This window comes from Thermobia domestica, chromosome 5 (genome assembly GCF_964235325.1).
Source record: "Thermobia domestica chromosome 5, izTheDome1.hap1.1, whole genome shotgun sequence".
Lineage (NCBI taxonomy): Eukaryota > Metazoa > Arthropoda > Insecta > Zygentoma > Lepismatidae > Thermobia > Thermobia domestica.
The window spans coordinates 93,310,469-93,382,557 of record NC_137458.1 but is presented as its reverse complement, the minus strand read 5'-3'; the positions used below and the strand labels follow the sequence as shown (position 1 = coordinate 93,382,557).

Below are 72,089 nucleotides of genomic sequence, written 5' to 3'. Positions count from 1 at the left end.
TAATCTGTTTTGTATAACTATAAAATTAAAGAATATTAGGGCTAAGTACTACAGGCGACTTCCCAAAATTGGCGTAGATTGAGAATATTCCGTGACTTTTTTTTTTTAAAAAAGCAAACTTTTTCACTTTTCTTGATTTAAAAGATTTCTTAAGACGTTCTGGCATGTTATTACTTTGGCGCATGCTCAGATTATTGCGTACAGATTGACAATATACCTGTATATGATGTGTATGGAACGATCATGTGCTATCTTGTTATATGTAGTTATTCATTCACAATATTAATTTGTAATGCCTTAAAAATTGTTTCTCATTGTAGGAGTTGCATTCATGAGTGGAGATTCACTTTACGAGGACTTTCTTTAAGGGTCTTCACTTCAGCGACATTAAACGACCGCTAATTTTAGTTTTTCTATAATATCTTCAAAACTAATAAAAATATTCGAAAAAGCAGAAACGTAGTGAAATAGACAATACAATTGTGCATGTGATACTTTTACTACAATTCCCTATCTGTTTTTGGTATGCCGCTATTTACATAACCCACAAAAACTGTTAAATCTATCTACAGTTGCAAATCGAAAGCAGGTAGATGAGTTCTGATAACGGTATCACACACAAAATCGTATTGTTTAGTTTACTACGTTTCTACTTTTCGGGTATTTTTATTTATTTTGAGGATATTAAAGAAAAACTCTAAAATTAGCGGTAGTTTAATTACGCAGTAGTGAAGACCTCTAAGACGCATCGAACGAATATCATTTAAAAATAGACTGCAGGAAAAGCATCTTACGATAGGTGGCCATTAAAAGCGAGGATGATATTTAACCGATTCAGAGCAGGAGCACAGAATGGGACCCACAAATTAGCACAGGGTTTTGTTCGCAAGAGGCAGAGGCATCAATAGCTGAAGGTCAGAACCAAAATGAGGGTAGCGAAAAACACTTGATGTTGCATAAAATCAAAATAGGTTAGAGTGCGTAATATTTTCGCATTTCTAAATATAAATTAGAAGTTTCCTACACTGAAAAATTCCTCGGGAATTTAATATCCTACAGAACCCTCGTTAATATGTACTCTCTCATTTTAACTGTAAAACCTAACATTTGGTAACTGTCTAGTAATGGGGGGCCAACACTAACGAAGACTGAAAACAATGTGCCCTGCGAGACTCTAACCCGCCTTTACTTGCTAACGCTCGCTCGGCAATACTGTGTGAATTAAATGTTATTAAGCTAATCTAACCGAATGTTAATAGAAAATCGCAAAAAACTCAATTAAAAACCTGCCCCCCAAGCTAACAATAGCCAAACATTTTTATGACGGACTATTTATTCTTAATCAGTGCCCTAAAGTTACAAAAGTTACTCGAAAATTAACTGAATTAGAAGAAATTTAAGCATCGGACTAAGAAATAAAATGTAGATTCATATTTATTTACTGAACAAGAAAGGAACCATGAAAATAAGATTTATTTGGGAATAGCAATAAAGGAGGGAAATGAGACAGAAGTAACTGTGAATAGTCATTCCATTCATTTCTACAACCTTATTCATTATAGTTACACCAGCAGGTGCCACCATAAAACTCACATATATGTTCATGTGACCTAACAACTGAATCAAGAAATATAAACAACTGAGCAATGATATTCACCTTTATATTTGATCGTTTATAATGGGTGGGAAAGTTTTACCCATCTTATTTGACCAAATTATCGTCAAAGAAAATTTGATAAAATATTTGATGGAAAAGTTTGACGATGTATAATAAGCTTTAGGTGTAAGACCCTTATCACTGAGCTCTTTTGTGATACAAATGAAACTCAAAAATACAAAAATACTTCAAAAATCAAGTTAATGTAAAGCAATTCCAAAATACCCTGCTTTGCGCTGCTTTTTTGGTGACGGAACAAGTAATGTGCTGCAACACAAAAACCGGTAGGCCAAAACAACTGAATTAATTCTGGCTTTGCTGAACATAGAATTCCGTTCCAAACCATAAAGAACGACATAGTGTTCGTTACAAAAAAGTGTACACAGTATTTTTTTAAAAAAATGTTTTTTACCTTATCATGCATAACTATAAATAATACCTTTTTATACTACGACAATGAATTCCATTGTACATCATAGTCCGTCTAAAGCGGTATTTTTTAAAATTGTTTACTACTAGATGTAAACTATATCTATTTAGGTTAGCGGAAAATTTTGCATCACATCGGGAAATTTTGTGGCTTTGGACGCGAATTTTGCTGTTACAAAACTGGCATCACTGAGCCAAGAAAATACTCGCGTCTGCTTACCCGGTGACGTCACACATCCAACGATTGGGCTGACGCAACCTGTAGTGTATATACAAACTTTGATTTTCTTCCATTCAGATGATGGTCTCTTGACATATTTTCAATTCGTTTGATAAAAGTTTTCTGCAGCGGTTTTCTTCCTTATGAAATTAAATAAATTCTACGAGGTGCTTCGACATACACAAAGACCACAACCAGTTCTCATAAAAACGTATATTCTGGTCTCGAAATTTCTTCTAAAAGCATGTAGATCACTGATCACTATACTATATCAATCATCTTTGGTATAGATGGATACATTCTAAAACAAGATAATAGCGGTTTGAGAAAAATAAACAACATTAACGACAATCCCTCCCGCTGTCAAAATTATGAACTAAAACAGTATACATTCCGGTTATATTTAACGTTTACTCGCCTGCTCCCTACATTCACCTTTCACAACTGTCCTTTTTTCTTTCTTTTTCTTTTCTTTACGTATAAGAGAAGCAGCCCTTGTTGTTATGCTACGCTAACATTTTATCAGTCTTGTTGGACAAACTACTGCAAACAACCAAAATCGATCATCATGTATTTTTTCATAAATAAGAGCTGTTCTCAAGAGGCTTATTTTGGACTTCCTGTTATACTTACCGAAACTACCTTTCGTTATATACAGGTCCAGTTTGAGAAATGAAAATGAAATGAAATTTGTGAGTTTTACGTCCCACAGTTATGCCGGTTAGGCTAAAGGAGACGGTGAAGATGAGAAATGAGTGAAATGAAGAAAGTGGGAGGAAACGGGAGAACCCTGAGGAAACCCACGCACACGGTGTTTGTCCACCACAAATTCACTTGGCGGGAGCAGGGTTTGAACCCTAAACCCCATGCACCAGAGGTGAACGCTCTACCACTGAGCCACCGCGGCCTTCACTTTGAAAACAGTTATGAAAATTAGCAACTATTAGAATTCTTCATACTATCGATAAGAAATGAAATTTCAATTCATTGGAAACTATGTTTTTTTTTTTTTTTTTTTTTTGTAAATGTTTGAAATAGGTGACAGCGTTACTTTCCCGTAATAATTGTAAACTTTTGTAAAAATTTTAGTCTTATGTGACCACACATACACTTTTTAAATTTTTTTTTTTTTTTTTTACAGTAAGAAATACCGTGTGAAATGTAACGGAAATTTAGAAGGAGCCTTCTTTGCGAGTTTCTCATTATTGATCAATAGAGGTGGAGAATATTTTTCAAGTTTGTATTTAAAATCCAAAATATAGTTTGGCTACTGCATATGTTTGAAGCTATAGTAATTGCTTAATTCCATAACAGATAAAGTTCTTACGAAAGTTTTGAATTTAAGAAATCTTATTATTAATTAACATATTAAAAATATGCACCTACAAACAGGGTGGTTAGAATTAAAGTGCCTCTATTCAAGGCGGTCTAGTGCGGGCTGTAATCAACGTATTGCATTGAAATTTGGAAATGTGCTAATGAGACCACGCGAAAGCAAGTTATGCTGGAAAAATATTAGTTCCACTTTCAGCACCAAATGAAAATTTTGCGTTGTACAGGTAATACGCAAGTAGAAGTGGTCCTGAATGTACGGATAAGAAAATTATCCAATTCGAAGATATTAAAGGTAAAACTTTATTTCCGTTTAATGGTTAAAAAAGTTGCAATGGGAAAAAAACGTTATTAAAATTTGCGGTTACAGTGACCAATTTACATAGCATCCTCGGTATGCTCCAATTTACAAAGCATACCAGAAACATCGACTACCGTACATGTGCATCTGCAAAATGGCGCGCTCAACAGTTTCGGCGGAATTGTTGCTACCTGTCGCCGTATGTTGTCGTTGACATCCACCAGCGACTGGATCTTCCCTGGTAGACTCGAAGCAGATGTCACACGCTTAGATTGGGAGATATTGCTGATCATACATCTGGAAAACCTTGGTAGATGACGCGAACAGCAGTGAAGGTTTCACGAAGCATATTTTTCATGTTGCGACCGATGTACGGTGTTGTCCTGTCTTGGATGAAATTACTTGTCTTCAAACAGTTTCGTATCTGTAACACAGGAATCACACGAAGCACTAAGATGTCCTTATAACGTACCGATACCACGATGTAGGTCACAACTCTTTGGGGAGTCATCTCCTCAAAGAATATTATATAGTAGATTATTTATAACACTCACTGAAAAGTGTATTAGACTATAAGCTACGTATTATGTTAAATTGCTACTTACCTGAAGTGTACAACTCAATTCTTCCTTCGAGGACTGTCATTCTAAACTGTGAATGTTTTACCTGAGGACAACTTCTGACCTTTTGTTTACGAAAGAATCGACATCAAAAGAACCTACGTTTATTATTATTTTCTTTTTGCGAAAATTATCGCAAAAGGCTACACTCTGCCTTACTTTGGTTTAATTTGCGATAGGCAGTTTAGCGTGCCAATGAAAGGAACTGAACTCCTAATTCTTGAACAAAATAAATATCTGTGGAAGACTTATCACACAGAAGGTAGTGACAACTTAAATTGATTTTATTGTAAAATCTTACACAAAATGTCTACAGGGTTTATCTATAAAGTAATAAGACTGGGACTGGTAAAAATAAATTGAAGAGCTCCTTTCCAAATACCACTTAAGTCATACTTTTAAAATTTACAGGAAATACAAAAAACTTATACTGCCTTTGTTTTAATGATAATGTAATATATTAAAATGGCATTTGATTGGTATATTGGTACAGAACAACATACTATAGGCATTACAAAATTTGGTTTTGGATTTGAATGCAAATGCAGCACAAAAAATAAAGTATTTTCAAAATCCACCTAAGTCACAGAAATAAAGCCCATAATACTTTAAAGTAATCGCTGAATAACTGCTTTTTACCACCTATCATGAATAAATGACATTTTAGAGATTGTGAAGTAGTCTGAACATAATATGAAGAGTAATAATAAGTTCAAAATATGAAAACGGTCTCGAAAATATTAGGTCTATTACAGAAAAGACTCTTCGTCACGTAAATACAGCACAGGCTGTGTTTCACCACTAGATGCACTATTTATTTTAAAAGTTGTGAAGTAGTCTTAACATAATAAGAACAATAATAATAAGTTCAAGTTATGAAAACATTTCTCAAAACGTTTTTCATTTGAGACCCAATAATACTGTACTACCCAATAATAGGCCTATTACAAAAATGCACCTCATCACTTAAACAACAGTACAGGTTGTGTTTCACCAAACGATGCACTATTTAGTGCTTCTTCGTAGAATTCTTGCTCTTCGCTGTTCAACTCCACAAATTTCAGCAACTTTTTGACATCTTGTGCTTTCTCACGGCTGATGTTGTTAACATTCTGAACATTAACAGCATTTCTGAAGCTTGGAACTTGCTTCAAGTTTCTCTTTCACACTGCAGAATAGGAATACGGACCACTGAAGGTATTCCTGTGACCAATTGACTTATAGTCCTTGCAGAAACGCAGAATCCTTACTTCTGTTAATTTTATTGGTATAAGAGATTTGAATATGTCCTTTGAAAATCTCTTAAAATCCTTACAAATCCAATCAAATCCATATTTTTCCACTTGACCATATTTACTTAGAATGTTTTGGTAATCTGTAGAACTTTTCAATTGACAATATTTACTTAGAATATTTCGGTAATCTGTAGGACTTTTCAACACTTCATGGCTGTACTCCTTCTTTACATGCCCAAAGATCCTATCCGCATGCAAATATGAATGTCCCCGAATGGGAAATACAACTTCAATCACATCAAACAAAGGACTGTTCTGTATATAAGACAGTAGGAATGCCATCATTGTCTTATTCTTATTCTGGCCGCTACACGAGTCTGCAAACAATCTCAAAGTGGAGTACGAGGGTCACTACGAAAGTTTTGAGATGTGAAATAAGTTACATACTAAAATCAATTTAACATTTACATTTTCTCAAAGTATTCACCATTACGCTGTACACACTTTTGCATACTCGAAAACCAATTTTGGAAGCAGTGTTGCCAGTCTTTTTCTTCAAGTGTTGAAAGTTCATTCCCGTAAGCCACAACAGCTTCTTCAGGGCTGCAAAATCTCTTCCCACGCATGCGATATTTGATCCTGAGGAACAGAAAAAATCACACGGGGCCAGGTCAGGTCTATACGGCGGACGGGTCATAAGTTTGGCTTCCGTAGATTCAGAAAACTGAATTTTGATGTTGGCCGTGTGTGAGGAGGCGTTCTCATGATGAAGCAGGATCCCACGCAATACAGTTCTTGGACGCCGTTCCTGAAGCTTCTGGAACTCTTTTGTTAGTCAAACAGTGGTGTACCACTGAGCAGTAACAGTTCTTTGTTCTTCAAGTGGAACAGTTGCAACATGGCCAGAGTTGGAGAAGAAAGTTGCGACCATCTTCCTCCTCACACTTCATGGTCGCTTCACTTTTGTGGAAGGATTTTCGTCTGTAAAGATCCAAACTGTATACTGGCGTTTATTTTCAGGGTCAAATTGATAGATCCAAGTCTCATTACCAGTAACAATGTCAGAGACGCGTCGAGAATTGCCTCCAGCAAATCTTGCAAGCATTTCTTCACACAATTCCACACGCATGCGCATTCTGCTGTTCAGACAAAATCTAAGGCACCCAACGAGATGAAACCTTGCTGAGCCGAAGATGATCATGAAGATTTTTTTTTACTGCTGGCGATCCAATGTTCACTGTAGATTCAATGTCCTTGAAAGTTGTTCGAGGATTTTCTCGAATCATTTGTTCCACAGCGGCAATGTTTTCATCTGACAGCTATTGACGGACGTCCAGCTCTCTCTTCATCTTTAAGCGATGTCCGGCCTTTTCTGAATTCACCAAACCACCGAACAATTGTAGTACGGGAAGGAGCAAGGTCCCCAAATGCCCCCTGCAAACAGTCAAGGCTTTGTGTCTCGTTCAAACCACTTTTGAAATCGTAAAGGATCATTGCCCGATAATGTTCCCTTTCGAGCTCCATTGTAGAGAGCCGAATACTGCTCACATCAACAAACAAGTGAAGGCGATACGGCCACGCCGATAAGCGAATGAGTTGAAAATTGCTTCTCTTCTTGGCTCTGAATACCACTACCGAACGCAATTGTTAGAATTCAAATACTGTGCCACAACAATGCGTACCTCAAAACTTTCGTAGTGACCCTCGTACTGCCCAGATTGAATTTTGCTTTCCAGCTGCAGTGAAAAATTGGCCAGACAAGAAACAACTTCATTTGATCCTCTTGGTAGGTCTTTCTCCGTCCAAGTGTAAAACCACACGTTGTTCTTATTAAGTGTCCCGTCATGGATCAAAATAGCTAGTTTGTAGAACCAGATTTGACGGGAATAGTACACTTCACTCACGTTAAGTTTTGGTATGGGTTTATTTTGTTGCATGTCAAAGACAACTTTAAGAACCGTGAGTTCATCTAACTTCATAATTTCTTAGAACTTTTTTGCTCTCAAGTTATGGAGCCTATACTCTGTTTTGAGTTTTTGTTTCTCATTCACGTTACTGGCCTTGTTAATTTCAGCTTTCTTCGCTGCACAAAATGAGCAGATGTCAGTTTTAGGGGGAACCAAATCCAAGAATAAACTTATGTAAATATATTGTAGTATTTCTGGTATGAACAAGGTTTCCCTCCGCGGGCAGCAAATTATTTTTTCCACATAAGATAACATTTTCCTCACATTTAATGTAGAAGGTAAGTATGAACTTTCAGATTTTCCTCTTCCATAATGAGATTCCACGGTTTTGAACTTACCGATATAGCTTATTATGCTTCTTGTGACACTAATCTGATCCTGTTTGACTCTTGAGCCTCCTCTGTTTTCCTTGCGAATGACATCCCTACTGGTTTTCATGAACTTTAGTTAACCCTTTAGTCTGTCAATGGTTATGCTTGCTGCTGATAAAAATGATTTTACACACACGGGAACTTGCTTCCCATTTTCTTTCAGTATGCTATATTCAATGACAGCTCGATCTCTTGGATTCTCCACTCTTGGTCGTAGCTGTTTCTTCTTTCTTTAAGGTAATGGAACGCAACAAAAGGTTGTCCTGCTCAATCTTCGTTCTATTTGCATGTAACTGTTCAAAGAAGTATTTCACATCATTACTGGTTACATCATGATTATGTTGACAGTTTAATTTTGAAGGATGTCGAACTTCTTTGCTGTTTCTAGCTATTTGTTTTTTTTTCTTCTTACCCAATGTTCCGGTTGGTTTGATCGTTTCTTTATTTTGCTGCTTTCTGGCTGCATCCCTTTCTTCTCCATCTTGACAACAGTCTTTCTTACTTACTGTTTCAAACGAACTGACCATATAATAGAGCTCCCTAAATTAACCGAACCTAAATTTAGATCCATTGTTGTCGTTAAAATAACTGCGCAACAATGGACAACATATTACGTTTCAAAATAAAAGCATAAACTAAGACTTAGTTGGGTTCTGGAAATTATATATTCAACGACTAAGGTGCACTTTGTAAAAGCAGGTAGTTTTTGAGCCATTACGACAGTGAGACTTGAGTGAGTTTTGCAGTTTATTCAAGATTCATATCTGCATCTCACCCACAATATCATAATAACATAAAAAGTTTAAATTTGAGAATAACTGACTTAAGTGGTATTTGGAAAGGAGCTCTTCAATTACTGATTCGATGATCGGTACATGTAAAATTCTCCCAAATAGTATCCTTGAGCGTCGATACACCGTTGCCGATACGATTGTCACGCTGCAAGGGCTCCCTTGGAGTTAGCTGTTGTAACTTCTTTTAGAGACTGTGTGACAGACTGTTAGATGGCGGGAACATTGTCGTGATATTTCAGGTTTCTCTTGAGCTTTGGAAAGAGAAAAAGTTTGGTAGGCTACTACTAGCTTATAACTCTTATCTAGTCCAGGTAGGCAGTCACAACAAAGGCGGTGTGAACTGAAGCGTTGTCGTGGTGGATCTTCCAGCTATTGGCCATCTTCCGTCCTTTCCGTTTGACGGTTCTGTGCAAGAGCACAAAGTCTTCTTTGTAGAAAATAGCGTCGAGGATTCGTCTGCTGCATAGATGTGAATTTTACTCCGACCTCACTCTCACCCTCGAAGTGGCAGTTGGCTCTTGCTCCCGTTCACTCTCGCCCTTGCAAAGATAACTGTCCATCGTCCTCGCACACCCTTGTCCTAGTGAAGGGAGTTGTCCATCACCCTCACGCACCCTCGTCCTCTTTCACCCTCGCTAGCGTGAGTGTAGTTTTCCATCGCCCTCTCTCACCCTCGCTCTCGTACTCAAAACTTCTCCTCGCTCTCTAGCACCCTCTCCCTGGCAGTGGCTGTTGGCCCTCGCTCTCGTTTACCCTCGCCTCGCGAAGAGAGGTTGTCTACCGACGTCGTTCGCCTTCGCCCTCATATCATTGAGGGCGAGGAAGCCCTCGGGAGGGCCTCATTCGAGAGGATCACATCCTCAATTTTCCAACCTATTTGCTGACTTATTTCCTTACCATACGTCCTGAAAAAAATAAACATACCACCGTATAACTTAGTCCGGATCACCTAAAATGGAACAAATCGTTGTTTACTCCACGCTTAACATTACCATGAATATGTTCAGATAAATTTTGAATAGAGTTTTTTTTTAATTCTTTCGGTTCAAACTAGTGTTGATCATGAGACGAGATGAGACGAGAAATAAGGTTTATCATCTCGTCTCGTAAATTTTATAGAAGTCTCGTCTCGTCTCAACTCTTGGAACCACGTTTATTGCTTCGATTCTTGAAGACTCACTTCTCGTCTCGTTCTATAAATTTACGTACAAAGTGCACTCTTATCTAGAAGTTCTGAGAATCCTTCTGCGTACGAGATGTATAAAAAGGATGAAATCTAACAACATTTAAACCATATTTATTACTGAAATATAATGTGAAATGATTTGAGTATCTTTAAACGTTCATAAATGTTCTTCATTGTGATTGTACAATCACTTTTATCAATGTATAGGTTTTAGGTACAGATCATTTAGCACTATAACAGTGTTTAAGACCTAAGACTAGGTGAATTAGTGTTGCTTACGAGACTCGAAAAAATTCTCATCTTGTGTCGTAGTGCAAACTATAAGAGTGATAATAGTGATGCGGTTTAAAATGTGTTGTTTTCAGCATATTGTTTTTTATAATTAATAAGATATAACGAGATATATAAGATTTACGTAAAAGATTGATTTATTTATTTGCACGAAATTATTTTGCTGAATTTTATTTACAATTCCAACAATAACACTCTTTGTAATATGTTGTATATATTTCTTATGTGCAAAAATCATTGACTATTTTCTAATGTTACTTTTGTGTGTAAAAGTTAGTTCCTATTTTTACTAAGCTGATGAGGAGGGCACCTCTACTAAATTCAAAGAAATCTCTGCGTCAGCACAGAACGAAGTGTCCTCTTTCCCTCCCCCTTGCGACACCACAGCTTCAGATCATCGGGGAAAACTGCCTCTCAGGAGCCCGTCGTGAATTCAGCCCTGGATTCCAGTCCTAGATTATCTGTAGTTGTTATAGCTGCAGATACAAATTTTTCTTCGGATACCGTAAATTGAAGGTTCGTTCTGACGACTTTCTCAAGATATGCGTATTGATTGGTGAGTAGTTAATATTGTCTATTGTCTAATATCAACAACAATAATAATAATAATAATAATAATAATAATAATAATAATAATAATAATAATAATAATAATAATAAAGATAATAATAAAGATAAAAATAAGAAAATGTGTCCTACCGAACTTTATTACAACTTCATAAGAAGTAATTAAGAAATTATCATGTTTAATGTATTTCAGCAGGACAATATGTCTTCTAACACATAATTAAAAGTAGACGTTATTCCTGAGGGAAGTAATATAGTTAAAAAAAAGTTTTCTTGCTTCAAATTAAGGGCAAACAAGGTTATCTAGTGGACTTATCTAGAAGGTGCAGGGCCCGATTGGGAACTCTATTGCGAGATCCCAGGTTCCCAACTAACTTCCATATACTATATTGCCCCAAGACACCCCCCCCCCCACACACATACACAGTCTCTCTCTCTCTCTCTCTCACACACATACACACACACACACACACATTTATATATATATATATATATATATATATATATATATATATATATATATATATATATATATATATATGTGTGTGTGTGTGTGTGTGTGTGTCTTTGAGCATATAACTACTGCCCAATCAACTTCAGAACATATTTTTTGTTTCCAGAAACTTAATAAAAACTATTCATTTAATAAGTAGCGCGAGCCTCAATATAGTAAATGAACGCGAGCCGAACTGAGGATACTGAGCCCGAGCGCGCGAGCCAAATTGAAGGAAATGAGCCCAAGCCCGAGTGAATGCGAGCCCAGTTGAGAGAAGTGAGCGCAAGCCCAGTGCAAAATGACCATGTATGAATACAAGTCATTACAACAATTCTTTTTCCATCTGATCTACTGCAATCTGTTGGTTCTCCGACTGATTGTGTTTGTTAGATATAAGCACAAGATTGTCATTTACTGCTGAATGACGTGAGTGGCTCTCTGTTTACCAGCAATGTTTAAACATGATAGTGTAGACATTTGTTTTTATCACAAATAGGGATGCGAACGAGACAAGATTTGTGGCTGTCTCGTCTCGAAAATGTGCTGTAAAAGTGATGTCGCGACTCGAAAAATTTATATTTCTCTATTGGAAGAGCCGTCTCGACTCGAATTTTGTCAGGAAAGTCCTGCCTCGACTCTTCTCGAGTCTCCAGCACAGGCAGGGCAACAATAAGGCCCACTCGCTTCTAAACGTAGCGCCATTTCTATCCGGAAACTTTTATGAGAAACATACAAATATTATATTCATTTGCATTATTATTTTATTTATTATGTAGAAGTACACAATATAAATTGTCTACTGCAATTAAGTGAAATTAAGAATATGACCAATCCATAATCTTCCTATGACATCAACTTTTCATCTAGGGGATATGGCAGATCTCATTTTGAATATTATATACCTCCAAAAATAATCAAACAGCAAATTCAAAATAGTTGTTGTTAAGGAAGCTTGTCCCTCTCACTAGCGTGCTCTCGTTCTCACGAAGGAAATTGTTCCTTGCCCTCGCGCTGCCCTCGGCATCGCAGTAGAAGTTGACCCTTGTCCTTGTTCACTCTTGCCCTCGCGCACTCTCACCCTCGCAATGATATTTGGCTCTCGCCCTCGCGAAGGAAGTTGTCCATTGCAATCGCTCGCCCTCGCCCTCGTGTTGGTAATTTCTCCTCGCTTTCGCGCACCCTCGCCCTCGCTATCGAAGTTTGTTCTCACCCTTGCATCACTATGGGCGAGGGAATTCGAGTGTGGGGATGCCCACGAGATGGCAACTATTGCATGAGTGAACATCTCTGGCTCTGCCGTAACAAAACTCAAAAACACCTTTAGCGCCATGCGTTACCCTTAGTGCGTCAGAGAACGGACACAACTGCCTCCCAATGCGTTGCTAAGCTTATGCCCCTCACTGCAAATTCCCCACCGCCAAGAGCGCTGCTGGCGACTCGGCTCCGCGCGGTGACCAGTCTCACAAGAGTAAACTCGGCTTCCATTTTTGAGACAATAAATTCATATCAGAAATAGTTTCTCGCGATCTTTTGCCATTTTTACTCTATGAGAACCGAGATTAAAATATCAAATGATAGATCTCTACCAGTTCGTGTTAGAATAGAGAGATAAAAATGAAGATATAACTTATTCGTGACAGTCTAAATGTAACTCAGAAAAAATGTTTTCACGCTATATTTTACCGTTTGTGCTATGGCGCCTGTTGACAAATAGGCGGTCGAGCGTAGCCGTTTTCTAGGACATTCTATACTGAATGATAGCATATTATTAAAGTCTGAAAGCCCATTTACAGGTATCATTTTGGGTGATATTATTCCCAAAGGCTCTGGAAAACGTTTCCTTCCTAATTTCATGTCCAGAATATTGATTTTGTTTATTTAGTTAACCCCATTCCGAGCAGAAGTTCCAAACATTAGCGTCAGCGTGATATTTATTTACTGGGTATCAAGAGGTCTTTTTGCGTCTTTTGCGAGATCTGCTGCATTATTTTTCCATGGACAAATATTTTCATGGGTTTTCCACCATCCTCGTTTATGCAATACCCACCATCGCTGAAGCGTTCACTCGCTATGGAAGCAATCCGCGCTATTTAATGAGCCCCCTTTTGCGCTTCTAACTTGAGTCTTTTAGATATCGATCATGCATTTCAGTAACAACCTAGTACAAGTTTTTAGCACGTTTCTACGTTAATATTTAAGTTAGATGTTGCTCGCCTATATATATGCATTCCTTAGGTCTACATACTTTTTGTCTCTATAATCTAACCTAACCTAACTTACCCAAATCTACTATAAAGTATCTTAACATTCATTATTGCTTTTTTTTTTAAAATTTCATCAGTTTGCAGGCTCATTATCAGTCAATACTTTTCCATTTGAGAAGAAATTATTACTTTGGAATGTATTAAAGGCTGATTTAAAGTAAAATAGTAAATGTAAAACAATTTTATAAAGTGCTATATATATATTCCACATTCCCTACCTGCACTCAATATAATATGATAAAACATTCGGTTTGCTTTCTTAAACACTTTTAAGGGAATTAGTTGTTTTCATTCGAACCTAAACTATACCTGCACAAACTTATTTTTACCTAAAACATTTCGATATGTACACTAACAATTGTAGCTGCTAACACAACTGGGGAACAATAGCGTCAATGAAGATTTTGCCAAGATTGCGGGGAGACGGAATTGGACAAGATCTTTTACTTGCATAAAAGTGTTACGTTCTCTATTAGTATACAATTTATTAAAAGCAATTATTCTCAAACTCATTGGGGATTTGCCCAATGTCCTACAGAATTGACCACCTGTTGGGGAACAAAAAGGAACAAACAAAACATAGATACACAAATACTCTTTTAGTTTATATACTTTTTATTTCTGAGGAAATCCTGGCTGCCATGCTTTTAGGTTAACAGCGATCAGAAACTCGACAATCGACGTTCTAGATAACCTTGTAAACTTACAAGAAGCATTGAGTAAGTTTTGCAGAGATGGTAATAATATTGTTATTGTTTACAATATGATTATAAACATTTCAGTGAACCCACTCTGATCCTTTAGTTACAAGCAGTGATGGGTAAATTCCCGGGAAGATATTTTTCGGGAATATTCCCTGGGAATATTCCCGGGAAGATTCCCAAAATGGGAATTTATCCGGGAATTTATGTTCAATCAGAAAGAAAATTGCATTCTATTACTATATTATGATTTCAAAGTTGAATTAATTTTTATATCACAGCATATTATTACTGTTGTCAACAGAGTATTCTTTAAAATATATATATTCTGAACGGTACTATGTTACTTTATTAACACCTTATTATATTTAGAGAGTACGCATAAATGTATATTTATTTACACTGTGTTCTATGAATTAAATATGTGTGAAAAAATTACATAGTAAATTATATAGTAACAGTTAAATTCATATGTAAGTGGAATTGTTCAACTTGATACTGATACTCTATTACTGATATTATAAACACATTAAATTTATAAATGTTATAAACCAATTAGATTGGGTAAATGCTACAAGATACATGTCTCACCAATTTATCAACATTTGCCCATACATATTTATGTTCACAAAATTTGCAAGATACTTACTTATCTTTATATTTTAGCACGTAACATTGCCATACACGACCTTTCATTCTACCTATTTCTCGAAATTCCATATGTTAATTCACATGTAAATGAAGTTCGTGTACCTCTTCAGAAATTCGAGTCAGAGAGAGGAGACAGATCGACGTCTATTGCTAATGGTGGTTCAAGATTTATTAATAGTAATTAATCTCTATTTCTACATAATTCTAAATTACTTTACAAAATGGTTCCTTTTCATCATTTGTAAATTAGTACTTTGCTAATTTTAGATGTTCTTTAGCATTGGGGGCAAGCTTTTGCACCTACTTTTTTGCGATATTATATTCCGATGCGGTTGTTTTATTGTTTCACACGTTAATTACGTTACCAACATTAAATTCAGACAGCATTGCAGAGCGAGCGTTAGCAAATGAAGGCGGGCACGACACGTTGTTTTCTATCTTCGTTACCAACAATTCACTTTCTTTTCTCACATAAATCACTTCCACTTACCTTTCCGTTCTTTATAAATCCCCGAATGCCTTAAAAAAATATATTCGATACTTTCTTGACTACTTGAACATCACTATCAACGCATTTCTTCCGTAAATCATCCTACTTTTTGCTAGTTTTGGTCTCCAATACTAAACAATTACCCTACATTTTAGTGCAAATGGAAATGAAACTTTAAAAATCACATTTTTAGTTATATAAAGTATCGTCAAATAATTTTTAATTTTTTAACCTCGAAATTCTTTAAAAGCTAGAAGTAAATCATAATATATTAAAATAAAGTAATTAGTCATATGGTTCTTATAATTTGGAAGATAAAGTAATGAAATGGAAATAAATTCCTTCCCGGGAATTTATAGGCCAGGGAAAAAATCCAGGAATATTCCCATTTTTAAATTCCTTCCCACCGGGAATATTCCCCCTGCCCATCACTAGTTACAAGACCATGTCATTCAATGTAGCCTCCATCTCTTGTAACGCATTTCATCCAATGTATGTCTTTAATGCATTTTGGTAAACAATGTTTACACCACTGTTTCAAACAAGAAACGAGGATCTTGTCACTCGTAGGTGGGTCTTCAGACGACTGAAAAGAAAAATAGCTGAAGGAGCTAAGTCAGGACTATAAAGAATTTGAGGTACGACTTCCCGTTCCATTTTCAGGCTTTTCTGCTTTATCGTCATGGTTGCGTAAGGTTTGGCATTTTATGCTGGAGTTCTATGACTTTACCTTGCAGCTCTAGTCTCTTGATCTATAAATCACGTCGTACCTTATCCAGACAAACAATAATGCTCCATGTTAATTGTGCTGCCATGTTGCAAGAAGTGAATGAAAATGACACCGGAATCATTACTAAGTCGTACGCAATTCAGCAGTAACCAAGAAGTGTCGATGCTGCATTCAGGTTACAGTTCACCTGCACGAGTGAAGACAACAAATGTGCCACGCGTGTGTGATAGCTTGAAATTATTAATTATGTCTCACGACCATATTATACATTATTTCTTAAATTGCTTCTGTGGTATAAATATCTGGATAATTTACTATATTACTATCTTTGAGTAATTAATAATAATAACATGCTATGGCCGATCTTTGCTACGGGCGTTTGGCTCAGATGAGATGAACCTTCATGTTTATTGAACCATAATACTGTTTATAATTAGTAGGCTAATTTTTGTAAGTTTATCTCTTTTCAGGGTGACGGCCAAAATTACATATCCAGTAGATAGTTTATTGTCTCATTCTAAAAGAAATGTTTGGATTTACCAGACGATTTTTTAAAGAAACATCTGTGCATGGAATTCCCGAAATAGTAAAGAAGAAGCAATTTCTTCCTGAAAGGTGAGTAGTTGGTTACAGAAGCTAACTATTAAACCATCGTTATTTTGCTTTACTCCTAAAATGTTTTAAGTATGTAAATAGTATAAGCTTCCTAACTTCAAAAGCTTAAAGTGTCTGAAGACCAAACGAGAAATATCCTAATGGCTCTGTCTGAATGTTTGGCTCTGGGTCTATAAAATTGAATTATGAAAGCTATTGCGAAAACAATTAAATATATTTTTAACTTTATTTTTTTATTGGTATTCCACGCTGTGTGCCTTGGGAATTACATGACTAAAGGAGACGATATTTATTTTTTAAATTGTGAATAATACGTATTCACACACACACACACACACACACACACACACACACATACTTATATATATATATATATATATATATATATATATATATATATATATATATATATATATATATATATATATACAGATACAGGGGTTGTACAAAATATCTAAACGCACTTCATACAGGACACGTGAGTTCTGAACTCCACTGTACAACACGTGTTAGTTGCCGATCGTTTTTTTTCCCTATGTGTCATGTGGTCCTTCCTCTTCAGTCAGCATTAACGATTCCACCTGTGAGTGTTGTGGTGTGAAAGTGGTGAGGTAAAATGGGCGACCTGACAGACTTCCAAAGAGGCATGATCGTTGGTGCCCGTTTGATTGGAGTTTTAGTGGCAACAGCGGCGAACATTGTGGGGGTATCGAAAGGCACTCTGTCTAATGTCAAAGGGCATACACATGGGCAAACGACGTCTTCAAAGCACAAAAGTAGTCGAAAGACAATCCTGTCAGATAGAGATCGGAGGGCATTAAAACGGATTGTAGCACCTACAAAGAAGACCACTGCAATGAAAATTCCGTCTGAACTCAATTCCGGCCTACAGAACCCGGTTTCATCGAAAACTGTGCGACGGAATCTTCATAAAATGTAAACGCCAAACCCCTGGTCACAGCAGTAAATGCGAAGAGGTGTATCCAGTGGTGCAAGGACCACGAAATGAGCAGCGGAAACACGTCATATGGTCCGATGAATCGACCTCCACCTTGTGTCCTACAAGCGGTCGTGTTTACGTATGGAGAAAACCGTCGCAGGACTATGATATAGACTGTCCGCTCCCAACTGTAAAGAATGGGGTAGTTCTGTACAAGTATGGGCAGTGATATCGTAGTTTTCTGCAGGTCCCATCATAGCCCTAAATGGAATAATGAATGCTAAGGCGTATGAGGTCATTGTGGAAGACCAGAGTAGGTGGGCGATACCTGACCCCTGACCCTGAAAAATCGCCTTTTTAGGGTCTCCTGAGAGCAAGGACTCAATTTTCCAGTGTCTCACGATACGTTATGACCCACGCACCGTCCACCCATGGTCTTTTACGACCTCAATTTTAGGGATGTATTCATTCTCTTTTATGAGCACATTTTAGGGGGTGTATTCGTTCTCTTTTATGAGCACTTTTTAGGGGTGAACTCGTTCTCTTTTATGGCCACTTTTTTCAACCCTATTATAACATAGCAGAGAATACTTAAGATTACGAACACATAGCAGAGCAGATAATCTTTTTAGGGGTGGACTCGTTCCTTTTTATGATCACTTTTTCCATCCCTATTTAAACATAGCAGTGGCTTATTTTCCAACCCCTATTTGAGCATATCAGAGAATACAAAAGACTACGAACACATAGCATAAGACTATGTAACATAGCAGAACTAATACAAGAGTATGGTTTATTTTCCAACCCCTATTTTAACATAGCAGAAATTACACTGAGACTATGAACACATAGAAGATGATACTTAAGACTACGAAACATAGCATAAGACTATCTAACATAGCAGAAATTACATAAGAATACGAACACATAGAAGAGCAGATAAAACATAAGAGTACGTAACATAGCAAGGGTGTATTCGTTCTCTTTTATGATTACTTTTTCAACCCCTATATGAATATTTTACCATAGCAGAGAATACATGGAGACTACGAACACATAGCATAGCAGATAATACATAAGACTGCAGGGATGTATTCATTCCCTTTTATGATCATTTTTAGGGGTGTATTCATTCCCTTTTATGATCACTTTTTCAACCCCTATTTGAACATAACAGATAACACATTATGATTACGAATACATATAAGAGTATAAGACTACGTAACATAGCAAGGGTGTATTCATTCTCTTTTATGATTTCTTTTTCAACCCCTATTCGAATATAAGTCTACGAACACATAGCAGAGACTACGAAACATAGCAGGGGTGTGTTCATTCCCTTTTATGAGCTTTTTCTAGAGGTGAAATAGTTTCCTTTTATGAGCATATTTTCCAACTCCTATTTTAACATAGAAATTACACTGAGACTATGAACACACAGCAAAGCAGATAATACATAGCACAGCTAATAAAAGAGTATGGATCCTTTTTCAACCCTTATTTTACCATAATAGAAATCACACAGAGACTACGAAACATAGCGAATTCCACCTCTATTTAAACATAGTCCATTTTAGGGGTGGACTCATTCTCTTTTATGAGCATATTTTCCAACTCTTATTTTAATATAGTAAAGAATACATAGCAGTTGGCCTATTTTTCCATCCCTATTTAAACATAGTCCACTTTAGTTCTCTTTTATGAGCTTATTTTCCAACCCCTACTCGAACACAGCAAAAACTAGAAAATAATGGGGATTTACTTGTTCCCACAGAGACTACGGACATAGCAGATTACATAGCAAAGAATTCTTTTTACCTGGGTGTTATAGTTTATGTGGGATACGCCCTTTCTATGATAAATCTAACCGATTTAGATGAGACTCGGTATATGGGGGTTTTCGGACATGCTGATCACGAATATTATATTTATTTTTACCTGGGTCTTATAGTCCTACATAAACTATAAGACCCAGGTAAAAATAATTATAATATTCGTGATCAGCATGTCCGAAAACCCCCATATTCCGAGTCTCATATTCAACATTTAACAAGTACTCTTTCTTGGTATCCATAGTTGTTGCACAAGCACTCAAAGACATGTTACTCCAGTCGCTGGCCAAAACAGAATAACGACACAATGCATACAGCTGACTGCGCATGCATGAAGAGGAATGGGGGCGAGGAGGAAAATTCATGTTTTATGTGGGATACGCCTTTGGTATGACACTTAAAACCCAATCACTCTTAAACGAAGCAACATATTGAGGTGCTGTTTCCAAATCTAGTAATACGTCATCAACTGCTACAAGTTCCAAAAAAAAATGAACATCAAGGTCAAAGGTCAAAATACTTAAAACCTAATAACTCGAAAACGGAGCCAAATATTGAGATGGTGTTTCCACATTTAGTAATAGGTCATCAGGTATTACATGCCACAAAAGTGTTGACCATCGAGGTCAAACGTCAAAACTTGAAAACGGAGCCAAATATTGGGGTGGTGTTTCCACATTTAGTAATTGGTCATCAACTGCTAAAGTTACAAAAATAATGACCATCCAGGTCAAAGGTCAACATACTTAAAACCTAATAACTCGAAAACGGAGCCAAATATTGAAATGGTATTTCCACATTTAGTAACTGGTCATCAGATACTACAAGTTCCAAAATAATGACCATCGAGGTCAAAGGTCAAAATACTTAAAACCTAATAATTCGAAAACTGAGTCACATATTGAGATGCTGTTTCCACATTTAGTAATTGGTCATCAACAATTGCAAGTTCCAAAATAATGAACATCGAGATCAAAGGTCAAAACTCGAAAACGGAGCCACATATTGAGATGGTGTTTCCACATTTAGTAATTGGTCATCAACAACTACAAGTTTCACAGATAGTGACCATCGAGGTCAAAGGTCAAAATAATTAAAACCTAATAACTCGAAAACGGAGCCACATATTAAAGTGGTGTTTCCAAATCTAGTAATTGGTCATCAACTACTACATGTTAAAAAGTACTGACTATCGAGGTCAAAGGTCAAATATTTAAGCCTTAATACCTTGTAAACAGCGCGTCGGATAAATTTGTGTGACCTATTCAGTTTTGTAACAAGCAGAAAAAAGTGAAGAATGAATAAATTTGAGTGACTTATTTGCTATTGTACTAACGAGGAAAAATCAAAACAACGCCATTTTTAACAAGCTTAGAATATCTATACATTTTTGGGTTATTAAAAATAAACGACAAAATTAATTTGGATAGACTAACGAAAAAGAAAGCAAAGATATGCCATTTTAACTAGCATAGAATTTTAAATCATCTTGTTCTATTTAAACAGAGGAAAGGATAAATTTCAATGACCTATTCAATATTGTACCAAGGAGAAATACCATTTTATCTAGCTCAGAATTTTATATCATTTTGTACTACTCAAATAAACAAAAAACCGAAGAAGGGTCATTTTAACTAACTCAGACTTTTATACCATTTTGTACTACTCCAAAAAACGAAGGAATAGAATATTTAGTTTTGTGCCAACTAGAAAAAAGAAGTGAAGAATGAATAAAATTTAGGCGGATTATTTTCTTTTGTACCAACTGGAAAAGAGAAGAAGAGCTACTTTAACTAGCTCATTATGTACTGTTTAAAGAAACGAAAATTGGCTATTTTAACTAGCTCAGAATTTATGTAACTTTTGATCTACTGGAATGTTCTATTTTTGTATCAATCAGAGAAAACGAAGAAGAGCCGCTTTAACAAGTTCATAATTTTTGTAACGAAAGAATAATTTCGATGTTCTAGTTTTTATACCAACGAGAAAAAATAAACTAGCTGAATATTTTATATCATCTTTTACTATTTAAATATACGAGATAATAAATTTAAGTGACCTATTCAATTTTGCACCAACGAGAAATGTCATTATAACTAACTGCGTATTTTAATCCATTTTGTACTATTTAAATAAACAAACAATCAGATAAATTTAACCGGCTCAAAAGTTCAATACTATTTTGTACTATTTAAAAGAACGAAGGTCTCTGGAGTGAGCTTTCCAATTTTGTAGCAAGAAGGACTATTTTCTAACTAACTCAGAATTTCATTTCATTTTGCAATACTAAAATTTGGATGGGGTGTTTAGTTTTGTTCGAACCAGAAAAATTTCATTGGATTATTTCCTTATGTACCAACTGGAAAAATGTGAAGGGCCATTAATCAAATAAATGAAGGAATAAATTTGGGTAGAATATTTAGTTTTTTGCCTAGCAAAATAAGAAAAAGAAGTGAAGAACGAATAAAATTTGGATGCTTATTTTCTTATGTACCAACAAAAAATGGAGCAAATTTGCGTGGCATACATACTTTTGTACCAACGACAAAAAAGAAACCGAAGGAGGAATAAATATGGGTGACCTATTCAGTTTTGTACTAAGCAGAAAAAAATGAAGAATGAATAAAATTTGCAGCAGAAAAGCGAAGAAGGATCAGCATTCTATACTTTTGTGCCACTTATTGGGGGTGTCCTATTTCCTTTTGTGCCAACGAGACCATTTTTAACTGACTTAGAATTAGTACCAAACAGAAAAAAGCTACACAAATAAACAAAGCAATCAATTTTTAACTAGCTCAGAAGTTCTAGACCATGTTGTACTATTTAAAGAAACGAAGAGATAAATTTGTGTGACCTATTCAGTTTTGTACCAAGCAAAATAAGAAAAAGAAGTAAAGAACGAATAAAATTTGGATGGACTATTTTCTTATATACCAACAAAAATGGAGCAAATTTGAGTGGCATACATACTTTTGTACCGACAACAAAAAAAGAAACCGAAGGAGGAATAAATTTGGGTGACATATTCAGTTTTGTACTAAGCAGAAAAAAATTGAATAATGAAAAAAATTGCACTAAAAAAGCGAAGAAGGTAAAATTTAAATAGCTCAGTATTTATGTACATTTTTGTACTACTAAAATAAACGAAGGAATAAATTTGGGTATTCCACAGAAGAAAATGGAGAAGGGCCATTTTTTAAATTTTGTAGTGCTCAAAATATACAAAGATATAAATTTGTTAACCCATTTAGTTTTGTACTAAGAAGACAATTTGTTGGCTTTTTTAGAAAGACCATTTTATCTTTTGTATTCAGATTTTCCAGCTACTTTTTGTGCTCTACAAATGAACGGAGGAAAAGCAGAGAGACCATTTTTAACTAGCTTAGAATTTATGTGCCTTTTGTAACGAAGGAACAATCCTGCTATGAGTAGATCAATTAGTACATAGAATAAAAAATAAAACAATATGGCATTATTGCAACTACTTTCTCCTTATGCTTATTTGGAGCAGACTTAAGAGGACCAACAATTAGAAACCCGCTGGTAGGGCGTCGATTCAGTAAACCCGTTGTGCTTTAGAAAACAAAATCCATATTGGAGTATACCTTTTATACAACAAACAAGCTTCTTAGCCTCACTCCAGAAATTAGAAAACAAATTCTTTTTTCTACGGTCTTCGGCATGCATTTTAGACCAAGAGCAGCAAGATTAATATTAAATAACACTTCTGCTGGATAGAAATTCGATTCTCTCGATCTTCTATTTTATCCGGCTACCCCAATAAGCATCTGTAAAATATTCTTTGGTATGTAAAATTAGCTCTAAACAGTCTTTTATTGGATCTACTCATCAGTATAGTAGTTTAAGATAATTGCTTCCAATCTCGTAATACCCTGTAAACGCTTGTCTGAACAATGAACAAAATCAATTAGATAGTTGTAAATTTTAATGGAAGAGTTACCTGTATTCCAACTAAGACAATGTACACCCACGGAATCATCGTTGTTACAAACAGTGTTAATAGGCTTATCCTTCCATCCCAAAATAAAAATAGATGTTCTGAAATTTTTTCTATTGGCACATCCTACTACTTCTTAGTTATATCTCCCAAATACTGTACACCTCTTGCCCATTTAATTTAGCCTTAAATCTGAGAAATTGGATCGTATAAACGTGTTCGCAGCATGGTGGTGTAATTGGTTCGCCACTAGCAAATTGTTAACTTTACCTAATAACTCTCTCAGAGATCATTATTGCTGGTAGACTAGAAAATGTACACTACAATACACCTTTAAACCTACTCTCATTCGAAAAATAAACTGCACTATTACAGACTATTATAAGTACAGTGCAATACCGCTATAAACTGGAAATTCTTACACAATTTATCGTTCTTGTTATGAAAGTCTACTCCAACTAAGCATAAGGAGAAAGTAGTATTTTTGCCATAATATATTATTCTGTATGTATAGCTTTATTGTGAGAAAAAAAAATTTGTTATTCTTTTTCACCAAGTATCCAAATACTGCGAGGTCCAACAAATAGGTATCAGGAGATACCGCAAAAAGGCCAGTTTTACCACATCGTGTAAAGCAACCAAGTAAATCTGCAATCTGGATACTTGGCCTGAACTCGCACCCTTGATTCCAAAACTGTAGTAGCTCATACAAAGTGTCCTGTGTTCCCCCATAGCGAAAGAAAGCTGTCACAGTATAACTATTACCCTTAGTTTTCTTGGCAAAAAAGGTAGCTGATTGGAAAAGAGAACTGTGCGCAGTTAGACGAGTAACCAACGACAAAAATCTATCTTAATATCTACGTGCGATAAATGCTTAACAAATTCTACCATATACCATTTGTTATAGCGACTATTAAACAAATATCTATCCATCAAATAATTGTCTACCACATCGTTATAGTGGGCATTGTGTTCAACAAAACATGGCTCTATACCATTATCCAACCGAAAATATCTAACTGTAGACCTAGAATAAGCGGGGCGACCATTACGTTGTACAACAGGGAAATGAAAAACTTCGGCCATTGTAAAATAATACCAAACAATTTGTACTTATACTCTAAAATTCAAAACAGTAATGCACACAACCAAGTATGTGTTAAAGTTTTTAGTCGTTAATACAAAAGTAAAGAAGCCAACAAATTTCTGCTTGGAACAAAACTAAATATTCTATACCTTCATTTATTTGAATGTTTTTTTTTCGGTGGTACTAAATAGTACAAAATACTCAGTTTGTTACAATGGTACAAAACTAAATTCCTTTTTTTCTGTTTGGTATTAATTCTAAGTCAGTTAAAAATGGTCTCGTTGGCACAAAAGGAAATAGGACTTTCCCAAAAAATGGCACAAAAGTATAGAATGCTGATCCTTCTTTGCTTTTCTGGAGCAAATTTTATGCATTCTTCAATATTTTCTGCTTAGTACAAAACTGAGTAGGTCACCCATATTTATTCCTCCTTCGGTTTCTTTTTTTTCGTTGGTACAAAAGTATGTATGCCACTCAAATTTGCTTCATTTTTGTTGGTACATAAGAAAATAGTCCATCCAAATTTTATTCGTTCTTCACTTCTTTTTCTTATTTTGCTAGGTGAAAAACTAAATATTCTACCTAAATTTATTCCTTCATTTATTTGATTAATGGCCCTTCACTTTTTTCCGGTTGGTACATAAGGAAATGATCCAATGAAATTTTTCTGGTTCGAACAAAACTGAACACCCCATCCAAATTTTAGTATTGCAAAATGAAATGAAATTCTGAGTTAGTTAGAAAATAGTCCTTCTTGCTACAAAATTGGAAAGCTCACTCAAGAGACCTTCGTTTGTTTAAATAGTACAAAATAGTATTGAACTTCTGAGCCGGTTAAATTTATCTGATTGTTTGTTTATTTAAATAGTACAAAATGGATTAAAATATGCAGTTAGTTATAATGACATTTCTCGTTGGTGCAAAATTGAATAGGTCACTTAAATTTATTATCTCGTATATTTAAATAGTAAAAGATGATATAAAATATTCAGCTAGTTCATTTTTCTCGTTGGTATAAAAAGTAGAACATCGAAATTATTCTTTCGTTACAGAAATTATGAACTTGTTAAAGCGGCTCTTCTTCGTTTTTTCTGATACAAAAATAGAACATTCCAGTAGATCAAAAGTTACATAAATTCTGAGCTAGTTAAAATAGTCAATTTTCGTTTCTTTAAACAGTATATAATGAGCTAGTTAAAGTAGCTCTTCTTCTCTTATCCAGTTGGTACAAAAGAAAATAATCCGCCTAAATTTTATTCATTCTTCACTTCTCTTTTCTAGTTGGCACAAAACTAAATATTCTATTCCTTCGTTTATTGGAGTAGTACAAAATGGTATAAAAGTCTGAGTTAGTTAAAATGACCCTTCTTCGTTTTTTTGTTTATTTGAGTAGTACAAAATGATATAAAATTCTGAGCTAGATAAAATGGCATTTCTCCTTGGTATAAAATTGAATAGGTCATTCAAATTTATCCTTTCGTCTGTTTAAATAGTACAAGATGATTTAAAATTCTAAGCTAGTTAAAATGGCATATCTTTGCTTTCTTTTTCGTTAGTCCATCCAAATTAATTTTTTCTTTTATTTTGAATAACCCAAAAATGTATAGAAATTCTGAGCTTGTTAAAAATGGGGTTCTTTTGATTTTCCTCGTTAGTACAATAGCAAATAAGTCACTCAAATTTATTAATTCTTCGCTTTTTTCTGTTTGGTACAAAACGAATAGGTCACACAAATTTATCCGACGCGCTGTTTACAAGGTATTAAGGCTTAAATATTTGACCTTTGACCTGGATAGTCAATACTTATTTAACATGTAGTAGTTGATGACCAATTATTAGATTTGGAAACACCATTTCAATATGTGGCTCCGTTTTCGAGTTATTAGGTTTTAATTATTTTGACCTTTGACCTCCATGGTCAATATTTTTGAAACTTGTAGTAGTTGATGAACAATTACTAAATGTGGAAATACCATCTCAATATGTGGCTCCGTTTTCGAGTTTAGACCTTTGACCTCGATGGTCATTATTTTGGAACTTGCAGTAGTTGATGACCAGTTACTAAATGTGGAAAAGCATCTCAATATATGTCTCAGTTTTCGAATTATTAGGTTTTAACTATTTTGACCTTTGACCTCGATGGTCATTTTTTTTGGAACTTGAAGTGTTTGATGTCCAATTACTAGATTTGGAAACAGCACCTCAATATGTGGATCCGTTTTCGAGTTATTAGGTTTTAAGTATGTTTACCTTTGACCTCGATGGTCATTATTTTGGAACTTGTAGTATCTGATGACCAATTACTAAATGTGGAAATTCCACCTTAATATTTGGCTCCATTTTTGAGTTATTAGGTTTTAAGTATGTTGACCTTTGACCTCGATGGTCATTATTCTGGAACTTGTAGTATCTGATGACCAATTACTAAATGTAGAAAAACCACCTCAATATTTGGCTCCGTTTTCGAGTTATTAGGTTTTAAGTGTTTTGACCTTTGACCTCGATGATCATTATTTTGGAACTTGTAGTAGTTGATGACCAATTATTAAATGTGGAAACACCATCTCAATATTTGGCTTCATTTTCGAGTTATTAGATTTTAAGTATTTTGACCTTTGACCTGGATGGTTATTATTTTTGGAACTTATAATAGTTGATGACCATTACTAAATGTGGAAACACCACCTCAATATTTTTCTCCGTTTTGAAGTTTTGACGTTTGACCTCGATGGCCAACACTTTTGGGACATGTAGTACCTGATGACCTATTACTAAATGTGGATACCATCTCAATATTTGGCTCCGTTTTCGAGTTATTAGGTTTTAAGTATTTTGACCTTTGACCTCGATGGTCGTTATTCTTGGAACTTGTAGTAGTTGACGACGTATTAGTAGATTTGGAAACAGCACCTTAGTATGTTGCTTCGTTTACGAATGATTGGGTTTTAAGTATCATACAAAGTGCGTTTCCCACATAAACTATAAGACCCAGGTGATAATAAATATAATATTCGTGATCAGCATGTCCGAAAACCCGCATATACCGAGTCTCATCCAAATCGGTTAAAATTATCATAGAAAGGGCGTATCCCACATAAACTATAAGACCCAGGTATAGAGAATTCTTTGCTATGTCATCTGCTATGTCCGTAGTCTCAGTGGGAACAAGTAAATCCCCATTATTTTCTAGTTTTTGCTGTGTTCGAGTAGGGGTCGGAAAATAAGCTCATAAAAGAGAACTAAAATGGACTATGTTCAAATAGGGATGGAAAAATAGGCCAACTGCTTTGTATTCTTTACTATATTACAATAAGAGTTGGAAAATATGCTCATAAAAGAGAATGATTCCACCCCTAAAATGGACTATGTTTAAATAGAGGTGGAATTCGCTATGTTTCGTAGTCTCTGTGCGATTTCTATTATGGTAAAATAAGGGTTGAAAAAGGATCCATACTCTTTTATTAGCTGTGCTATGTATTATCTGCTCTGCTGTGTGTTCATAGTCTCAGTGTAATTTCTATGTTAAAATAGGAGTTGGAAAATATGCTCATAAAAGGAAACTATTTCACCTCTAAAAAGTGCTCATAAAAGGGAATGAATACACCCCTGCTATGTTTCGTAGTCTCTGCTATGTGTTCGTAGACTTATATTCGAATAGGGGTTGAAAAAGAAATCATAAAAGAGAATGAATACAGCCTTGCTATGTTACGTAGTTTTATGCTCTTATATATGTTCGTAATCTTATGTGTTATCTGTTATGTTCAAATAGGGGTTGAAAAAGTATAACTATACTGCTGTCACAGTATAACTATTACCCTTAGTTTTCTTGGCAAAAAAGGTAGCTGATTGGAAAAGAGAACTGTGCGCAGTTAGACGAGTAACCAACGACAAAAATCTATCTTAATATCTACGTGCGATAAATGCTTAACAAATTCTACCATATACCATTTGTTATAGCGACTATTAAACAGATATCTATCCATCAAATAATTGTCTACCACATCGTTATAGTGGGCATTGTGTTAAACAAAACATGGCTCTATACCATTATCCAACCGAAAATATCTAACTGTAGACCTAGAATAAGCGGGGCGACCATTACGTTGTACAACAGGGAAATGAAAAACTTCGGCCATTGTAAAATAATACCAAACAATTTGTACTTATACTCTAAAATTCAAAACAGTAATGCACACAACCAAGTATGTGTTAAAGTTTTTCGTCGTTAATACAAAAGTAAAGAAGCCAACAAATTTCTGCTTGGTACAAAACTAAATATTCTATACCTTCATTTATTTGAATGTTTTTTTTTCGGTGGTACTAAATAGTACAAAATACTCAGTTTGTTACAATGGTACAAAACTAAATTCCTTTTTTTCTGTTTGGTATTAATTCTAAGTCAGTTAAAAATGGTCTCGTTGGCACAAAAGGAAATAGGACTTTCCCAAAAAATGGCACAAAAGTATAGAATGCTGATCCTTCTTTGCTTTTCTGGAGCAAATTTTATGCATTCTTCAATATTTTCTGCTTAGTACAAAACTGAGTAGGTCACCCATATTTATTCCTCCTTCGGTTTCTTTTTTTTCGTTGGTACAAAAGTATGTATGCCACTCAAATTTGCTTCATTTTTGTTGGTACATAAGAAAATAGTCCATCCAAATTTTATTCGTTCTTCACTTCTTTTTCTTATTTTGCTAGGTGAAAAACTAAATATTCTACCTAAATTTATTCCTTCATTTATTTGATTAATGGCCCTTCACTTTTTTCCGGTTGGTACATAAGGAAATGATCCAATGAAATTTTTCTGGTTCGAACAAAACTGAACACCCCATCCAAATTTTAGTATTGCAAAATGAAATGAAATTCTGAGTTAGTTAGAAAATAGTCCTTCTTGCTACAAAATTGGAAAGCTCACTCAAGAGACCTTCGTTTGTTTAAATAGTACAAAATAGTATTGAACTTCTGAGCCGGTTAAATTTATCTGATTGTTTGTTTATTTAAATAGTACAAAATGGATTAAAATACGCAGTTAGTTATAATGACATTTCTCGTTGGTGCAAAATTGAATAGGTCACTTAAATTTATTATCTCGTATATTTAAATAGTAAAAGATGATATAAAATATTCAGCTAGTTCATTTTTCTCGTTGGTATAAAAAGTAGAACATCGAAATTATTCTTTCGTTACAGAAATTATGAACTTGTTAAAGCGGCTCTTCTTCGTTTTTTCTGATACAAAAATAGAACATTCCAGTAGATCAAAAGTTACATAAATTCTGAGCTAGTTAAAATAGTCAATTTTCGTTTCTTTAAACAGTATATAATGAGCTAGTTAAAGTAGCTCTTCTTCTCTTATCCAGTTGGTACAAAAGAAAATAATCCGCCTAAATTTTATTCATTCTTCACTTCTCTTTTCTAGTTGGCACAAAACTAAATATTCTATTCCTTCGTTTATTGGAGTAGTACAAAATGGTATAAAAGTCTGAGTTAGTTAAAATGACCCTTCTTCGTTTTTTTGTTTATTTGAGTAGTACAAAATGATATAAAATTCTGAGCTAGATAAAATGGCATTTCTCCTTGGTATAAAATTGAATAGGTCATTCAAATTTATCCTTTCGTCTGTTTAAATAGTACAAGATGATTTAAAATTCTAAGCTAGTTAAAATGGCATATCTTTGCTTTCTTTTTCGTTAGTCCATCCAAATTAATTTTTTCTTTTATTTTGAATAACCCAAAAATGTATAGAAATTCTGAGCTTGTTAAAAATGGGGTTCTTTTGATTTTCCTCGTTAGTACAATAGCAAATAAGTCACTCAAATTTATTAATTCTTCGCTTTTTTCTGTTTGGTACAAAACGAATAGGTCACACAAATTTATCCGACGCGCTGTTTACAAGGTATTAAGGCTTAAATATTTGACCTTTGACCTGGATAGTCAATACTTATTTAACATGTAGTAGTTGATGACCAATTATTAGATTTGGAAACACCATTTCAATATGTGGCTCCGTTTTCGAGTTATTAGGTTTTAATTATTTTGACCTTTGACCTCCATGGTCAATATTTTTGAAACTTGTAGTAGTTGATGAACAATTACTAAATGTGGAAATACCATCTCAATATGTGGCTCCGTTTTCGAGTTTAGACCTTTGACCTCGATGGTCATTATTTTGGAACTTGCAGTAGTTGATGACCAGTTACTAAATGTGGAAAAGCATCTCAATATATGTCTCAGTTTTCGAATTATTAGGTTTTAACTATTTTGACCTTTGACCTCGATGGTCATTTTTTTGGAACTTGAAGTGTTTGATGTCCAATTACTAGATTTGGAAACAGCACCTCAATATGTGGATCCGTTTTCGAGTTATTAGGTTTTAAGTATGTTTACCTTTGACCTCGATGGTCATTATTTTGGAACTTGTAGTATCTGATGACCAATTACTAAATGTGGAAATTCCACCTTAATATTTGGCTCCATTTTTGAGTTATTAGGTTTTAAGTATGTTGACCTTTGACCTCGATGGTCATTATTCTGGAACTTGTAGTATCTGATGACCAATTACTAAATGTAGAAAAACCACCTCAATATTTGGCTCCGTTTTCGAGTTATTAGGTTTTAAGTGTTTTGACCTTTGACCTCGATGATCATTATTTTGGAACTTGTAGTAGTTGATGACCAATTATTAAATGTGGAAACACCATCTCAATATTTGGCTTCATTTTCGAGTTATTAGATTTTAAGTATTTTGACCTTTGACCTGGATGGTTATTATTTTTGGAACTTATAATAGTTGATGACCATTACTAAATGTGGAAACACCACCTCAATATTTTTCTCCGTTTTGAAGTTTTGACGTTTGACCTCGATGGCCAACACTTTTGGGACATGTAGTACCTGATGACCTATTACTAAATGTGGATACCATCTCAATATTTGGCTCCGTTTTCGAGTTATTAGGTTTTAAGTATTTTGACCTTTGACCTCGATGGTCGTTATTCTTGGAACTTGTAGTAGTTGACGACGTATTAGTAGATTTGGAAACAGCACCTTAGTATGTTGCTTCGTTTACGAATGATTGGGTTTTAAGTATCATACAAAGTGCGTTTCCCACATAAACTATAAGACCCAGGTGATAATAAATATAATATTCGTGATCAGCATGTCCGAAAACCCGCATATACCGAGTCTCATCCAAATCGGTTAAAATTATCATAGAAAGGGCGTATCCCACATAAACTATAAGACCCAGGTATAGAGAATTCTTTGCTATGTCATCTGCTATGTCCGTAGTCTCAGTGGGAACAAGTAAATCCCCATTATTTTCTAGTTTTTGCTGTGTTCGAGTAGGGGTCGGAAAATAAGCTCATAAAAGAGAACTAAAATGGACTATGTTCAAATAGGGATGGAAAAATAGGCCAACTGCTTTGTATTCTTTACTATATTACAATAAGAGTTGGAAAATATGCTCATAAAAGAGAATGATTCCACCCCTAAAATGGACTATGTTTAAATAGAGGTGGAATTCGCTATGTTTCGTAGTCTCTGTGCGATTTCTATTATGGTAAAATAAGGGTTGAAAAAGGATCCATACTCTTTTATTAGCTGTGCTATGTATTATCTGCTTTGCTGTGTGTTCATAGTCTCAGTGTAATTTCTATGTTAAAATAGGAGTTGGAAAATATGCTCATAAAAGGAAACTATTTCACCTCTAAAAAGTGCTCATAAAAGGGAATGAATACACCCCTGCTATGTTTCGTAGTCTCTGCTATGTGTTCGTAGACTTATGTTCGAATAGGGGTTGAAAAAGAAATCATAAAAGAGAATGAATACAGCCTTGCTATGTTACGTAGTTTTATGCTCTTATATATGTTCGTAATCTTATGTGTTATCTGTTATGTTCAAATAGGGGTTGAAAAAGTGATCATAAAAGGGAATGAATACACCCTTGCTATGTTACGTAGTCTTATGCTCTTATATGTGTTCGTTATATTATGTGCTATCTGCTCTGTTCAAATAGGGGTTGGAAAAATGGTCATAAGAGAGAACGAATACACCCCTAAAATGATCATAAAAGGGAATGAATAATCCCTACTATGTGTTCGTAATCTTATGTATTATCTGCTATGCTATATGTTCGTAGTCTCCATGTATTCTCTGCTATGGTAAAATGTTCAAATAGGGGTTGAAAAGGTGATCATAAAAGAGAACGAATACACCCTTGCTATGTTACGTACTCATATGTGTTATCTGCTCTTCTATGTGTTCGTATTCTTATGTAATTTCTGCTATGTTACATAGTCTTATGCTATGTTTCGTAGTCTTAAGTATTATTTCCTATGTGATCATAGTCTCAGTGTAATTTCTGCTATGTTAAAATAGGAGTTGGAAATAAACCATACTCTTGTATTAGTTCTGCTATGTTACATAGTCTTATGCTATGTGTTCGTAGTCTTATGTATTCCCTGATATGCTCAAATAGCGGTTGGAAAATAAGCCACGGATATATTAAATAGGGATGAAAAATTGATCATAAAAGGGAACGAGTCCACCTCTAAAAAGATTATCTGCTCTGCTTTGTGTTCGTAATCTTATGTATTCTCTGCTATGTTAAAATAGGGTTGAAGAAAGTGGCCATAAAAGAGAACGAGTTCACTCCTAAAAAGTGCTCATAAAAGAGAACGACTACACCCTCTAAAATATGCTCATAAAAGAGAATGAATACACCCCTAAAATTGAGGTCGTAAAAGACCATGGGTGGACGGTGCGTTGGACATAGCGTATCGTGAGACACTGGAAAATTGATTCCTTGCTCTCAGGAGACCCTGAAAATTAAAAGTTATTTTTCAGCTACCGGGGGTCAGGTGTCGCCCACCTACTGACCAGATTCAACCGATGGCCCAAATATTGTTCCCTGATGGTGATAGCATCTACCAAGATGATTTGGCACCTTGTTACGCTGCAAAAACGGTGAAATTATGGTTTGAGGAGCATGACCAGGAGCTATCACACCACCCCTGGGTCTCACAATCACCAGATCTAAACATTATTGAGCAATTGTGGTCTGAGTTAGAAATGCGTGTTCGTTCTAATTACCTCACCAGTATTCCTTGAGGAACTTGAGTATGTTTTGGAGGAACAATGGTACAAAATTACTCACGCCACGATTTAGGAGCTGTATACGTCCATTCCACTTCGGATTCAAGCTGTTTTGGACGCCAAAGGATGATTTTCTCACATTTGCAATCGTTTAGGATATTTTTGTCCAAACCCTATCTATCTATCTATCTATCTATCTATCTATCTATCTATCTATCTATCTATCTATCTATCTATCTATCTATCTATCTATCTATCTATCTATCTAGATAGATAGATAGATAGATAGATAGATAGATAGATAGATAGATAGATAGATATAGATAGATAGATACGATGTTAATGAACTATACAGACAAAGTGTAAGAGGTGATTTGTTACATCAAAATAAGTCAAAATGTTCCTATGGACCTGTGAGAAAAAGTGCATAATTTCAGAGCTAGGGCTGTGCAAAATTGTAAAAAGGGGAAAAAATTCAAGAGGCCCTATTTCAAATTCGAGAAATCGTTGAGTGGTGGTCCTTATCAGCAAAAAGGAAGTCACGCAAACACAATCCAGAAATGCATATTTTATTAATGTTCAATCGGAGTGCAGAGTATTCCTTGCAGTATGAATTCCCAGGGATGCCATCAACCGAAATTTGATATATGCTCTGATTTTATGATTGGTACAAAGTAGGCAAACGATATGTATTGACACCAGTGAACACAGAATCATTTGTCGCGATGTCGGAAGTGTTAATCATCGTCACCAGCACGGTCTCTTGTACTCGGTAAAAATCTTGATGCGATACATTCTTTCATTTTTATAAGTGAAGGAAACGTGAAATATACCGTGACAAAATACATCGCATCATACGTTATTCCGAACGCAAAGAAGAAAAACATGTGGCTGCTGATTCCCAACACTTCCCGACTTCCCTCCGAAGTACTCAATGTCGGTTCCTGTCAAGTCTTACCTCCTGCCTACTTTGGACACTCCTTCAAATCAGAGCATATATGAAAAATCTATTGAGAGCATTTTTGAGAATTATACCCTCTACAGAATACACAGCGCACCTATTCAAAATTGATTTAATATGCATTTTTGGATTGTGTATCTGTGACTTTCTTTACACTGATAAGAACCACCATCCACAGTTTCTGGAATTCGCAATAGAGCGTGTTGAAATTTAACTTTTTTGCGATTCTGGACAGCCCTAGCACTGAAATTATACATTTTCTCAATACATCTTTATGAACTTTTTTTCTTATTTTCATGTAAGGAATCAGCTCTTATAGTCTGTCGGTATAGTTCATAAGGTGTTTTTGCCTATTATTGGTCTTTATCAGCGTTCAATGTTAGAACGCTAAAATATGCTATTTATACAAGTATGTCAATAAATTCGCATGAATTTGGAATGTCCTTAATTTTTACATGTAGCGGGTAACACGATTACAAATAGTTTTTCTCCATTGATAATTATCGTTTATTACTCTAAAATATTTATGCAACGACTTTTTAGAATTACCTAGTAGCTTCACGTAGGAAACTTCCACCCATTTATAAACACTTTGGGAATACTCGTACCTCTCTCTGTCTCACATACAAACGAGAGAAGGCTGGAAAGTACATGAAATCACCAAGAAAAAAATTACATGGAAGAACCATTTTAATACTGTGCCGATGCTGCCATCAGTTGTAGCTCAGAATAAAATCTAAAATATTCATAAAATGAATGCAACAATTGTGGATGAAGCTGATGCACAAGAGGGTAATTAACTGCGAAATTATGGTTGAATTTAAATAACATTCAAATGTTTCTATTTTGAAAGTGACTAGTTGGGGAAAAGGTGAGAGAGAGAGGTCATGATTAAGAAACAAAGGAGAGCACTAGCCTGATTAGACTGGTGTCGCCCTGGTTATCTGTATGATGAGTGGTTTTCCCTGTAGGAACCTGGATGTAGTGGAGTCAGCCAACAACTGGATCTTAATCCTGCTGGACTGCCAGGGGCGTCGAGTTCTCTTCAATGGGGCGATGCGTTTCCATTGATGTTCACTACACTTTCATTCCACTACTCGGATATTGGACTCTATTGAATCTGTGGCGATGAACCGACAGAATGGTACTCTTAAGACATGGAGTTGGTTGTTCCCCAATGGTGCGATGTGCCTTTCTCCTCAATCCTGCACCTTCCTAAAGCTTGTTCCTAATACCCCCTTTGGCAATAAAAAAATAAAATTATAAAATAAAAATGTAATGATGAAGTAATGTAGTGTAATATATTTTTCAGTATGATGTTCACTTTCCTTTGGACCATGGACTAAGTAAATGTACCGCTGACTGGTGGTCGCGAACCTACGGAGCCCGGTGCAGGCATGCCACCAACAATGACCGATCCATTCACCAACCCAGTTGTCTCCGGAAAATAGAACTCAAATTTGCCCAAAGAATATGATTTCAGGTCCTCTTCCATCTCAACTCGCAGCCCGACATCCAGGCCTACAGTCCGTCATCCGAGTAGGGATGTAAAATACCTGGGTATTTATTTCAACGGGTAAATACCTTGGGTAAATACCCGGATATTTACCCAAAATGGGTATTTTAGTGGGTGTTTTATGTTTCAAATAACCATACATGGATTTTATCGTTGTCAATGAAAAATATATTGGTAATATGTATGACCTGCAACAGCAATATTAAATAACCACTTAACTAATCATTTTTTCTAGTAATTAAAGAATGAATTTGATATTTATTAAGTAACAGAATACGGATTTCCTGTCTACTCACCATCATTTTTCTTTCTACTTATACTAGATTTTCTTCTATTACCCTTCGCGGAAAATAATTGTCCATTCTACCCCATGAACTTTTACCTTAGTGTGCCCCTGGGACGTCCAATCAGCTACGCGGTAGAATTCGATAGTGGACCAAACCAACAAGAAAATATAAAATTTATGATAGAACATAACGATGACTAACAAAAGTTAAGTCAGTTGTCACCAAACCAATCACTATTATTAAGTATTCTGCCTACCAGCAGCTCCTGGTATTAATGACACGGAATTAAGGTTCTTCCTTAGGTTAACTGCTTTCTACATTTTTCTCAATCTGGTGCATCTTCTTTTATTTTCAACACCTTCTCCAGTTTCTTTTTTTCAAATCACCGATGAATACACTCACTAAACTATTTAAGTAACAGCAGGATCTCTATTACTAAAATAAATAAACACGTTTTCTTTTGGTTTGCCAAATATATTAATGGCGGAAATTGAATTATTAATAATTACTTTCCTATTTTGAGGATCTAAAGTTTGCAACAATTTTATTATACATATATATTTTTAACATTACCTTAAAAAATTGACTAGTACAGATTATTTTTTTGATCATTAAGAAAACTGAACTGATATTCCAGATACAGCTGGTTGCTTTCTTCATGCAAAATAATGTTATTTTTGGTATTTTATGTATAGATAATGAAATATACGCAATTGTCAATTATGCAAAGAATTATACCAATAAGTTTCTTATCTTTTACTCCTGGTTTACTGAACTAATAAATTTAATCTGTTTAAGAAATTACACTGTAACAACTAAATTGTTGATATAGTTATATCAAAGTAAAGAAACTTGGCTTTAGTAAGTAATAACCTAGAAAATACAGAGAAACTAAACAAATTACACATTCACCCATTTGCCATTCTATAGACGTAATTGTATGATTACGAAAGTTGCAGAATAATCAAAGTAACTAAATTTAATAAATTGGTTGATCAAATTATTTACTAAATATGCCGTTGAGAGATAATGATCCATAAAATGAGGAATAACAGTTCGTAAAATACTTAAATAACGAATTCCTTATTTTTATAGTGTTTACTAAATGGGGTTTAACACTAACACTAATGCTTTGTGAAAGTATTTTATTGGAATAGCATATTTAAAATATTAATGTGATGAACAATGTTAAGCTGTATAGTAACTCACTGAAGGTAATATTTATACTTATTTAGTATAGAGCAGCAATTAATCTCTACCATATTTGGAGCACTATAAAACGAGCACAAATTTTACCGTCCTACTCAGAATCAACCCTAAGATCAGAGTCGGAATCATCACACAATTCGAATCACCGCAGACTTTACATTTAAAACTCAGACTGTCTCCCGAAGGTTCAACAAACAGGGTTTATATACGATTTATATGTATACAACCTAACCACCTAATCTAAAGCTTGAAGCCATACTATGATTTCTTCATTTTTTAGGTCTTGGTGAAACGAATCTAAGTTTACAAGTCGTTCACACCTTGGTGAAGAAAGAGCATAGATGGGGAAGATAGTAAAATGGCCCCCCCATATCAATCTTTAGACGACAAGTGAGTCCCCCTGTAGGTACCCCCAGGAGACATATGCTTCAACTCTAATTTTTCGTGAGCAATGACGTAAAATCGGAAAAGTGATGTGAACTATTTCTCAAGATTGGCTTGGTCGATGTTGTTAAAACTTAGATGTATGTATAGGTATACACGAGGGTTTCGTCTGAAAAATATATCAGCTAACCTCCACAATTTCCCTCTTTCAAAAAAATTCGATTCAATATTTTGATCTCTTTACCTATGAAGGTCTTTGAGAAAAGATATAAAAAGTAGGTTTTAAATGTCGCGTTAATCCTAGAATAACATATAATATCCACAATTGTACCGCGGGTGCGCAATGGTCAAAACTGTCTGCAAACATGCACCGCACCTGAACGGGGTCAATTTATTATTATTTTGCAGTGTTACTCATGAATGAATAAAAAATTACACTCGAAAGTCACCAAAATCGCTAAGACTCCATTTGGTGGCCTGTGGCGCTCCCATCCCCATTTTGGGTCAAAGTGAAACTTGATATTAGCGTATTTCGTATGAATCTAACATCCTGCGCATGAATATGAGGTTGAAGTTGCCATTAGTTCCCCGTAAGTACCTCATTTGATGATACCTGAAGATTCAATGTGAGCTGTCATATAATAAAATAAATGTTATCTACCAGGTATACTTATAGTGCCCAATCGAGGTAAAATCACCTCAGCTGGGAAGAGAATAACCATCAACAACAATACTCAGTGTAATGTAATGTAATCTTTGTTGTGGTGTCCATGTCGGTGTAGAACCGTTTGAATTACATTTTCTTATATTTCTTGAATGAAATGTTTCTTTCATTCAAGTCTCAATTTCATTCAAAGGCTTTATTAAATTGTATTCTTGTTGATGATTGTTCTTTTCCCAGGTGTTATCACATAGATTGGACACTGCCCTGTAGGTATATGTAACATTAATTTTTTATATGACAGCTCACATTGAAACTTCAGGCATTCTCAAATGCATGCCTTACCAACGGGGAGAGAGGTTCGTGAACCCACTCCTATTTGTAGGGTTCTGAAAGGTAAACCAGCAGCCACTAAGAAAGAAATGCAATTGAAATCTGTTCTTAACATTCCTTCTGACAATGCTAAATTTATTTTTTTGGGACGGTAAAGAAATTGGTTGTGGGTTCCACGAATACCCTCTTGTTACCATAAGGGTTAATATCCACCTTACTAAATTAAGATATACTAAACTGTTTGAAGCTTACGTTTATGATTGCATCCATAGGGTTCACAAATTGTGACAAAGAACCCAATAATTTACTTGAATGAGAACTAGTAGTTGTATTGCACATGAACCTAGCGATAGAGGTGCAGGGCTTTCTTTTGACACTGAATCATCAGGAATGTCTATTTCTAATAATTCAGCTATTTTTTTCGCAGATGATGTACTTGCTACGGTATTCGAAAAAGTACTGCAGAATGTTTGATCTTCAAGTCGTTTCACATGAGCTGGGCATTTAAAACACTTTTTCAAATAATTTGTCATTTTATTGAGATTCGCATGTTTATATTCTTTATTACAGAATTTGCAAACACCACCTTTGTTTTTGGCTTTAAAGAATGCCATGCATTACCCTTCTTCCCCATGTTACATTTCTAGTCTTTCAAAACACTGTTGAAATAACAAAAAAAAATATCGTTTCGACAGAAACTGATGCAATCCCATCTTGCAGAACAATCAGAGCACAGTACAAGACTAGTATTGAAGGCAGGGACCAACTGCAACGATTATCTTTCCTTTTTAATATTCAAACCAGTGCTGTGGTGTTGCCAGGTCTTGTACTTCTGCTAAAATCTCCATAAAACTAAGGATGTTACGCATTTTGGTGTAAAATATCCGTAGTGTAATACTTGTAACAATTTAAGTAATTAATAAAATACAGAAAAAAAATCACCGTATGGTTAACTATTGTTAAAATTTCATAATAATTGAATTTTCGTAAAATACCCATCTTTTGGGTAGGTAAATACGAAAAGGGTAAATACCCGGGTAAATATCAATTTTTTATTTACCTACCCACTGGGTATTTACCCGACCCACATCTCTACATCCGAGACCCTTCGAGTAAAAGGTCGCGAACAACAAACTACCGACACAGGAAGTCGACCTTCCAGTGGAGTTGGCAATAAGGACTATGAAAATCTTGAAATTTAATCTGTAATGGCCCTACCAGACAAAATCAAATACTTTCAATAGAATCCCAAACAGAATTTGGCGCAACGGAAAAAAATATTCCAAACTGAATTTTGGAAAAGGAAAATGATAATAAATTGAAATAATTAATTTCTTCAGGATACGGCTGTATTCGTCTCCAGCCACACTAAGAAAACACCTCTTTTGTTTTCTTCACAGCTGTACTATTCAACTTTCTAGAAAGTGTATTGTTCATGTAGTGCTCTGAACCTCATCAATATTTCATATACATTTCACATTACTCTAAACTCAGCTACTTAAATTTTAGAAAAATGTTTCTCTGTTTGAAAGAAAAATCAAATATTCTACCCACGCGTCATACACTTTATTTCTATAATCAGTAGAAAGTTTCATAACATAAAGTTTGTAGAAAAGTATGTTTTAAAAAATCAAATATCAGCATACCCATCAGAATTGAACTTCACAAATTACTATTAAATTTTCTTTGGTTTGAAGAGTCTCATTAAAAATAGGCTATTTACTTCGATTTTTTTCTAAACAACTTTACTTCATCCGCATATATTAGTATTATTAGTCGACAAAAATAAGAAAAAACAGTTGAAAATAAAATCATATCGAGGTTGCAACACTTCAATAACATTTAAATCATAATATATGTTCTTTCTTATTTTCTGATAATCTATTTCTATGCATTTCCCATCCTTTCTTCTGTGAATGTCCGGTCTGCATGGTGATGACCGATCAGAGAATTTTACGCCCTTCTTAGCTACCTTATTCTTCAACACTGTCTTCCCAAACTACCATGTTACAACTTACACTGACATTTCTTCCAGAATTTTTTTTCTCGAGATATATTACATCTAATCTAACATACTTAACCTTTCTTAACCTACCTAACCTACCTTAACTAAATTAACTTTCATTTTGTGATAGCACAATATCTTTCCAGTTACCGTATACGGACGTTTAGTTATCGGATTATTCATCGGATTACTATTAACGTTTCTAATTTGAAATTTAAAAAAATATTCCATAAATACTATAGAATTAAGATGGGTATCAAAATACAGATCGAGATTCGAACTACTGATGAAAATCTGGTATTACCGGTACTATGGAAAATCTACCCATATTGTCTACTTGAGCCCGAAAGATTTTAAACAGAAGTGGTTGTTTCTTACATGTGAGCAAAGAAAAGAGAGTTAAATTACATCACGAACAGTACTCTCGAGGTTAAAAAAAATCTTCCAATTATAAACTCTAAAAATTCTTTAAACTTTTGGGTAAATCTATGTACAGGTTTGTACATACATTTGTTATTCTTATGACAATCGCTGCTGACGCTATGACAATTACCCAACCCCCCATTGAATGCACTATGATATCACGTTGCGTATGTCTATATGACCGATTCCGAGGGAAACTACGGAGCTTTTTGCAACATTATTATGTTAAATTCTTTTAAAACGAACACAATTTTCCACTGTCAAAACATCACAATTTTGAAGGTTTGAACCAAACCGAACTTTCCCAAGTTAGCTATCAAATAAAATTTCTATCCTGTCAGAATGTAAACGCTACCACACATTCTTGGCCAGTCTTCTCCAAAATATTTTAAATTAGATACCTCTTTTTTACCCAGTGGTTGTTAGGAACATATATAATTATTTTACACCAGCTCTCGAGGATTGAGAGCTTCCGTCGGTATAGTCAAAAAGCGAATTTTCTATGTCCTGGACTACACAGCCATACACTGCTGAAACCGGGAAGATGGCTGACCCCAACCACTCTCGCCCTGACGTGAAAGATTTGCTCTCGCTGCAGATAATCCAATGTCCATTGAGCACCACATCTTTCTCACTTCACTATTTCACTGCTTCAAATTTTCTACTTTCTCAGGTTTTATATAGACGATGATAACTTTTCGTCCAACTCTTAACCCTGCTTCTGGAGAAGACAAAGATAATAGGTAGAAGGTCCCTAATTGGATATTTTCGATGACGTAACTATAGGACGCTAGTTTCCAATACTAGTCATCAAAAGAACCGCACAATCTCAAACGCAGCTGTGATTGCTGAATGATCCAATGAAATATAATTCTGACTGAAACAAAGAAATATGTCAAGAAGACATTATGGTTGACTTTCCTGAACTAAAATTCTCGAAGAAAAAACGAAATACAATTTTTTATTTTCTTTTGAAGATTCCTTACTTCAAGATATCATTGGAAATAAACTAAAACCCCACTAAAACTACCAAATATAATATTGTTTTTCTAAAATAATGCAATATTTTCAATTAGAATAGCGAAATTCTGAAATGATAATATTACATATATATTTTGTGGAATATAAATGAACATAATTGTTTTTGGGCAAAATTTATTCAAATTTTGCGACTCACTTCTATAATTCTACGATAAATCGAGAGACATATTTTTGAAATCTCTACTTGTCGAAATCTTGCGAATATATATACGAGGGCTATCCAGAAAGTAGATTACGTTTTCGTCTGTGTCCGCTAGGGGCGGGGCTAGCGCGGCCATCTTGGGGTGAGAGGGTTGCGCAGCTCAGTCGGCATCTAGCCGTGCTAGTGAGAGGTTCGTGCTGTGCTCCGTTAACCTTTTGTCACTCGCGCTGTTGGAAAAAAGCAAACAGGTGAATAAAAACTAATGATTTTTATGAACGGTCGCATTAGAGAAGCCACCCTCACTGCTATTCCTCAAGTGGTTCCTCCCCCTCTTCCTACCAAAAGCTCGGTGACGTGCTCTAATTGTAGTAGCTTCCAGGACAGGTTGAGAAAATAGTTTCGTCTGTGTTTGCTTTTTTCAAACGCGCGAGTAGTTCCGTGATTACAGTAGCAACCGTATATTTTTATGGAGTTTGAAATTTTCCAACGCGCGATCATTAATGTGATAATTACTGTTTATGAGTGAAGTTTTGTTTTTCTAAGCGAAGTCTGGCTTCTTGAGTACAAGGAGATACAGAAGTGGCTTCAGTCCCGTATCCACGGGGGGAGGGGGCCGCCCCCCCTAAACCTTGGCTGGCCCCCATAAAATTTCACGGTAGGCTTGCAAATTAACTATAATATGGTGATGAAGTATAAATGATTGGGTCGGCCCCCCTAACTTCTACCGCCCCCCCCCCTAAATTTTTGGGCTGGCTACGGGCCTGAGTGGCTTGACAATATTAATGCAAACGATATGGATGTGAGTTACAGTTACAATGAAAATAGTGAAAATTTTTTCATTGGGAAAGACAGAAAAACAAAATGGAAGAAGTGACTGGCAGCACCGGCAAAGACAAATTGTAAAAACATTGTGAAAAAGATGCTAGGACCGAAACTTAGTCAAGGCTCTCTCGTTCAGCAACAGTAGAACCATTATTGGCTCAACGCGTGGATGTGTCGATGGTTTGAGTTTTAGTTCGCATTTTTGCCATGGATCAAGACGTTTTGACAGCACTATAGCAACAACACGAAATGTTCTAAGTAATTTACTCAACAATTGCATGCATTACTTCAAATAAATGTTACTAAATATATTATTGTACCTCAAAATGTCAATGTTGGAAAAAAGCAAACGCGCGAGTAGTTATGTTACTAAATTTGGCGCGAGTGACAAAAGGTTAAGATACTGTGACGGTTTGAAATGTCTGCGTTAATTGAAAATCCCGCGAGCTGCGAGGTGCGTGCAGTAATAAGGTTTCTGACAGCAAAAAACTGTAAACCGATAGAAATCTATCGGCAGCTGTGTGAAGTGTATGGGGACAACATTATCACTGAAGGTGGAGTGCGACAGTGGGTCATAAGATTTAAAAATGGCCGAACCAATGTTCACGACGAAGATCGAAGTGGGAGACCCAGCAAAGTGACTGCCGAACTTGTCGAAAAAGTCGATGTTAAAGTCCGTGAAAATCGAAAGTTCACAATAACGGAACTTTCTTTGAGTTTTCCACAAATTTCGCGAAGTTTGTTGCACGAAATCATCAGCGAAAAGCTTGATTACCACAAGTTTTGTGCAAGATGGATTCCAAAAATCTTGACAGAGGACCACAAAAATCAGCGAATGGCTGCAGCGTTGCACTTTTTGGACGCCTACAATAAGGATGGTGACTCTTTACTCGATCGCATCGTTACTGGTGACGAAACATGGGTGAAACACGTGAACTGTGAAACGAAATTGCAATCAATGCAGTGGGGGCACACAGGTTCTCCCCAAAAACCCAAGAAATGCATGCAAACAATGTCGGCAAGGGAGATGATGGCGACTGTTTTTTGGGACAGAAAAGGTGTGATTTTGGTGGACTTCCTGGAAAGAGGCACTACAATAAACGCTCAAAGGTATTGCCAAACTCTGCAAAACCTCAGAAGAGCAATTCAAAACAAGCGCAGAGGAATGTTGAGCTCTAAGATCTTGTTGATTCACGACAACGCCCGGCCCCACACGGCAAATGTCACGCGTGAAGTTCTTGAATCTTTTCAGTGGGAGTTGTTTCCTCATCCGCCGTACAGTCCCGACCTGGCACCGAACGACTTCCACCTATTCCCAGCAATGAAGAAGTGGCTGGCTATGCAGCGTTTTGATGACGACGAACAGCTGCAAGAAGAGGTAACGAAGTGGTTGAAGTCGCAGGCGGCCGAATTTTTCGACGAAGGAATTTCCAAGCTCGTACATCGCTACGATAAATGCCTTAATTTGAATGGTGACTATGTCGAAAAGTAGTATTTGTGTGTGGCTTTCATCTGTATATAATAAAATTTGTTTCCTATACTTTGTTGATTTTTTATTCCAAAACGTAATCTACTTTCTGGATAGCCCTCGTAGGATGTTCCAAATTCTCGGACCATGTTACATTATACTAAAGTATAAGGTAACTCCCCGGTCAATGTGACCTCCATGGTTTGCTTAATCGAAAAACGGTGAGTCTGACGTTCAATGAACCAGGATATTTTAAGCTAGGCGGAAAGGAACGAGTAAAAGCAAGAAGGAAAGTAGTCGTATTTATTAACAATTTCAAAAGTAACAATTAACAAATACATGCTTATTCAAACTATCTTGCAATGTTCAACATTAATAAAAAGTTCAGTTCCGTTGCATTTATAAGTGTTCATATTACTGTTCTTGATAAATGCAATCTTAATAAAGTTATTGAATTTAGCGAATTAACTTAAGAGTTTATACAATTATCACATGGTCACTTCATATCTAGTACACCCCCATGCCGTAAACGCCTGTGGGCCACTGATTGGCTGCCTGCGACACGTCGCTAAGAAGTGGTGGCCCGGAAGCGACGCTCGCGTGCGACCCAGTGTCCGTTTTTCCAATTTTACTGGTGGGTGGCCCACCAGCGACAGAAATCGGTGGTCCCGTCGCGACAATTGCCAGCGGCCCGCTTATATTTTTGTTATGTTACAGTTGGATGGCCCACCAGCGACGCGCCGTTAGAAATTGGTGGGTCAGTGGCGACGCTCGCGGGCGGCCCGGTTTCCGTTTTTCCAATTTTACTGTTGGGTGGCCCACCAGTGACCGAAATCCGCGGTCCCGCCGCCACGAAACGCCTGTGTTCCACCAATTAGCCGATGCTTTTTCTGCCAACATGGAACACCGTATTTTGTAGCTCAAACATTACCTGATGTGATTGAATTATAGTAACCATAGCTAAGAATAAAAAGAAGTAATTGCTTGTTCTTGAAGTAATGGGTATTCAAATGCACTTTCTCTCATTTTTATTCATAGAGGTTTCACAGCTTTGGCTCAAAATCTGCAGGAATATCATCTGCTTCATTCTGTTTCTGCAGATTTTGAGTCAAAATCTCTATGAATAAAAATGGGAGAAAGTCCATTTGAATAACCATTTATAAGCATAAAACAATTGCATTAAGAACAAGCAATTTTATTTTTATTCTTACTATAGCTATTGTTAAAAAAATTAAATCACGTCAGGCATTTTGGGACTACAAAGTACAGTATTCTGTGTTGGCAGAAGCTTCTTGCTAATTGGTGGAAAATTAAGGAGGCGGACAATATGGCGAGTGGGACGAGGACGTAGACAACAAAGTGACGAAGGAGTTTTGAAAATTATTAACGATAACAAAGAATTTCACATAATTTGAAGCAAAATATAATTCAATAATTATTTATAATATTCAGGATATTGGGGAATTGTTTGACACCAACTAAAAAGATCCAATAAAGAAAAAAGGAATTTATAGGCGTTCCTCCATCGCTCCTACGTCTTTCTATCTCCCGAATGTATTTTTTACTCTAAAATATAATTCGTCGCTGTCGATAAAAATGTCAATCGAGAATGTTAAAATTGTCAGACATGGTGAATTCCACAAGGTTATATTTTGCTATTATTGTCTGATGATTCTTTTGTTTTTTACTTTACATTTGCGTTATCATTTTTGAATGCAAAGTTTCAACAATTAAACTTCTTGAACTGACCTTGGTTGAAGCAACAAATAAGTGTAAAAAATACATCGAGGAGATAAGAATTAAGACATGTGTTGCCAAGCAGAGTTAAAAAATAAACCCTTTTCAATCGTGACATACATCATTCGATTTTAGATTTAAAATATACATGTTGGTAAGCTATTACCTGTTGGAATATTTGACTGTAGGGACTAAAGTGCACAAACTGTAAATATAAATTATGAAAGATCCTGCACTTATGAACCACGAGTTCTCACCCCCATTTGTGTGGCAAATTGAGCTAGCCTTATTAGAAAATAATGCATTGATTGTGCATCACTACGAGAGTGTTACAGAAGTTAATAATGAATTTTAAAGTAAATATACGAAAGCATAAAATCTGGAAAAAACCAAAGAAAGTAATTAAAACTAAAATCTCACTTTATTCAAACAAACGCTTATTTATAAACACAAAACAAGAGGAAATCTAAAGAAAAGTGCAAATGGTCAACATTTTCAAGCTATATCACAAGGAAAATATATGTGTTTAATTCTAAGGACCCCGCCCCTTTCTTATGGAAAATGACTCTCGGTCAAATTATTTCTAACTATGCGCAAACGAAAGGTCTTGATGTGTCGATTAAAATCTCCATGGGCACGAATTTCTAAATATTATATTTCTTGAGTTATATGGGTTTACAGTTAGGTGATGTCATGAAAACCGCGTGAAATAAAACTGTAATGTACCCATGACTGGACTGACCTTGCCTAAGTGCTTGTAGTTCACAATATGGCACAGACGAGGAACTGCGCAACGTTTGTGATCCCATCGTGAACTACAAGCTACTTCGACAACCCTCGTGATGCATTATTCGCGAAAATGCAGATTCGAGGGGATCGAAAGCCAGTCAGCCAATGCCATTATGAGTTTCTGCTAGCTTTGATGTCATTGACTAACTGGCATCGCATCCTCCGAAGTAATATTTTGGCGAATAATGTATCACGCAGAATGTCAGTGGAGTACGCGCAGATTGCAGTTTCATTTCACGCGGATTTCATGACATCGCGTGACTTTAAACCCATACAACTCGAGAAGTATAATTGTTAGAGATTTGTGCCCATGGAGACTTTCTACCTACACATCAAGACCTTTCGTTTGTGCATACAGGGTTCCTACTTAATTGGCAAGCACGAATTTCCTGACTTTTGCAGGTTTTCCAGGGCACAATTTATAAATTTCCAGGGCTATATATAATATAAAAAAGGAACTTTATTTCTTCGGACCAGAGGTATACTGTGCATGTACATTTATATTCGTCGTTTAAAAGCCGTAACATCATTTTAAAAAAGAAATGTCAAACTACTGGCTCGTCTTGCGATGAACCAGAAGAAATTCCTGCTTAGCACTATAAAAGTTAAAAATTGGATTTGAAAGTCATAAACTCATATTGAAATTCCCTGACTTTTCCAGGTGTTGTCAGATTTTCATGAAATTCCCTGACTTTTTCAGGACTTTTCACGAATAAGGTGAATTCCCTGACTTTTCCCGGTTTTTCAGGTGGGTGGGAACCGTGGCATAGTTAGAAATAATAAATTGACCGAGAGCCATTTTCCATAAGGAAAGGGCAGGGTCTTTTACGACTGAAAAAATAATACAAGATTTACGGGTGTAGAACGTGCATATGCCTATCTGGCTTTTCTACGGAAAAGTCGGAAAAATAAATTGTATCTTCAATATGTATCGCGCAGTCACTTTGTGCAGTACTTTCAACATCACTAATACTGAATTCACTACATTCATTAATTCGATGTCACTAACACTGACTTCATGTGCTGTTTCCTTGTACGGAATGAAACTCGTCTTTGTCATAAACAATGGTACTGTCTGATTCATTATTTCTAGAGAGTTCAACATTTGCCACTATATCTTCAAACTGTCGGTTGACCTCCCTCCTTATTCTTTCGTATGCACAGTTGAAGATAAAACACGGTGGTCACTCTTAGGCATCTGCATTCAATAGGATTTTTTCTGTAAAGGAAATATAAATGCTCACAGTGAAAGCTTCGGCTCTCCTCTCCCAACCCGTCTGGTGAACGTGGGAGCAGTAGACCAATTCCTCCCTCTGGGAAGAGGCCTCACCCAGTAGTGGATCGAATATGGCTGTGATTTATTATTATTATAAATCGAATTAAAATTAGATGAAGGGTCTTGTTATTCTTAGGAAAATATCCCAGTACATATAAATAGTGATGACAGATACAGAGTTAATATATCTATCTTCTACATCCTGCATGATTGGTGACGAACATCAACAATACATTGAACTACAGAGGGCTAACCAGAATTCAGACTGTCCCTACGGTATTGAAAAATTAGAAGGTATTCTGTGAAAAGCGGATACAAACCTGTGCATCTGTCTCGTTGACTCAGCTAACACAAACTTCTTTGTTTTTTGAGCTTACTCTGGACAATTATTACGACAGGAAAATTTTAAACTGTTTTTAAAATTCCTTATATGTACATACAGAACAACGAAAGGTGTCTAAAGGCAAATTGGTAAATCAAATAAGGGAAATAGCTTTTACGAATATGCTCGCAAAGAAAATGTAGCTACCTTTCGGTATCATCATCAGCATCATATTTTAGTCCTTTACGTAACTCCTTACCCAGGACGTAGCATTAAAATAATAATAATAATAATAATAATAATAATAATAATAATAATAATAATAATAATAATAATAATAGCCATTGCCCAAAAACGAAACTTTTCATGAAGATGAAAAAAAAAACTTTTCTTAGTACACACTAGGAGAAATTGTGCACATGAGCTTCCTTAAGCATGTTCTAGAAAGTCTGAGACACATGAACAAAGATATTTGAAGAATTTCTTACTTTGTACTAGGGAAAGTTTTACTTTTACTATCCTCCCCTCCCCCAGCTTTTTAGGTAGTTTTCTTTAAAAATTGCCTATTACAGAGACTATCATGTTGGCACTTTCGGAAAATTTCTACATATTTTGTCGATCATGACTACCTGCCCTCCCTCAGTTCAAATATATATATATATATATATATATATATATATATATATATATATATATATATCGTTTCTTGTGCACGCTCTAGCTGCCGTAATTTTTCACGTATTGAAACCAAACTTGGTACAAAAATTGGTCGTATTAATAGCTCGAATGAGTTCGTTAACCAGAATGATCGGATGAAACATTTAAAAACGGCGGCCATTTGAACTTTCAAAGAGTTCATAATTTTTACAATTATGAACCGATCTGCTCCATATTTGACCAAAATGTTGAGATTAACAATACACTAGATGTGTGTGAAAATCAGAACGAGCCGTTAGAAAATTTCAAAGTGGCGGCCGTTCAAAGAAGCAAAATAAAAAAGAAAGAAAAAGCTATCTTCCCGTGAACGATGATCGAACTAGGGACCCTTGCATTACTGAACCTATGCCTTAGACCACACTTTTTTTTAACCATTCACGTCGATCTTTGTTACACATTCATACCACATATACTAATTTCTGATTATCGTTTTCCGGTTAATACATTCCACAAGAACAACCACGACACTGGACAACAACACCCAAGCCGAAGGCGGGAATCGTACCCACTACCCTCACAACCGTGCGGACAGCAGCCGAACGCGTCTAACCACACCGCCACGCAGGTGGCTCCACTCGGGAGGGAAGAAGGTTATTTTTCAGTATTTGTATATTTCAATCTATCAAGAGAAGTCCGTGCAATACGTCGCGCATCAATAAAATACATGCTTCAAGGAAATCTACGTCCTTTGCGGCCTTGTGCCAAAAGCTGCTTTTTTTCCTTTGAATAGCACAGTTTTTGAAAAAAAAAAGATTGACATAATAAGCCAGTAAATTTGCAAAGGAAAAAATAAAGTTTCCAACATTTAAATTCTTCCCAAAAAATGGCTTCTTTATTTTAAAAAAATATTAATAAAATAATTTATAATCTCTGTTTTCTGACCTTGGGCTGACATGTAATCTAGTCGGTAAAGTGACCTACTGCCAATCTGGCGACCTGTTTTTCACTCCCGGTGAGAGTAGAAGGAAATTTTCAACTGAGGCTCTAAGTCCTACGGGTTTTCGTCCGCATGATTCTGGTTTCTTACACTGAAAACTTGCTCCAATATCTTCGTGTGTATATTCGTAAGTATTCTTTTCCTATATACAAATATTTGAACGGTAAGCTTAAATGCAATGCAGCGTGAACAAGAACTTTAGGCTTAGAGCCAAACGGTGAATAAAATAGGACAAATGTTACTAGTTTTAAAAATACTAGGCCAGTAACTAATTTTACTGCTCTGAGCTATGCATGTTTTACAGCCTAAAGAGTTAGAAAATATACTGCTCAAGTATACCTGACGTCTTCTTTCCTTTCCTCCGTTCCTGTCCACCGCACCTTTTAACCATCTTTGGATAATGTGTATAATTCGGTGTGTTGTGACATTATATCCTGGGAACTTTGCGGCGACAACATCTGGAAGATGCAGATAATTTGATTTAGAAGTACAAAAGTGGAGCAAAAATGGCGCACTGTAAAATATTAGTATTGACTAACTAACAGTAAAAGATGATCACTTTCTAGTATTAATTTTATTTTCATTCTCTTTCCAGTGAGCTTCTCACAAGGAGGGTGTCCGAAGTGTAAATCTCAGATTTCAAAAATGTTTGTGCAGATCGTTAGGGGGGTTCATAGAATAAAGATCAGCACAACAAATTTCGGCGGAACCACATATTTAGGTGGGGCAGTGCCCCTTTTCGATTGTAGGCTTTCGTAGTAAAAATCGGCCTTTTGATTTGAAAATTGACTTATTGTTGTCGACAATCGTTATCATTCGTGTTCATTTGCGTAAAGATACTACAATTGTGGGTCAGGGATCCCTATGTGAGTGTTGGGTCCGCCTCACAAATGTGATACATGTTCCCGCTTCATTTTGACGAGCTGAATTCAAATATGTCATTAAAAGTTCTTTGTGGAGCCTATGTGCGGCACAGGTCTCTACCTAGTTTCTGGGATGCTGAATCACAAGTTGAAAGAGAACTGAAGGGCTTGAAATAGGTTTTCAGCAGAATCAGTGCTTACTGTATGGATTGAAGCCAAAAGAGATTTCATGCCTGTATATGACATGGATGTTAGGAAATGGGCAACTGAAAAAGCGAAAGAAATTAATCTTGAAAACTTTAAGGGTCCCAAAAGTTGATGCACACGTTTTAAACGGAAACATAATATTGTGTAGCGAGAAATAACAAAATTCGTGTCGCGAACAGACGTTGACACTTCAGAACAAATAGAAACGTCGGCCATATCTTTCCAGCTAGAAGTCAGGGATACGTTACCGGAATTCGATATAGACAATACTTACAATTCCAATCAAAGTGTTTTTGCAATGGAACTGCACTATAATCGTATGTTAGGCATACAAGGTCGGAAAACAGTAGAAGCTTCTGCACAATCCAAAAATGCCTTATCTCATAACTATACAATAATACCCCTTATGTCTGCAAATGGAAAATTTGTTGGGCCATTATATATTGTATTCGCAGAACCGACAGGAAAATTTGGAGCACAGGTTAAAAAAACTTTATTCCAGCCCCCAAATGTTAAGGCTTCTGCATCAATATCTGGAAAGATGAGTAAGATGCATTTGCAGGAGTGGATCCGTGACGTTTTAGTTCCTAACATAGGAGACAAAAGTATCTTGCTCGTAGATTCATGATCATCTTTTAACGAGAAAGAAACGCAGCAACACATTCCGGACGAAAAAATGCTATGTAAACAGATTCCACCGGGAGCAACTTGGGCTGTACAACCACTGGATATTTGTGGCTTTAGAATATGGAAGAATTATGTACGGAAAATGAGAGATCTCGTAATTTTAAACCAAATTGATATACAACTTCACAACATAACAACATTATAAAATTGCAATCGCTAGTTTATGAACAACTATCATCGCCAAATTACCATGATGTGTTCAAATATAGTCGGAATAAATCCGGATATGTAGATGCGAGGCCGCCAGAATTTGTTAATCCTGTGAGTTTCTCATTTTCCTTAAACGACACTATCATATGTGATGAGTGCGAAGATATAACACTCCTGAAATGTAGTTGGTGCTGCAAAAGTCTTTCCGCGGAACACTTTTTCGAACAGTTTCATTTCTGTAAAACATACAATACATAAAGTAAGCACGAATTCTGCCAAACTTCAGCCCTTCAGTTGTCTTTCAACTTGTGATTCGGTGTCCCAGAAACTAGGTAGCAACCTGTGCCGCACATGTGCTCCTCAAAAAACTTTTAATGACATGTTTGAATTCAGCTAGTCAAAATGAAGGAGCAACATGTATCTCACTTGTGAGGGGGGCCCATGTGGCGGATCTAGCCCGGGGCCGGGTGAAGCCCCAGATTTTTTAGTGACAAAAATAATTGAAGCTATTATTTATATCTTCTTGAAAGTTTATAGTAAACTCATGATATAGTATCATAGCCTGGGGTAGGCCTCCCCCAGTTTTCACCTTCTAGATCCTCCACTGGGGACCCCCCCACACACAGTGATCCTCGACCCACAATTGAAGTATCTTTACGCAAATGAACACGAATGATAACGATTGTCGACAACAATAAGTCAATTTTCAAATCAAAAGGCCGATTTTTACTACGAAAGCCGAAAATCGAAAAGGGGCACTGCCCCACCCAAATATGGGGTTCCGCCGAAATTTGTTGTGCCGATCTTTATTCTATGAGCCTCCCTAACGATCTGCACAAACATTTTTGAAATCTGAGATTCACACTTCGGACACCCTCCTTATCAGACAAAGTAACACCAGAAATGCAATTGGCTAAAAGTGATAGAAAATAAATTGTATTTACGCGCGTGCTACTGAAAAAAAAATGTTACAATTTGAAAACAATACTAACACTCCAACTCAGAGCGGGTGATAATATACTAATCACTACTCACCTCAATGTTTAAAAAAAAGACAAAAAATAAAATAAAATAAAAAGTTTTTCATCTAGTGTCTGCAATACATGCACGAAGCACCGGAGTTTCCGCTTACGGTATCATTGAACGTACTACGTATTAAATAAAAATATAAAGGTAACTACTAATAGCAATGTAAAAACTAAACAAAAGCAATTTCAGCTGTTTAACATTGTCATGATCTGTTGAAAACGGATATATAAGTAAAACGAGTTTGTACGTTTAAAAACACGCTGAAGGAATACAAATTACGAAGAGAATTAAGAATTTTATACTGTGGTGATTTCAAGTGGATTAAATCTCTTCTTAATTTTTCCTCCCCAGCGTGTTTTAACAATTCATTAACGCTTTTCCTATGTATCTTTCTTAAACAGATAACCGACGATGACCATGTCAAAGAGCCGAAAGTTTTTTTTTAAATGCAATCACTAGTTATTTTATGAGTAATACGTTCAGTGGCACCTTAGGCGAAAACTTCGGTGCTTCGTGCATGTATGGTACGCACTAGATGAGAAGAAGGATAATTGCAAACTGAATATGCTCATTATTAAAAAGAAAAACTGTATAATCACTCACCAAATCGCAAATATGGAATTCTAAATAAATTAGAAGCTCCGGTAGAAGTAGCGCAATTGTGATGATCAACTTAGAGGAAATTTTGAGCTCTGTTAATTAAAATTGAAAGAACACAATATCGGAAGGTAGTTAACATTTATTAAAAGTGCTATGAACACAAAAATAGATAACCTTTCATACCTGATTCTCCTGGTGAAACTGCACCGGATGTGTGCCTGCTTTTAACACTCGATGTTGTATCACCTTCGCAACTTGGAGTATTCTGACCATGACTGTTGACGCGAGTGGAGCTTGAAGCAACAGTGTTACAGCGAGAACCTGTAAAAAGAAAAAAAAAAGCGTTCTGACACCTGAATTTAAAGTGATACACATGCTGTTACCGCGGTCTACGAATTAAACCCGAATAAAAAAAAACAATAAAATCCGAAAAAAACCATATGGGCCCAGGTGGGTTGGCTTTTATTTAAAAAAAACAGGTCTTCTCAAACCCTGCGCAATTGTGATACGCAATTACGCTTTACAATTAAATTAAAATTGGTATGTTTTTAACGTCCCATTTTTGCAGCGAGGGCCATACCAGATGTGAACCTACAGTATAAAGTGGGTTCCGAAACACTCCATTTACGGTGAGCTCCCAGCGGGAATCCAACCCGCGACCACGCGCACTGAAGGCAAGCACTCTAAGTATCAAGCTACGAGGAAACCCACTTCACAATGCATCCACTGATGTATACATAACGTGTGTTGAAAAGTAATGTTTGTCATCTGGACACTGTTGCCTGCTGACGAAAAACCATTAACTTGTATATTGTTAGCCCGATATGCATGTCTGTATTCCGGACATTTGCACTTTTCAAGGCCAATCCAGTAATATGAAAATCATTCTTTTCTGACAACATTTTCATGGGTAAACAAAATCTGCACTCATGTCCGGATGAATTCCTACCTGTTTACATATGCAAGTGTAATTAAAGTTCTACCAAATTTTCTATTTAGTAGACCGTACGGTAAACTGAACCCTAATTTTTAAATCTGATGGCAGTGGGAAGGAACCTACATTTTGAAAATAAGGTATTTCATGCATTTCCTTCACGGTAGAACTAGAGGAGTTCTATAGTTTTACCAGGGCTGTGAGAGTTTCAACGGGACCTTTTGGACCTGTAATTTTTACTGTTTTTTTCACTTGGAAATCTTAATTTGCACCCTCCACATAATGTGTGAGTTACCACTATGTTGTACCTTTATTAACAAATAAGATATAATTTTTTGAAGTTAAGTTTGCAGCTTAGTGTCAGCGTTTACCATCACCTATATCTTCTAACAGTCCTTGCATTTTTAAGTACAAGGGCGTAAATCCCACATTTCGCATCATAAGAAACTGTATTTAACGATTACTAAAGCAAACGAACCTAATTTTAAATGTATTCAAGCCAGAATTCTTAGGGAACGATCCGAGGATTTTACCTGTCTCCAGATATAAGTTAAGGAAATGGCGCTAACTTATCTTTTTTAAATGTGTATCTCGGTTATTAATGAAGATACAACATTGTGGCAACTTACCATTATGTTGAAATTCAAAATTCCAAGAGAAAGAAAACTCAAAACAAAGCAGTAGAAATTATAGATCCAAAAGGTAAATTTACGGAGTTTCAACAAAGATTGCACGGACTACAATTTTGTGACGGTGTTGCGGACCAGTGATCTTGAACCTTCCCTTTAATTGTTGTTGCAACAGGAGGGCAATACTCACTCCATCCTCCCCTTCCACTCACGTTTCACTTGGTTTAACACCATCTTTGGAACTCTCATAGTCCTTGCATACAGGAAGGCACAGTTCCAATTGGCCAATGCTCCTGCGTAAGACAAGCGAACCACAATTGCAACCTTTTCATGAGTTTATAATGAGTGGCCTGCGTTCTAAAACAGCTTTAACTAACTTTTATTTGACAAGGGTGTAAAATAAACTGATTCCCCCCCATATATGCACCAGTACGAATTTTATTAGTTTTCGAAGTGCAAGGGCCTAAATGTGTTAAAGTAATAATCTTTACACCATGAAGAAGTTCAGGGTTCTTGAACACATGTCTAAATTTCCCATTTATCTGTAATAAAGACAGAAGATAACGTGTCCTGCGGGGCTCTTACACGCCTTCAGTTGCTAACGCTCGCTCTGCAATAATGAATTAGATATTTTACTTTCGTACAGAAAAAAATACAACCTAACTATTAACCTATATGGGGGACCTGTATTCTAGAACCTTTCCAGGAGTTCATTTTATCATTTGTAAACCAAACTCGTTTAAATTTAACTAACTTAAGCCAGTACTATGTACATGGGGGTCGGGCATCTACATCCTTCGCCTTTATTTGTTTCACAATATATAGGAGGTATGTGCATATTTTTATTTCGAGGCTATAACTTTTTTTTAGTGTCTTACTAGTACGTTGTAAACAATTTAGTACATTTCTAAAGAGTGCCGTATCGCCGTATCGCCGAACCAATTTTAAGAAATTTACCGGGTCAATTGGAGAATTTATTTAAGTTTGTGAGGAGGAATGAGTGAAAGTGAGGTAAGTGAAATAGTAAAAGTGAAGAAAGTTGTTATTTTTGATGTTGTAAGAGGCACTGTATGTGGAGGCGGAAGAATTATTTCGCGGAGAGGTACATTACTTATGATATAGTAGCGCGAAAGGCATGCCGTTGGGGAAGAAGGAAGAGCATTTCAAGGGCTATTTAGCGGAGTATTTATTTAATGAAAGGGAACCCCAGGGAACTGTTGTACACGATTTTCTTCTTGAAATTGGGAAAGCTTACAAGCCTAAATTTAGAAGGTAAGTGACTTTCAACTGACTACAGGTAACTTTTAAATGATAAGTGCTATTGAAATTTTAATGATCGCCAAAACCCACATGCTGTCACTACCCTCGCTTACGCGGATACACACCGTCGCTGACGCGCATGTTCCTTTCGGGCGCATTCCGTCGCTCCGCTCGGGCCCCTCTGTTGTGCTCCTGCCCTAACTAGGTTAGATAGCTTTCGTGCTTTTTAGTGGCCACGTAGCAAAGGATGGTTGGTGTTTTTGCACTGTAGTTTTTAAAAGTACACGTAAGTAACTTAATATATACTTTTGATAAGTAAGTAACCTAACGAAAGTAACGTCGTCTAACGTAACTTAATGTAATTCAACAAAATATAACCGATTGCAGCACGTTTTGGTGCATTTTCAATTTTCAAACTGGTCCTGCGATACGGCACTAATGCCTCTCTAAACCTCATTCTACGCAAAGTTTACAATTTTCCTCGATTTGGTCCAGCGAGTATAGCAAGTAAATTTAAAAATCTTACCTTTAGTGTAGTTTACTGCCCCTTTGTAGGTATCCCATGTTCTCTCATCTGGTTCTTCATGAAATATTATCTCTCGTGTCGTTTTGTTCCATGGCAAGTGTGTCTTCTTCCTTAAACAGAACCCAAAATAATTTGCACGTCCTGCCCGCCACACTTCAGACCCGTCTGTAAAAAACAAATGAAGACCTCCTTCCGCATGCGCGCGGCGATTGTGACGCGTTCCTTCCTCGGCGAATCGAAGAAGCGCGGACTGCAACGAAGTACACGCTGTCACGTGGTGGCACCGTTACTATGCCGCTGCTACATATCTCTATCCGACTTGTCGGAACTCCGCCGCCAGCGGCCCACTGGTGATACTCTTCGATACGTCACTATGACGACGAGTCGACCATTTCCCTGCAGTGGCCCACTGGTTTTCAGCGACTCTTAAGGTATGGGGAAGCTACTTCACAACACACTATTCAACGTATTCCAACGGAAGCTCAATACATTTTTTACAACGGTGTTGTAACGTTTCTAACCCTTGCAAATAGAGTCTTTTCCTGCTGTGCAAATCGGCCCTCCACCTCCGCAATGAATACCTCATCCGATGGAAAATGTTTGCTTTGAGATGTTTTTGAGTTGTGGGATGAGGCGATAGTCGGAAGGGGCCAGACCAGGTGAGTACGGTGGATGAGGTACAAAGGTGAAGCCCTGATCCATCAATAATTGCATGGTTTGATGAGTCTTGTTATAGGGTGCATTGTCCTGGAGAAACTGAACACCACTGCTCACTTTTGCCCGACGTTTTCTCTTCAAAGCCTTCTTCAGCTCACTCAAATAGTTGGAGTAGACCCCACCACTGATGGTTTCACGCTTTTTAAGGTATTTGATAAGGATGGCACCGTCCTTATCCCAAATCACCGATGCAAGCATCTTTTCAGCTGATCTTTGGCTTCGGAACTTCTTCGGTCGAGGAGATCCACTGTGGCGTCACTCCATGGATTGCTGTGGATCATAGTAGTGCAGTCATGTTTCATCTCTGTCACCAGACTGCGTAAGAACTCACCAGGTTTTTGAAAACTTTTGCAAAATTTCCTGTGACCATCTGCACCCGTGTTCTCATCTGGTCAGCAGTCAAACATTTTGGGATCCATTTGTCAATGACCTTCCGCATGTCCAAATATTCGGCTATTATGACACTCATGTGCTCACGCGATATCCCCACACACGCAGCAATGTTTTTGATCGCTATGCGCCTATCCTCCATGATCATGTTATGCACTTTGTCGATGTTTTCCGTGATCACTGTACTTGAAGGCCTGCCTGCGCGAGGTAGATCTTCAGGGTCATGATGACCAGTCTTAAAACGTCTCACCCACTTCGCTAATGTTGTATATCCAGGAGTGTGTTCCCCCAAAGTATCCTATAAAGTTTTAAAAATTTCCATATAGGATTTGTGTTGCAACACAAAAACTTGATGACACTACGAAGCTCATTCTTCTCGAATTTCCTTAAATCCTCCGCTATATCTTCTTACAGAATCTATAACAAAGGAAATAACGACGATTAAATGATCATATACGGTATAAGAGGATGACAATATATGACCTTGCTACTGACTACAATGGCACGTTTTGATTTTTATTTTCTCTTGGTGATTTCATGAATTTTCCATCTGCCCCTTATATATATATATATATACTTGAACATTTCTAGTTGGTATGTTTTTAGCAGTGGAGTAACGTGTTTTTTTAAAGTAAAAATTTAAAAAAGTGAACGATCATGAATTGACGTTATATAGTATTTTGATAGACCTTAACAGCTGCTTTACTGTTTTGACAATTTTAAAAAATATGCATTTTAATAAAGTAGTTTTAACTTTGTCCTATTCTCTATTACTTTCTGTTGCTATTTAAGTTTTCAATTTGCATTATTTAGCGAGATATGATAGTATTTAGTCAGGTGTCAATTTTTAAAAATGAAGTTTCCTACACTTCTTAAACCGAATATGATGTTTGTTTAGCAATACTTGCAATATTGTTTCAGAATTTTTTGGGTATTACTAGTCGGTTCATGCATCACAGCAACAGTACTAATTATATTGGAGTCATGGCGGAAGTATCAAGAAAACCCTACAGTATTAACAATCAACAGAAAGCGGGAGGAATGGAAATTCAATATGCCATCTCTGACTGTACGTGGTGATCCTCCATCAAACATGCGGCTTATCAAAAAATTTGCGAAAAGGTAAGACGAACGTATCAGTATGTAGCCTATATACGACTTGCTGATGGAAAAATTGTAAGATACTAATTACGTTAAAATATTGGCTCCAAAGACTCAGAACAAAATTATTTTACTATCCACACTTGATATTACAGTAGAATATTACTCAGACAATTATTATAGTATAACATAATTTTGTCAAAATGTATAAACTATTCTATCTCCAGTTGCATGTACAATGACAACTATAAGGAACGTAATATAAAGAAAATTAAAATAGTTGTAGGGATGTTATTTAAAGGTGAACTTAAGAAATAAATTGATATGTATAATTATGATTTTCTTAACACAGCTACATGTTATTTTTTTTCATTTGATGGTGAACTTTAAGTTTTACTCTGACAACTACGCAAGAAGAAAGACATTGTAACGATGTCAGTTGTTTGTTGCTACTTGTGTAGAGTTTTAAAGGTTTTGTCATGATGAATATATGAGAATATGGATGTAGCTTGTAACACGAGATTTGAATCACATGATAAGAGATCTTGAATCAAAAGTCCAGTGCATTAGTGAAGAAATGTTTCACCATTTAGCTGGTGGGAGATTTTTCTGACGTTTGTAAGCAACGCTACTTGAAATACAGTTTTATTCAATAATTTCTTAAATATTTCAAAATACGCCCTATATTTCGAAACTAACAAGAGTAGAGTTAATCTGATGAGTTGTCATTAAAGAACTTAGGTTTCCTTCACATGATTTTTATTTGAATTCTAATTGGGATCCTATCCTGATGGGATATGAGATTAATGAGAAATATGTCTTTATGGAATTGAGCATGGTATGTTATTTATTTGAAGCGAATTTCTTCTTTTTGTTAGCCATTTTCCTAGTTAGCTCGGTTAGGTTTTCAGATCGTTGTCCTTCACTTGTTTCTATCTTGTGTCATAACCGATGTGACACCACACTTTACCATATCGTTCTTAACACAATCTCACCACCTCTTCTTTGGCCGGCCTAGGGCTCGTTTCCCACATACTTCTATAGCATCTAGTCAGTGAGCTACATATTCCAAAGGTCTTTTTCTTACATGCCATCTCAGTCTCATTCCTTGCAGTTTTTGTACTTCTGGTCTTACCTTTATTAATAACCGAATAATTTATTTTTTTCCTTCTGTGTCATTCCACACATTGACGGCAATATCTTCATCTCCGCAAAGCGCAACTTCCGTTCCTCTTTCTTCTTCGTCGTCCAACGCTCGCTCTATCCTATTGATATCATTCTAATTAGGTCAGAAATCTACATAGTATCGCTGTAAGCCTTTTGGCAACACGGTTTCGTTTTATGGCTCCCCGCATTTATTAATAATCTTTGATACGTGATAATTTTAGGAGTATTTTGGTTTCTTTATCCCCAAATTATCACGTAATCTTACGTGCATGCTTCATTAATTTTGTATTTTACTGTGCTATTGTGCTTTCGGAACTCTTTTATTTACAGTTTTGCATTGCATATTTTGTAGACATATTCGAGAGAAATATTAGTGAATTTAAAGATGTCACGACATAGGCAGACATCCCCACCACCTCCAAAAACTACGACGGTTGTTCTGCCGTCAACGCCGCTTACCACCTTTTCTGGTTTAGAAACAGAAGATCCCCAAAACTTCATTGTTTCGTTTGATAGCATATCAGAATTGCATAATTGGGATCATAATAAACTCCTTAGCGTTTTTCGATCGACACTCTACGGTCCCAGCAAATTCTGGTTTTTAGCGCACAACGATACATTCCAAAATAAAACGTGGGACGAAATAAAGACAGAATTCTTGAATGAGTTTGGTGCTAATAGGAATACAATTCCGCGTTGCCGTGCCTTCCGATCACGTGTAGAGAAACCAGTTGAACCTTTAACTCTCTTCTTATACGAGAAGAAATATTTGGCAGATTTCTTGAATAAGAATATGACAGAAAAAGAGTTTATTTTAGAGGTAGTCTCATCAAAGATGGCGCAGTACATGCAACATTTTGCCCAACTACCCATTAATATGTTTGAGAAACTCATCGCATAGGCAGCCAAAGGCAAACGGCCGATGAACTAGGCTCACAACAGAAACTCAGACATGTTTTTTTCCTCCCCTTTCTACTACGACTCAGCATACTAGCGAAACATTGAAAGATATAGTTTCTCAAATACAGCAATTGCAGTTACAGTTTAATTGGCATCTTGAGTCGCAGGAACTTGTAAACTTTGTCACTAGTAAGGAAAATTCAAAGCCTGAATCTTCTTCTGCTTGAAAGTCTGATTTTTCCACTCAGCATAGCAATAGTTCTGCATCGCCTCAGGTCGCAAAACCTGCCCGTAAACGGTCACCCTCCCCACCCGTGCAGTTTCTACTTGTTGTAATTGTCGTTGCAAGAAGAACGATGTCTTCTCGAAGCAGCGAGGTGACAATTCAAACCGCTCCCAGAAAAAGAAAGGTGGAAAATGTAAAAAAAGGGAAATTAACAAAAATAATGAGTTTTCTTATCAAGCAATGGCGGTACAAACGACTTTTTGAACCCCCGCACCTCTAATTTTTGGCAAAATTTCCCTGCGGTATACCCTTTCGGTACGAATACCATCCCAGCACTTCCTTCACAAGGCTCATCTACTTCAGTTATGATTACTGAACAAAAAAACTTGTGAAGGGGGTCTTGAACCCTCACCCCCTCCGTCGTCTACTATAGTACACTCTACCTAGATTTCACAAGCCCCTCCGATCTCCGCCACTGTTTCTGTGTTACCCACTTCCCCTTCAGCCTCCTTCCCCTCCCTCCACTCAGCATCCTATCACTAACATTCCAGTTGACACTTCCTCCCCTTTCATAGCTCTTTTTGCAGCACACATAATATCACTCCTCCAGTGATGCGTGCTTTCGTTGAAACTCCCGTTAACCAAGCTTCTAAGAATGATAATGAAAACACGGGAAACATTGTTTTACCTCTTATTCACAAAGGCGATTTAATGTTTGTTGAGGGCGATCTAGCTAAGAAACAAGCAATGTTCCTCCTGGATACGGGAGCTGAATCGAACACTATTAGTTGTTACAATTTGCCACCAGCTGCAAAACCAATTGAACTGCATACCGCTCTGATTGGCATATCTAATACTCCCATTCAGATTTCTCAAGCTTGTTTAATTCCGATAAAACTTAACATAAAATCTTTTACAGTTTTCTTTCGCTTGATACTTATTATGGTTTTTCCAGTTATACTATCGAATACTTTTTTTGAAACAACAGTTCTGCAAGTATAAATTATGAACGTAACACAGTTACGTTGCAGCATCACGGGTTTCCAACATAGTTCGGTGGCCATACAAACAAAATTCACTAGCTTACTTTCATTTTACCTAACGAACAATAGCTATTTCGTTTTGAGTACACAACGTAGGGTTGTAATCCCACCCCGAACGGCCATATTAATTCCTTTGACTTTACCGCTTAACATCACTACTGAAGAATTGTACATTCACTCTCCCGTTGAAAAGAATTTGCATAAATGTGTGATTGTATGTACTGTCGCAAAAACCTATCAGCTTTTTGTACCAGTGGTGAATGCATCATCAGTGACCCGTTATTTTTGAAAAACATGGATATTGTTTTAGCTAAAGTGTTTGATGCACACAATGAAAAGCGTGTTCAGTTCAGTACAATTAGGAAATTTTACACAAAAACCCTAGAACAGGTCCGTAAATCTACGCCTGAGCGTTGGAACAAAATAACACATTTGGTGGAACCATCAAAATTTAATATTGATAGTACATTACCACTGCACTACCAAGAGCAGTTGCGAGCATTACTCACACGTTATGCGAATGCTTTCAAATGGCATCCAGATGATTTTACATCCATTACTGCATTTGAGGCGAGTCTCAATCTCAACTCTCGCGAGCCATTTCAGACACCTCAATTTTCAATTCCCCACCGACTTAGACCCAAGGCTAAGGAACAGGTTCTTAAACTTTTGCATTAGGGTGTCATTGAGAAGTCTAACTCAGATGTTCGCAACAATGTTTTGATTGTACCAAAGCCTAATTCACAGGATACGAGATTGGTACTCGATTAGCGCAGTTTAAACATACAGTGCGATTTAATATCCGATGCAATCTCGTCGTTTCTGACACGATAGAGAAGCAAGCTGATGGTACGCTCTTTGTAACTTTATATTTACACCAGTTTAAACCAGCTCAAATTAACTGAAGAAGATCGCAAATTTACTGCGTTTTCAGTGCTAGACCACCGGCAATATCACCTGTCCGCAATACCAATGGGTCATAAAATTCGACCATTAATGTGCAGCGCGTGATGCGTCAAATCTTCGAGGACATTTGCCCTAAATCTTTAGCATCCTATATTGATGATCTTTACTTGGGCTCATCAGATTTCGAGCATTTATTGCAGAACCTAGAAAAAGTGCTACAGGCAGAGCAGCAGTATTCGGCTCTTTTGAATTTAGACAAATCAGTTTTTGGTGCACAAGAAATCAAATGCCTTTGTTTCAAAATTAAGAACGGTCATATCCGCCCCGACGAGAAAGAGATAGAGGCGATCTTAAACATTCCAAAACCAAAGACAGTAAAACAGTTACGTAGTCGGTTGTCTTCAGTCAACTATTTTCGAAATCATTTCAAAAACATGGCTTCAAAACTGGCTCCATTATATGAGGGTTTGCGTGGAAAACCGAAGTCCTTAATTTGGAATGAAGCCCGCGAAGGAAGTTTCAACTCGATGAGAAAATAACTTACTTCCTCTCCTGTGTTAGAAATTTATTCAGTAGAAAATACTGAGCATGCCATTGCTGTTGATGGTTGCCTACAGGGGGTAGGCGCATGTCTTTTACAGAGGAAGATAGATGAGAATGAGTAACATCCTGTAATGTATGCATCCCGGAATACTCCAGCGCCGGTGTATGAGCAAGAATATTTTGGCGTTTGCACATGAAAGAATTTTACCCTTATTTAGTTGGTAAAAAGTTTCCAATTTTTACTGATTCCACGGCCTTGACAAACTTAAAATCTTCTAATTGGCTTCCACCCAAGCCACAACATTGGAGAGCTATGTTTTGAATTCGATGTTCAGCATGTCAAAGGAATTCTTAATACCATCCCTGACCAGGTATCACGCAACCCCTTTCTCCGGACAGAAGAGACAGAACGAGATGCGAACGAAGAAATCCATGAATTTCAGTTGTTAGCCCTAGACAGAAACGATGATATCGCTGCCCTACAGCGAGGAGACGCGTATTTTTCAGTAATTTGCCGTGTGTTGTCAACAGACGACAAGACCCACCCACAATACAAAAACTACACCACTAAATTAGAAATATCTAAGAGAGTACTATACAAAAAGTAACAGTCATGCACGATAACAGTTCCTTGCTATGTGTTCCAGCAAAATTACGGGATGCTGTTTTTGATGAGATTTATGTGCATTGTCTAACACATCCAGGTTTTCGTAAGATGTAGAATATCCTGAAGGTCAAGTATTTCATCCCGCAAATGAAAAAAAAATGGCTTTACCACCGTTAAAGCATTGCACTGAGTGTGCCATTTTAAACGTCCCCAACCCACTACTGTCGACGCAGCTCAAAGACACCCGAATTATGATCTCCTTGAGGCGTGGTCGGTGGACCTATGTGAGAAATTGATTCCATCAGAATCTGACGGCTATCAGTATTATTACGTTACTGTGGAACATAGAACTAGTTTCTGTGTAGTACATACGATCATTACCCCCACTTCCGATGCATTCTTTTCTTTCCTTATGGAACAAATAACCATCTCATATCCTTGCCAAAACGTTTTTTTTCACGGACCGCTAGTCTAGTCACACGTCCATTAAACCAAGAAGTTTTTAGAATCTTATGGAGTGCAAGTTCTCTATACTTTACCAGCAAACCATAAAACATTAGGGTTTTCTGAAAGCCACGTGATAACCACAGAAGACGCGATCCGTTTTCTAACGAAGGACGATCATAAGAAATGGCGAACATTTCATTAATATGGCAGTCGCCAGCGTGAACAAAACTCCCCTCACTTCCCTCGCTGTCTTTCCGTTTCAACTCCTGTATGGTGTTCAACCTGTTCTCACGGTGGACAGGGTACTCCAGGCCCCTGTGAATAACGAGGCTTTATTTATCGACTTACAACGTTGATAGACTTACGGGATTATGTTCTACATAAGAAAAAGAAAGTGTTCAGCGTCTTCGTGACACGAAACACGCTAAACGAACATCGACTGAGTTTGTTCCGCAGTTCAAGGTCATCGTTCGACGTTTGTACACCAAGCCACACGAAACGGGACCATTGAGAGCTTTATTTCAAGGACCGAACAAGTTTTGCCTAAACTGGATGAAAATTCGTACTTACTATCCATTAAAGGCAAGCCCAGTCCAGTAGCTAAAAATAAGTTAAAGATCTATCTCCCAGAATAACGATCTGACCCCCATTTTGAGACTAAATAAACGCAGTATTTGCAATAACCAAGGCTCAAACTTCACTAAAAACCATAGCTTAGTTCATAGCGACAACGACTCCCAGATAAGACCATTCGAGGATAGGTGCATAAATAAGGTTTAGTTAGACTAAATATAGCCAAAGGTGGTATCTGAAGAATCGTACATCCTATGCAGGTATCGGAGCTGTGTGTTCGTTTGGAGCTTTATGCTTATATTAAGGTGAGATGTGTGCTAAGTGGAAGCTCAGCAGGAGCTTTTAGGGGAGCTGTGCTCAGTTGGTGCTCAAGAGGAGCTTTTAAAGGAGCTGTGTGCTCAGTTGGGGCTCAGGAGTAGCTTTGAGAGGAACGATGTGCTCAATAGCAACTGTGTGCTCAGTTGGTGCCTTGTGCTCAGATTAAAGTGAGATTTGCGCTCAGGAGGAGCTCAGTGCTCAAAAACATTAGGATGTCGAGATGCTTCAGAACAGGAAAGCTATGTCAGTGAGTAGGTTGCCGATCATAAAGGTTCAACGAGAAGTGCAGAAAGGCTATTTACGAAGACCCGAGGAAAATGTTGGGAGTTAAAATGTTTGCGGAGACCCGGGGAAGATGTTGGGAAATAAGTGCTGCAGTAAGTACACACATGTCAAAGTGACAATGTTTGAAGAAGATAAAAATGAGGCTGTATTATGTGGATTGTTTAAATTCAGATTATATAGTTTTAGCTGAGGTGTACTCAGTATATGTTCATGGTTCTGTATTTTATAAATATGTTTTTGTTTTATCAGCTTTTAATTAATTATAGATTGTAACAAAGTATACATCCATATTTACTATTTGGTAATGATACGTTTTAGTGGGAAGTTATATATACAGCAAAATTTATGTCGTTAGGCCTAACTTCTAAGCCTAACATTATAAGAGAACGTTGCGGCTAAAGTGTATAAAGCAGCACTCACCATAAACAATTTTAACAGGTATAACACTAAATAGATGCAGTATTTGCAATAACCAAGGCTCAAACTTCACCAAAAACCATAGCTTAGTTCATAGCGACCAACGTACGTTTCTTGCTAATTTCCTGCTATAAGTTTTTCCTTCGATTTTTCTCTTTGTTTTTCACGGATCCTTGCAAATCGTTCTGTTCTGTTTCAAGCACCTTCCCCCTACTTCATTAATTCTGTATTATTTTCCTCCTTGTTTCATTCCACCATTTGTTCATAAGAATTTAATATTGAATTGTTTAAGGAACCTTTGGAGTATTTGTAAAGCTATGCGCAATACATTTCGATATTGCACAACCACAAGACATTAAAGGAAAGAACTTCGTACATCTCCCCCCCCCAAAAAAAATTGAAGGTACTAACATACGGTAAATCCTCTTGTGCTCTTCAAACTTTTCCCTTTTTCTCCATTTTTTTAGGTTTTTATACGAAGGTTCACAACTCCTAACAAATAATTAAGTTGTAACACTTGTCACGTTAAACGTACCATAACAGGATTTAAAGGTATTATAGCACTTTATTTTCGCGAAAGTGTATTACTTATACATACGCATTTATCACACGATAGGAACCAAGTTCACTAATTAGCCGTGACTACAAATGTAACCTACGTGTGTCGAACTCATACTTTCACTTTGAGTGTTACCAGTTTACCTTTTCTCCCTAGTACTGTATAATAATTTTCTTAACCGTCAACCACGTTCGGTATGCAAACTCATTTCTGTTGCCATAGTTTCGGTGAAATTACACGAAATGATATTTGTTTCCAAAATTTTATGCAGGTTTCTTTCCAACTTTGTTTTAACGACCTCCCGCAACACAAACAATATACTGCCAACCCTGTTTTGACATATTTTCTTTGTGACATGTGGAATTAACCAGGAAGTCAAAGTGTACTGACCTTCCTCGGCATATCGATACGTGAGAATCATGACAAAAATATAGAACAACACGTTTTTCTGAGGTAGTGTCTGGCCACTACGATGTACTTACAAAATAGCGTGATCTCTCTCTGCCCTCTCTTTGGTTTCATTCATAAGAGTAGGTCCGAGAAATAACAATATATTACCAACAGTTAATCCTTCGTATTAGGTTCAAATCCTGAAGACATTTTCCCATGTCTCTTTTAGGACTTCCAGTCATCACTCGTTTGCAACCAAGTCGATCCCCACCATGCAGTTGACAGACATCCTAGTCATTACACTAATCAGTACTGTCGTCGCTGGAGCCTTCATTCTACTCATCGTTTGTTTTTATTTTTGCACGAAAAACAGTAGCCCTTTTTCAAAATTTTACAGGCGTAACATCACGTCCCACTATAGAGCCACCCCACGACAACCAACCCATGATACGGAGTTTGACCATCTGTTTGATGCTTTAAACCACCCGAACCAAATCAATGACCACCCCCCACCCCGTACCCTTGCCAACACCGGCGTTTTCATCCCTTCTCCCTCCCTCCGTGGTGACATATCCTTTCTTGCATCCCATCCTTCCATTGATAGACAACGCGCGAAAAGGAACGTTACGTTTTCCCAGGCAGAGATATTTGTCACTACCCATGTGAATCTTTCCCTCACTCCCATGGAAATACTCCAAGTGGAGTATCCCGTTGGAGATTTGGGATATATTTCCCCCGCGTAAGCAAACGACTTTACAACCTATTCGCTTTTTTTTCTTGTTTTCTCAATTTTTGGTTTTGGGAATTTTGTATGTCGTTTAACGTGTGCTCTTTTCCCCACTCCATAGCTAGCATGTTAGTAGTAGATTACTTTTCTTTAAGGTATTATGGAGTTTACTCAAGTCAATAGCACTATTACATCCATTAGCATGAAATCAGGATAAGAACGTCGACAGCTAGAATGTGGTTTTCTTGCTCACAAAACGCATGGAACACCTTATAGTGTTAAACTGTGTTTCTTTTTCAAGTGGTGTTTCGCCCAGACGAATTCAGGTCTTACGTCAGTGTCCGCCCAACCAACTGTGGACACTTGTTTTGACATGCTGTGTTTTTTCCTTTTTTCCTCAACAAGGCTTCCTGATACCGGCGACGAGAGGCAAGATAATTGAAGTTGCCGATCCCGCACTTCCCTTGATTGTGGACATTCAGTGGCAACTTGTGCAGACACTGAATTTAGTTTTTTTTGTCTCAATTTTGATTGCATATGAACCAGAAATGAAGTTTGATCTTTGGATTTTAACAATAGTCTCCAATGCAACAACAATTTATTTTTTTTCAATTACATTGTATATTCACATGTATATCATCTCATTCTCCATGCCTTTTTTTTACATGAAAGATCATGTCCTTTTTCCTTCCTTTTTTCTCAAGCCTCATGTCATATGTAATGAGAAATCCTGATTTTCTAAGGTTTGCTTGCTCACTGCTGCTCTTTCACGTCATACTCTGTCGTCCATTCCGTGCATAATTTCCCCGCCAAGGTATAACTTCGTTCATACAGGTGATTAACCAGGTCTTCTTGCCTCAGATTCGAATGGGCGAATTATGCAGGACGAATGGCGCATACTTCGATGTCGCTCGCATCGTGTCTTGGTCGGAGGAACATAGCGAACATGCAGCCAGAATAGGCTAAATTATAAGTTTATTTTTTTTAAAAAATTATTATTAAGAATATATTATTTCTTGGTTTTAGCAGTAAAGATCCAGACAAGCTTTGTAACTCTAGGATAGACTCTTAGTCAAGGAAAACAACGAACCTAATTCCAGAAACAAGCACACGGATGTCACAGTAACACACTTTTACCAACTTAAAATTAAAATCCATATGAGTAAACAAGGATGCTTATCCGTATAAAAGCAAAATTTTAGAACATTTACTCGTCCAGTTCATAACTATTAATTAGAGTGTTTACGTCGCCACTCCGAGCGTCGCTCAAGAAGACCCGACGAATTTACTTGGATAATGTAAGAGCCAGCACCTATAGTCCAAGAAGCTGAGTCGGCGTACGTCCGAGTCTCCAAAAACGTCACCGCATAAGACGACCTCCAGGGAGGACTTCGAGCTCAAGAGTCTAGTTCCATAGAGGGAGACGACAGCCAGTTCGAACCCAGGACCACGACATCCCGTGCCGAGCAGCGAGACCCTGCGAGTCTGCAAGGCGAGACCTAAGGAAGAAGAGGAAGATTCTTCAGGCGGGTTCGAAGCTAGGACTTTCACCTCAAACACAAGTGCTTAAGTGTATCTTAAAATTATACAGCCAAAAGTATCAGCAGCCAGCCCAGTACCTTTGGGCATCAAGAAGATCAGACGTGAGTAAGCAAAACCGTATTTTGATTCGTTCTCGGGATTTTAAGGACTTTTGGTCAGTAGAATGTTCTTCCTCAACTGAGTTGCCTGAAGAATTTGCACGTGTTGGCTGGAGCCATTGTTGTTTCGAAGTATCTCTGAAAGCTGCATTCTCATGTTTTCGGCTACATAAAATTGTTTCCTTGGAAATAGGCAGTGGTAGTAGAGATCGAGAGTCGGTAGAGTGCAGACGAGAGGCACGACAAATTAGTAAACGTAGAAAGCCGTGAATCGTGACTAGACGAATATATCAATTTTTCGATACAGTACTACCTACGAAATAAAGAGACGGAATAATTCACTTAAGTCTTAAAAGTGTTCAGAAATTTCGTGAACGATTCTTGCTACCAAGTGTTTCGATTACCAAGTTTGATACTTCCAAGAACATTTTACAACACCCGGAACGGGGCTACAGATAGGGACTCTTATCAACATGGATCTAGCAGTACTCAAGTTATGGCATTCTCTTTGGGCAGATTTCCTTTATTTTATCCTACACAATTTTTCAGACATTTAAACACGTCCAATTTAAGAACACAAAACTCTATGTCCAATAAATTGATCTGAAATGATCACAAAGCTTCTTTCTAAATTAAACATCAACCTCATTGATCACTGCTCGAATTAGTTTTGTACACAATTTTGCCTACCTTTTAGGGGCATGCTCATAAGAGGAATTTTAGATATTTCCCTAAGATTGGTCTGGTCCTCTCCTTTTAGCTACAATCCCCACATTCATTTGCACTAGAGTGGACCGGGCTAACATAAATATATTACCAATGTGAATATGGTTATATTACAGTGTACAAACATAAACAAATGTATGTAGGAGAGGAAGTAAAAGAATGTCACTTAACACGAAAGACAGAGACCAAGAAACTACTCTTCCAAATACTGATAAGATAATAGAGAACCAGTTTACAGAAATAGAAAACACATGTTTCTTTTCTCGCGTGTATCATTTTGTTTTCGCGAATTCTCTGCTTATTCATCGGGCTACAGAAGTGTAATGCAAAATACTCAATTGTTTCTTGCGCATTCCTTTACTACCCTTTGTTGCTACATATCAGACTTCCCTATTGCACATTTTCGGCACATGTAGTTCCAATAGTGTGCAACACTGTACCACTACACTTCATTGTTGTGTTTAGTGATAATAGTGCATTTTAAGTGTGTGCACACTTGTATATGCTGCTATTTCAAATAAAATAATTTTATGCTGAGTTGGCAACACTGCTTCACCTATGGCAACACTGTTTATGATTTTCGATAGGGCATTTTGTTCTCATTATATTGTGTAATTTTGTTTTGATTGGTTTAACGGTTTTCAAAATATTTACTTTAAACGT

General features: G+C 36.6%; 1 long non-coding RNA gene across 1 annotated transcript; it reads right to left on the bottom strand.

Annotated features, from left to right (window-relative positions):
• Nucleotides 1–51,026: 51,026 nt before the first annotated feature.
• Nucleotides 51,027–54,710, bottom strand: LOC145684670 (uncharacterized). Its single transcript, XR_014131356.1, has 2 exons — nt 54,579–54,710; nt 51,027–51,317 (listed from the first exon to the last, which is right to left on the bottom strand). It is a non-coding gene; the product is annotated as an uncharacterized LOC145684670 (long non-coding RNA).
• Between the last annotated feature and the right edge of the window lie 17,379 nt (nt 54,711–72,089).